At 35.4% G+C, this 72089-nt stretch overlaps 1 protein-coding gene and 4 long non-coding RNA genes across 7 annotated transcripts; 1 reads left to right on the top strand and 4 right to left on the bottom strand.

The window, feature by feature from the left end:
* Window positions 1-27577: 27577 nt before the first annotated feature.
* LOC140175976 (uncharacterized) lies at window positions 27578-29345 on the bottom strand. Its single transcript, XR_011867102.1, has 2 exons — window positions 29009-29345; window positions 27578-27781 (listed from the first exon to the last, which is right to left on the bottom strand). It is a non-coding gene; the product is annotated as an uncharacterized lncRNA (long non-coding RNA).
* Window positions 29346-30631: 1286 nt separating this feature from the next.
* On the bottom strand, window positions 30632-32396 carry LOC140175975 (uncharacterized). Its single transcript, XR_011867101.1, has 2 exons — window positions 32049-32396; window positions 30632-30835 (listed from the first exon to the last, which is right to left on the bottom strand). It is a non-coding gene; the product is annotated as an uncharacterized lncRNA (long non-coding RNA).
* A 2421-nt stretch (window positions 32397-34817) lies between these two features.
* LOC140176405 (uncharacterized) lies at window positions 34818-37445 on the bottom strand. 2 transcript variants are annotated; one of them, XR_011867767.1, is made up of 3 exons: window positions 37169-37445; window positions 36884-36956; window positions 34818-35561 (listed from the first exon to the last, which is right to left on the bottom strand). It is a non-coding gene; the product is annotated as an uncharacterized lncRNA (long non-coding RNA). The 2 variants fall into 2 exon arrangements; XR_011867766.1 differs by lacking the exon at window positions 36884-36956.
* A 19685-nt stretch (window positions 37446-57130) lies between these two features.
* LOC140176404 (uncharacterized) lies at window positions 57131-60027 on the bottom strand. Of its 2 annotated transcripts, XR_011867765.1 has the most exons (3): window positions 59482-59983; window positions 59197-59269; window positions 57131-57874 (listed from the first exon to the last, which is right to left on the bottom strand). It is a non-coding gene; the product is annotated as an uncharacterized lncRNA (long non-coding RNA). The 2 variants fall into 2 exon arrangements; XR_011867764.1 differs by lacking the exon at window positions 59197-59269 and having other exon boundaries at window positions 59482-60027.
* On the top strand, window positions 57445-63148 carry LOC112722652 (uncharacterized). The gene is made up of 9 exons (XM_029290265.2): window positions 57445-57884; window positions 59983-60536; window positions 60619-60806; window positions 61045-61125; window positions 61268-61354; window positions 61754-61886; window positions 62015-62086; window positions 62548-62703; window positions 62812-63148. Exons 1-9 carry the CDS (start codon window positions 57445-57447, stop codon window positions 62943-62945), a joined length of 1845 nt encoding a protein of 614 aa, XP_029146098.2. The 3' UTR covers window positions 62946-63148.
* The last annotated feature ends 8941 nt before the right edge of the window (window positions 63149-72089 follow it).

The raw sequence follows: 72089 nt of genomic DNA, 5'->3' as shown, positions 1-72089 counted from the left end.
ATCATGATCCATTACATCATGATTGGAAGTGAGGTGGAAGTACATGAGATGATTCCTCAAGAACTGTACAAGATAGCTGAGAAGCCATCCACCAAAGCAAGGTTGGCATTCCCTCACCTCATCTGCATCTATGCAATTCAGCTGGAATTATCATAGAGGGAGATATCTCTATTGGGGAAGACAAGCCCATCACTAAGAAGAGGATGGAGCAAACTAGAGAGCATGCACAAGAGCTTGTGCAGCTGCCTCAGCATGAGATCCCTGAGATGCCTCAAGGGATGTATTTTCCTCCTCAAAACTATTGGGATCAATGGCATACTTCCATGGGAGAATTGAGCTCTAACATGAATAATTTGAGGATGGAGCATCAAGAGCATTCCATCATCCTCAATGAAATTAGAGAAGATCAAAGGGCTACGAGGGAAGAACAGCAAAGACAAAGGAGTGACATTGAAAAGATCAAGCACTACATTGGATCCTCAAGGAGGAGCACTAGCCGCCACCATTAAAGGTGGATTTGTTCTCTTAATCTCCTTTTCCTATGTTATTTTTCTGTTTTCTGTTATGTTGTATTGTCTGTTCTCTTGTTATTATTGCATGATCATTTCCATTTATGTCTTAAAGTTATAAAATGTTTCATATATCTCTCACATTGCTTAAAAAGAAAATTTTATTTCAAAAGATTTGAGAGATACATGAATTTCAAGTTTTATAATAAGAATAGTTCAATTATCTTGATGTGGTAGCATTATTTTTATTTTCTGAATGTATGAATAAACAGTGTATATTTGAAGTTAAAATTTTAGAATATTGGCTCTTGAAAGAATAATAAAAAAGAAAAAGTATTATTGGTGATCTGAAAAATCCAAAAATTGATTTTTGAAGCAAGAAAAATAAAAAGAAAAAGCATGTTGCAAAAGAAAAAAATTTATATATGCATGCGAAAAAAAATAATAGCAAAAAAAATAATAATAAAAAAAGAGAAGAAAGAAACAAAAAAAGCCAATAGCTCTTTAAACCAAAAGACAAGAGCAAAAAGCCAGTAACCCTTTAAACCAAAAGGCAAGGGTAAAAGGATCCAAGGCTTTGAGCATCAATGGTTAGGAGGGCCTACAAGGAATAAAATCCTGGCCTAAGCAGCTCAACCAAGCTGTCACTAACCATATGCTTGTGGTGTGAAAGTGTCAAGTGAAAAGCTTGAGACTGAGCAGTTAAAGTCGTGGTCCAAAGTAAAAAGAGTGTACTTAAGAACTCTGGACACCTCTATCTGGGGATTCTAGCAAAGTTGAATCATAATCCGAAAGGGTTCACCCAGTTAAAGTAACTGCGACATTTATGTATCCGGTGGTAATACTGGAAAACAAAGTGCTTAGGGTCATGGCCAAGACTCTAAAAGCTGTGTTCAAGAATTAAAAAGAACTAAACTAGGAAATTCAATAATATCATTTGGATTCTAAGTTCTTAAAGAGACCAACATTTCTGAGTTTTAATGGATAGTGAGATGCCAAAACTATTCAGAAGCAAAAAGCTACTAAGTCCCGCTCATCTAATTAAAACTGAGCTTCATTGGAAACTCTGAGATTTATTGTATCTTACTCTTCTTTTTATCCTATTATGTTTTTAGTTGCTTGGGGACAAGCAACAGTTTAAGTTTGGTGTTGTGATGAACGGATATTTTATATGCTTTTTGGCATCATTTTCATATAGTTTTTAGTATGTTTTATTTAAGTTTTATTATATTCATAGGTTTTAGTGTTGAATTCAAATTTTTGGATTTTACTTTGATTTTGTGTGTTTTTATGCAATTTCAGGTATTTTCTGGTTGAAATTGAGGAGTTGGAGCAAAAGTCTGATTCAGAGACAGAGAAAGCATTGCAGATGCTGTCTGGATCTGACCTCCTTGCACTCGAAAGAGCTTTTCTGGAGTTACAGAAGTCCAAATGAAGCTTTCTCAATGGATATGGAAATTTGACTTCCAGAACTTTCCAGAAATATATAATAGTCCATATTTTGCTTCAGAATAGAAGGCCCAAAACTAGCGTTCAACTCCAGCTTCCTGCCCCATTCCAAGCGTCTAGCACCCAAAGGAGGATACCAGCGTCCAAACGCCCAAAGAGGACCCCCTAGCCAGCGTTCAATGCCCTAGAAGCCTTTTAGCACGTGGATCTCATCAAATTTTAGCCCAAACACTCACCAAGTAGGCCCCAGAAGTGGATTTTAGCACTAAAAGATTGTTTTACCCTTTCTTATGTAATCCTTAGTTATTAGTTTAGTATTTAAAGAACTTTTACACGTTTTACCAGGGTATTCTCCATTGGGAGGACACATACTTTACACATTTATCATTGTATTTTTTATCAGTATGAGTTTCTAAACCTCTTAGGTTGAGGGAAGAAGCCCTCCTGAGTTTTATGGATTAAAAAAAGTACTACTGCTTCTTTCTCAATTCGTGTTTGATTCTCTATTCTAAGATGTATCTTCGCTCTTCATCAATATGAATGCATTGAACTGACATAAGGTTATCACATTCTACATGGGTTCAGAGTGAGTCTTTCATCGGATAATGATGAACCCCCAGCTTGATTATACATCTCTTAGATAGCTAATCCACAACTTCGTTGGGGACTTCTCGAGGCACCAGTTCAGCCGAAGCACGGGGAGATTAGGGTCTCTGTGGTAGAGGTTAGAACCCAAAGGCACAGCATTCTCTGATCCGAAAGATCCGACCTTGTCTGTGGCGTTTTGAGTAGGATCACTAAGGAGAACAGACTACAGGAGCTTCACCCTCAATCAGAATGGATCCGCACTAACCCTGGGGTTCAGATCTGGAGGAGTATTGGTGGCTGCTTAAACCAGCGTCAATCACATACAGCCTGCCATAGAAGAAATCATTCACAATTGAAAAAAACAGTAATACCAGAGTTAATCTAGAAGGACAAAGCATCTCCAAGCCTTAACCATCTTCTTATCACTGATTATAATCAAACCTAGTAATTCCATTTTTTATTCCTTTTATGCCTTTAACCAAAACCAACAACTCTTCTATTCTCCTGACTAAGATCTGCAAGATAACCATAGCTTGCTTCAAACCACAATCCTCGTGGGATCGACCCTGACTCGCTCAGGTATTACTTGGATGACCCAGTGCACTTGCTGGTTTAGTTGTACGAAGTGTGGAAATTTGTATTATACAAAATTCTATGATAATTTGAAATAAATTTCTCTACAAAATTCTGGTTTCCCTCATCTTTAGATGATTTTATAAGTCTTTTGACTAGTTTTAATTTAAGACAACTTTTATTCGATTCTGAACTCCGAACGCCATGTTATGTCCTGTCGAGGTTAGTTAAAAATTGGTTTTTACCCAAATGTTCACTTTTGCCATTTTTCAACTCAATTCCATTTTATTCAAAAACTACTTACAAACCAAAGCTCCTCTACTCCCAATCATCAATTCCCAATCAATCCAAGCCTAATTAACCCAATTATCCAATCAACCATTCATTTCCAACAATTTCCATCAATATTCAATATTAACAATCTAACAATTCACTCAATTCCATAATAAATTATAACATTCATATATCAAAATTCACAACCAAATCTTTAATAATAATCCACACCACTTACCTCAACTTACCTACTAGAGGATTCCTCACCCTATCACGGCCTCCGGCCCAATATCCACATAAATCATCATCATAATCAAACATACCTTAATAATTTAACTCATAATCATAATCATACTCATACACATATCCACTCAACTAATCACAATAACAATCAAAATTCATCAATTCTATCCTAGGGACAATTAGCCTAGGTATTCACATAATTTTACATAATGCCCACTCGAAACTAAAACTCGTACCTCTTAGACATCAATTTCTCCAACACTTTAATTTCCTCTGGGGAACTCTAAATTCCACCAGTTCCATACCAAGGTGATTCTTAAATCCAATTCCACACCAAAAAACACCAGGCTAATTTCGCTTCATCCCAAAATCAATCCATACAAGCTCTATTCCATCTAATAAAAAAAATTTTACATAATTCAACCTAGGTTTTTGCATGTAATGGGAAAATTGGAGGATTGAGATTCTTTACCTTAACCCACTCAAATTTGGGGTAGAACCCACATGGAATCCATACTAGAGTGTCCCTAAAGAACCAAAATCACAATTTTCTCAACATCCATATAGCCAAAAATGCGAGATTAAAGGAAATAAAGAACTGGATGAGAAATTCGAGGTTTCTTACCACTTTGTTTGGATAGAAACAAAGAGGATTCTAAGACAAATACGTGACTACAAACGATTCGTCAATCAGAACTCCAAATTGCAAGTTATGATGATTTGAAATCAATGGTGAATAGTGCCAAGGGCACTCTCTTCCTCTCTTCCCATCTGCACTCTCTTAGTGTAAATGGGGAATGTGGCTGAATGAGAGGTGTCGAGGGTGTTATAAGTGTGGGCTTGGGCTGAACATGGGTCTGGTTTAGTTGTTTTAGTCTGTTGCCCAAAATTGGGCCAAAATCTTTAAGATTAGTGTTTTAATTTATATCCTAATTATTTTTACCTTTCCAAGTTATAAATTTTAGTTTTTTAACCTTCTTCATTCATAATTAATTGTCTCACTGGTAATACTGGACACCTTTAAACCGATACAGTTATTTTAACGCCGGTATGCATTTTTTCCAAAGTAGTTATATTTTTGCGCTCAATTTAATTTTCTTAATTCAAATTTTACCTTTAAATTTATAAATTGTAAATTCTAATATTTTTACATATCCCTAACCAAGGTACCATGTTGGTTAAGTAGTGACCCTCAATTAGAAACAAAGTACTAGTTGGGAAGAGAACCTCAGTCAGAGTAGCACATTGATTGGGAAGAGATTTGGTAAGGATGGGTGTCTGGCTCCAATAGAACCAGAAATGTTTAAAGTGGGGATGCCTACCAAAAAGTTATTTTTCAGTCAGGCGCATACCTGTGAGTTGTTTCTTGGGTAACTGATAAATCCACATTTCATGGTATTTATTTGCTTTAATTAGGTGGATTTTATTGACTTCTCTTACATTTATTCACTAAAATAGCATGGTTTGTGGATTCTTCTTAAATTGTGTTTAAGAATGAAAACATGCTTTTTAGGCCTTTAAATTGTTATATTTATATAACTTTAATTCTATTCGATGTCTTGATGTGTTTGATGAAGTGGTTTCAGGTTTACAAGACAAGTATGGATTGAAGGAGGAGGAAAAAGCATGCAAAAGTGAAGAATTCATGAAGAAATGGAGTTTGGAGTATTTTACCACCATGCGTACGCACAATCATTCATGCATACACACGTTTGACATTTTTACAACCATGCGTACGCACAAGCATTCATGCATACGCACGTTTGCAATTTGTACAACCATGAGTACACATGGTCAGGCATGCGTATGCACGATGCAATCATGTGAGTTCAATTAATGCAACACATGGGTCACGATTTCTGGCCTTCTAAAGCCCATCCAACTCATTTCTGAAGCTATTTGAAGCCAAATTCAAGAAGGATGAAATGGGAGAGCAATTAGGTTTAGTTTTAGAACATGCTTTAGGTTATATTCTAGAGAGAGAAGCTCTCTCTTCTCTCTAAAATTAGGGTAGAATTAGGTTAGTTTTCTCTTAGATTTAGATTTTGATCTTGTCTTGATTTAGTTTTTCTTACAATTTCTTGTTATTACATCCTTACTATCTTAGTTTCACTTGTTATTTCCTTTATTTTGTTGCTTTTGATCTTATGAACTCTTGTTGATTTTGATTTATATTAATGCAATTTGATGTTTCTTTGTTTTATTGTTGTCTAATTGAGTTGTTATTCTTGTTATCCTACATTAGGTAGCTTTAGATTTTACTATTATTGCACTTTTATGATGTTTTTATTTTATGCCCTCCTAGTATTTGATAAAGTGCTTGGTTTGATTTTAGAGTAGATTTTTAGCACTCTTGGCTTGAGATTAAGGACTTAAGTGCCTTGATGCCATTGATATCCAGTGTGATTGGTAATTTAGGGTTGTTAGTTAGTTTTAGTATCAATTATGTCAACTTGACTTCACCCTCTGATGTTAGAGGAAAACTAAGTGGAATTAACCATTTGTAATTACCATGTTGTGGTCAATGATATAGATAGGAAGCCTTGACTCTTAATCCTTGCCATGAGTGCCTTTTAGCATTTGATTTTTTTGTTTGATCTTTACTTTCTTGCACCTTTAATTTCTTGTTTCATACTATCAAAACCCCAAAAATATCTCATAACCAATAATATGCGCACTTCCCTGCAATTCCTTTGAGAGACGACCCGAGGTTTAAATACTCTCGATTTTTATTGGTTTGACTTAAGTGACAAACAAAATTAAACTTTGATTGAGGGTTAATTGTTGGTTTGGATCTATACTTCGACGAGATTTTTTTGTGAAAATTCCGAACTGACGACTTCCCTCCGTCAAGTTTTTGGCATTGTTGCCGGGGAATTGCAAATGTGCGCTTGTTATTGGTTATTGTTAATATGTTGATATTGAGAATAGCTTTATTTTTTTGGTTTGTTTGATAGTTTTTGCTAATTTTAGGAGTTTGTTTTCCTTGTTTTCTTAGTACCTTTTATTTTTATTCTCTCTTTTTATTATGAATTCTCACCCTTTTGGCTATGAGTTTGGTTCTAACTATGTTGTAGGAAATGGAAATTTCAATGAGGATTTGCATCAAAGATTTGGAAATCAAGGATGGGAGGAGCCTCAAGCATATGGACAATCTTTATGGCAACAACCTCCTATGGCATACTATGAGCACGGACCATCCCATGGTGCATACTGATGAGTGGATATTTTATACGCTTTTTGGGGTTAATTTCATATAGTTTTTAGTATGTTTTAGTTAGTTTTTAGTTTATTTTCATTAGTTTCAAGGCAAAATTCATATTTCTGGACTTTACTATGAGTTTGTGTGTTTTTCTGTAATTTCAGGTATTTTCTGGCTGAAATTGAGGGAGCTGAGCAAAAATCTGATTCGGCTGAAAAAGGACTGCTGATGCTGTTGGATTCTGACCTCTCTGCACTTGGAATGGGATTTCTGGAGCTACAGAAGTCCAAATGGCGTGCTTCCAATTGCGTGGGAAATTAGACATCCAGGGCTTTCCAGCAATATATAATAGTCCATACTTTGCTCAAGGATAGATGACGTAAACTGGCGTTCAACGCTAGTTCCATGTTGCAGTCTGGCGCCCAGCGCCAGAAACAAGTTACAAGTTGGAGTTCAATGCCAGAAACAGGTTACAACCTGGCGTTGAACGCCCAAAACAACCCATGCACGTGAGAAGCTTAAGTCTCAGCCCCAGCACACACCAAGTGGGCCCCAGAAGTGGATTTCTGCACCATCTATCATAGTTTACTCATTTTCTGTAAACCTAGGTTACTAGTTTAGTATTTAAACAACTTTTAGAGATTTATTTTGTATCTCATGACATTCTAGATCTAAACTTTGTACCTTTTGACGGCATGAGTCTCTAAACTCCATTGTTGGGGGTGAGGAGCTCTGTTGTGTCTCGATGAACTAATGCAAGTATTTCTGTTTTCCATTCAAACATGCGTGTTCCTATCTAAGATATCCATTCGCACTTCAATATGAATGTGATGAACGTGACAATCATCATCATTCCTCCACGAACGTGTGCCTGACAACTACTTACGTTCCACTATAGAATGAATGAATATCTCTTAGATCTCTTAATCGGACTCTTCGTGGTATAAGCTAGATTGATGGCAGCATTCAAGAGAATCCGGAAAGTCTAAACCTTGTCTGTGGTATTCCGAGTAGGATTCAGGGATTGAATGACTGTGACGAGCTTCAAACTCGCGAGTGCTGGGCGTAGTGACAGACGCAAAAGGATAATAAATCCTATTCCGGTACGATTGAGAACCTGCAGATGATTAGCTGTGCGGTGACAGCGCACCTGGACCCTTTTCACTGGAAGGATGGATGGTAGCCATTGACAACGGTGATCCACCAACACATAGCTTGCCATAGGAGGACATGCGTGCGTGAATCAGAAACAGAGGAAAGCAGAATTTCAGAAGACAAAGCATCTCCAAAACTCCAACATATTCTCCATCATTGCATACAAGTATAATTTGTGTTCTGTCCTTTTATTCCTTGCAATCAAATTTGATAAGTGAATTATTTTATTGTTTTCCTGACTAAGAGTTACAAGATAACCATAGATTGTTTCAAGCCAACAATCTCCATGGGATCGACCCTTACTCACGTAAGGTATTACTTGGACGACCCATTGCACTTGCTGGTTAGTTGTGCGAATTTATGAAGAACTGTGATTTCCAATTTCGTGCACCAAGTTTTTGGCACCGTTGCCGGGGATTGTTTGAGTTTGGACAACTGACGGTTTATTTTGTTGCTTAGATTAGGAAAAATTTTTCTTTTTGGTTTAGAGTCTTTTATTATTTATACCTTGTTAAAACACTTTAAATTTATAGCTCAATTAGCTAGAGCGTGGTGCTTATGTTCTTAGTAATTGCCTATCCTATTTTTAAAATCTTTTTCAAAAATAATTTTTCTTTGAATAAATCTTGTGCCAAACTTTAAGTTTGGTGTTTTCTTGTTGATTTTTCTTTGTTTTTCAAAAATTTTAGTTTGGTTTTCTAAAAAATTTTAAGTTTGATGTTCTTTCTTCATGTTCTTGTGCTCTTGTGAGTCTTCAAAGTGTTCTTGAGTTTTTCTTGTGTCTTGATCTTAAAATTTTTAAGTTTGGTGTTCGTTGGTGTTTTCCCTCCAAAATTTTCGAAAACAAGGAGCATTAGATCTAAAAAAATTTTAAATCTTGTGCTATCTTATTGTTTTTCTCTCTCCTCTTTAAATTCAAAAATATCTTCTCTCTATTTTAAAGCAAATTTTTGAAATTTACCTTTAAAATTCAGATTTTTATTTCAAAATTTAAAACCTTTTTCAAAAATCATCATATCCTTTTCAAAATTTCCTAACCACTCTCTCTCTCCTCATTTTTTTTCGAAAATCTTCACCCATTTTTATTTATTTTAATTTATTTTGTTTTCGAAACAAATAAATTATTAAATAAATAAAAATATTTTTCTTCTATTTTACATCATCTCACTTTCTCCATCATGGACCTAAGCGAAAATGAACAGTCCAGGAGGACTCTGGGGTCATATGCTAACCCCTCTACTGCTTCATATGGGAGCAGTATCTACATACCCTCCATTGGAGTCAGTAGCTTTGAGTTGAATCCTCAGCTCATTATCATGGTGCAGCAAAGTTGCCAGTATTCCGGTCTTCCACAGGAAGAACCTACAGAGTTTCTGGCACAGTTTTTACAGATTGCTGACACAGTACATGATAAGGAAGTAGATCAGGATGTCTACAGATTATTACTATTTCCATTTGCTGTAAAAGACCAAGCTAAGAGGTGGTTAAATAACCAACCTAAGGCCAGCATAAGGACATGGAAACAGCTGACAGAAAAATTCCTGAATCAATACTTTCCTCCAAAACGGATGACACAGCTAAGGCTGGACATCCAAGGCTTTAAACAAGGAGATAATGAATCTCTTTATGATGCCTGGGAGAGATACAGAGAGATGCTACGAAAATGCCCCTCTGAAATGTTTTCAGAGTGGGTTCAGTTAGACATCTTCTACTATGGGCTTGCAGAAAGAGCTCAGATGTCTCTAAATTACTCAGCTGGTGGATCTATCCACATGAGAAAGACAATTGAAGAAGATCAAGAGCTCATTGATACAGTTGCCAGAAATCAGCATCTGTACCTAAGCATTGACCCTTCTATGAAAGAAGAGGTTAAAACAGTAACTACTGAACTCAGTCCTGTAAAACAAGCTGCTGAATTCAATCAGCAATTGGACTTTCTAACAAAGCAGTTAGCCGAATTCAAGGATAGACTACAAGAGACAAAGATGGCTAATATAAATATGGAAGAACAATTGAAGCAAACAAAGCAGCAGCTGTCAAAACAAATAATAGAAGAATGCCAAGCAGTTCAATTAAGAAGTGGGAAGACATTAAATACCCCAGCTCAAGGCAGCAAGAAGCCAAGAAATGAGCAAACCACCCAAAATTCACCTAAGGACAGTAAGAGCCCAGGGAAAAATAATTCTGGCTCTAAAACGCCAGAAATTGGGTGGAAGGCTGGCGCTGAACGCCCAGACCATGCTCAGGACTGGTGTTAAACGCCAGAAACAAGCAAGGATCTGGCGTTGAACGCCCAAAAGAAGCACAGTTCTGGCGTTCAGACGCCAGGAACAGATGAGGAGCTGGCGTCTAACGTCACTCTAGCTTCTAACTCTGGCACTCAATTGCCAGTGAGGGATCAGACACACACAAGTGCTTATGACAACCCATCTAAAAAGGCTTCTTCAACCACTTCTGTAGGAAATAAACCTACAGCAACTAAGGTTGAGGAATATAAAGCCAAGATACCTTATCCTCAAAAACTCCGCCAAGAGGAGCAGGATAAGCAATTTGCTCGCTTTGCAGATTATCTCAGGGCTCTTGAAATAAAGATTCCATTTGCAGAGGCACTTGAGCAAATACCTTCTTATGCCAAGTTCATGAAAGAGATCTTGAGTCATAAGAAGGATTGGAGAGAAACTGAAAGAGTTCTCCTCACTGAAGAATGCAGTGCAGTCATTCTGAAAAGCTTTCCTGAAAAGCTTAAAGACCCTGGGAGTTTTCTGATACCATGCACATTAGAAGGTAATTGCACCAAGACAGCTTTATGTGATCTTGGGGCAAGCATCAACCTAATACCTGCATCCACTATCAGAAAGCTTGGTTTAACTGAAGAAGTTAAACCAACCCGGATATGTCTCCAACTTGATGATGGCTCCATTAAATACCCATCAGGCGTGATTGAAGACATGATTGTCAGAGTTGGGCCATTTGCCTTTCCCACTGACTTTGTAGTGCTGAAAATGGAGGAGCACAAGAGTGCTACTCTCATTCTAGGAAGACCCTTCCTAGCAACTGGACGAACTCTCATTGATGTCCAATAGGGGGAAATAACCCTGAGAGTCAATGAGGATGAGTTTAAGTTGAATGCTGTCAAAGCCATGCAGCATCCAGACACATCAAAAGACTGCATGAAAGTTGATCTTATTGACTCTTTGGTAGAAGAGATCAACATGGCTGAGAGTCTCGAATCAGAGTTGGAAGACATCTTTAAAGATGTTCAGCCTGATTTGGAGGATTCAGAGGAAATAAAAGAGCCTCTGAAATTTCCTCTGAAAGAGGAAAAACCTCCTAAACCCGAGCTCAAACCATTATCACCATCCCTGAAATATGCATTTCTGGGAGAAGGTGACACTTTTCCAGTGATCATAAGCTCTGCTTTAAATCCACAGGAAGAGGAAGCACTGATTCAAGTGCTAAGGACACACAAGACAGCTCTTGGGTGGTCCATAGGTGACCTTAAGGGCATAAGCCCAGCTAGATGCATGCACAAAATCTTATTGGAGGAAAATGATAAACCAGTGATTCAACCACAGAGGCGGCTAAATCCAACCATGAAGGAAGTGGTGCAGAAAGAGGTCACCAAATTACTGGAGGCTGGGATTATTTATCCTATTTCTGATAGCCCCTGGGTGAGCCCTGTTCAAGTTGTCCCCAAAAAGGGAGGCATGACAGTGGTTCATAATGAAAAGAATGAACTGGTTCCTACAAGAACAGTTACAGGGTAGCGCATGTGTATTGACTACAGAAGGCTCAATACAGCCACTAGAAAGGATCATTTTCCTTTACCATTCATAGACCAGATGCTAGAAAGACTGGCAGGTCATGATTATTACTGCTTTTTGGATGGCTACTCAGGCTATAACCAGATTGCAGTAGATCCCCAGGATCAAGAGAAAACAGCATTCACATGTCCATCTGGAGTGTTTGCTTATAGAAGGATGCCGTTTGGGCTGTGTAATGCGCCTGCAACCTTCCAGAGATGCATGCTCTCTATTTTCTCTGATATGGTGGAAAAATTTTTGGAAGTCTTCATGGATGACTTCTCAGTATATCGAGACTCATTCAGCTCCTGTCTTGATCACCTGAAACTAGTTCTGAAAAGATGCCAAGAGACCAACCTGGTTTTAAACTGGGAAAAATGTCACTTTATGGTGACTGAAGGGATTGTCCTTGGGCATAAAATTTCAAACAAGGGAATAGAGGTGGATCAAGCAAAAATAGAGGTAATTGAAAAATTACCACCACCTGCCAATGTTAAGGCAATCAGAAGCTTTCTGGGACATGCAGGATTCTATAGGAGGTTTATAAAGGATTTTTCAAAAATCGCAAAACCTCTGAGCAATCTGCTAGCTGCTGACACGCCATTTGTGTTTGACACAGAGTGTCTGCAGGCGTTTGAAATGCTGAAAGCCAAGCTGGTCACAGCACCAGTTATTTCTGCACCACACTGGACATTACCATTTGAGCTAATGTGTGATGCTAGTGATCACGCCATTAGTGCAGTATTGGGACAGAGGCATGACAAGCTTCTGCATGTCATTTATTATGCTAGCCGCGTTTTAAATGACGCCCAGAAAAATTACACACCCACAGAAAAAGAATTGCTTGAAGTGGTTTATGCCATTGACAAGTTCAGATCATACTTAGTAGGATCAAAAGTGATTGTGTATACTGACCATGCTGCTCTTAAATATCTACTCACAAAGCAGGATTCAAAACCCAGGCTCATCAGATGGGTGTTGCTTCTGCAAGAGTTTGATATAGAAATAAGAGACACGAAAGGGACAGAGAACCAAGTGGCTGATCATCTGTCCTGGATAGAGCCAGTAGAAGGGACATCCCAACCCTCTCTTGAGATCTCTGAGACTTTTCCGGATGAGCAATTATTTGCCATTCAGGAAACACCATGGTTTGCAGACATTGCAAACTATAAAGCTGTAAGGTTCATACCCAAAGAGTACAACAGGCAACAAAAGAAAAAATTAATCACTAATGCAAAGTACTACTTGTGGGATGAACGCTATCTCTTCAAGAGATTTGCAGACGGAATAATCCGTAGGTGTGTGCCTAGAGAAGAAGCACAGAGGATCCTATGGCATTTCCATGGATCACAATATGGAGGCCATTTCGGAGGTGAGCGAACAGCCACCAAGGTCCTCCAATGTGGCTTCTATTGGCCCACACTCTATAGAGATTCCCGAGAGTTTGTACGTAACTATGACAGTTGCCAAAGAACTGGTAATCTGTCTCATGGTTACGCCATGCCTCAACAAGGAATCTTGGAGATTGAGTTGTTTGACGTATGGGGAATTGACTTCATGGGACCTTTCCCACCATCATACTCAAACACTTATATTCTGGTGGCAGTTGACTACGTATCAAAATGGGTAGAGGCCATTGTCACACCCACTAATGATACTAAAACAGTGCTGAAGTTCCTCCAGAAATATATCTTCAGCAGGTTTGGGGTCCCTAGAGTACTAATCAGTGATGGGGGCACTCACTTCTGCAACAAACAGCTTTACTCTGCCATGGTCCGGTATGAGATTCGCCACAAAGTGGCAACTCCATATCATCCACAAACTAATGGGCAAGCTGAAGTCTCTAACAGAGAGCTAAAAAGAATCCTAGAACGGACTGTAAATACCTGTAGAAAGGATTGGGCAAGAAGCTTGGATGATGCTCTGTGGGCATACAGAACAGCATTCAAGACTCCTATAGGGACCTCTCCATACCAACTTGTATATGGTAAGGCATGTCACCTGCCCGTGGAACTGGAACATAAAGCCTACTGGGCAACCAGATTCCTGAACTTTGATGCCAAATTAGCTGGAGAAAAAAGATTGCTTCAGCTAAATGAGCTAGAGGAATTCAGATTCACTGCTTTCAAAAATGCCAAGCTTTATAAAGAGAAATCAAAAAAGTGGCATGACAGAAAGCTGTCATCTAGAATCTTTGAACCAGGACAGAAGGTTCTGTTGTTTAACTCTAGACTCAGGCTATTCCCCGGGAAACTGAAATCCCGGTGGAGGGGACCATATGTGATTACAAGTGTATCATCATATGGTTATGTGGAACTTCAAGATATTGATTCTGATAAGAAGTTCATTATTAATGGACAGAGAATCAAGCACTATCTTGAAGGCAATATTGAGCAAGAGTGCTCAAGACTGAAGCTAAATTAAAAGCTCAGCAAGGTATAGCTAAAGACAATAAAGAAGCGCTTGCTGGGAGGCAACCCAGCCATGGGGCATCACTTCCTCTAAGCATTTTGCCCTATTCTTGATTTTATTTGTTTATATAAAGTTCATTGATACTAAGGTAAAGAGTCAATTGTATAAGTTTACAGGGTTACAGAAGGATTCTGCACACAAAACAGAGAAAAAGAGCTCACTGGCAAGAAAACGCCAGTAAAAGTCCGTTTTGGGCGTTCAACGCCCAAAGAAGCATCCACTGGGCGTTGAACGCCAGTAAGGATAGCCATCTGGGGGTTAAACGCCAGAAAGAAGCTCCTTCTCGGCGTTTAACGCCAGATTTACAGCGTCCTGGGCGTTCAGAAAAACGCCCAGTGACAAAGGAGTTCCTGGCGTTCAACGCCAGAAAGAAGCAACAGCTGGGCGTTGAACGCCCAGGAGAAGCAGCAGTTGGGCGTTGAACGCCCAAAACATGCAGCGTTTGGGCGTTGAACGCCCAAAACATGCAGCGTTTGGGCGTTCAAACGCCAGGATGGTGGGGAGGAGGTAAATTCGTTTTTTCTTCATATTTTTCATTTTAATCTTAATTTTCATGTTTCAATTCATGATTTCTTGCATAAACATGTTACAAACCCTGATTTCTAAAATCCCTAATTTCTAAAAACCCTTCTTTAAAAATATTAAATATATCTTAATCCATAAGCACAAATCCTTTTTTAATCCAATTCAACTCTTTTTCAAAATTTTCAAAACAAATCTATCTCTTTTCATTCAAAAATCTTTTCAACTAATCAATATCTTTTTCAAATCTCCATATTATCTTTTTCAAAAATCCAATTTTATCTTTTTCAAATATCTTTCATATCTTTTCAATTTTAAATTATATCTTTTCTTATCATACTTAATTTTTTTTAAAATCATATCTTCTATCTTATCTTTCTCCCTATTTTCGAAAACCCCCCCTCCCTTTTAAAAACCCATTCGGCCTCCTTCCTCTCATCCACCATCCTACACTAGCTCTCCTTCTATCCCTCTCCTTTCTTTTCTTTTGCTTGAGGACAAGCAAACCTCTAAGTTTGGTGTGTTTATCCATGATCACTAAACCATACCCACTAAGATCATGGCTCCTAAAGGAAAACAACCCACTCCAAGATGCAAGAAGCTATGGAACAAATAAAGAAAGAACAGAAGGAACAAAGTAGCGTTCTTTGCTATTTGCTTAAAGATCAGGAGGAGCAAGGGCGTGATTTAAGGGAATTGAAGCGCCAGAAATTATCTCTTGAAGGACCAAGCACCCCGCAGATTAGAGGAACATCCACTTCCCAGAACACAAGTTGTTAAATTCCAATCTTAGCCTTAACTTTGTGATAACTGTTTTTATTTTAGTTTTACCTTAGGAGTCATATAGTAGTAATTAGTATCTATATTTTTTATTTTATCTCAAATTAAGCTATAATTTAATTTTATCATCATCATTAAACATGAATAAAATAGAAGAATTTCTTTAGAATAAGAGGCAATAAATTTCGAGTTTTTTTTACAAGAAAAATTCTAATTATTTACATGTGGTGGCAATGCTTTCTGTCTCCTGAATGAATGCTTGAGCAGTGCATATGTCTTTTGAATTTGATGTTTAAGACTGTTAAATATGTTGGCTCTTGAAAGAATGATGAACATGAGACATGTTATTGATAATCTGAAAAATCATAAAAATGATTCTTGAAGGAAGAAAAAGCAGTGAATACAAAAGCTTGCAGAAAAAAAATATAGAGAAAGAAAAAGAAAAAGCAAGCAGAAAAAGGCAAAGCTCTTAAAACCAAAAGGCAAGAGCAAAAATCCAATAGCCCTTAAAACCAAAAGGCAAGGGTAAAAAGGATCCAAGGCTTTGAGCATCAGTGGATAGGAGGGCCTAAAGGAATAAAATCCTGGCCTAAGCGGCTAAACCAAGCTGTCCCTAACCATGTGCTTGTGGCGTGAAGGTGTCAAGTGAAAACTTGAGACTGAGCGGTTAAAGTCAAGGTCCAAAGCAAAAAGAAGAGTGTGCTTAAGAACTCTGGACACCTCTAATTGGGGACTTTAGCAAAGCTGAGTCACAATCTGAAAAGGTTCACCCAATTATGTGTCTGTAGCATTTATGTATCCGGTGGTAATACTGGAAAACAAAGTGCTTAGGGCCACGGCCAAGACTCATAAAGTAGCTGTGTTCAAGAATCATCATACTGAAATAGGAGAATCAATAATACTATCTGTATTCTAAGTTCCTATAGATGCCAATCACTCTGAGCTTCAATGGATAAAGTGAGATGCCAAAACTATTCGGAAGCAAAAAGCTACTAGTCCTGCTCATCTAATTAGAATCTGAGCTTCACTCAAAAACTCTGAGATATTATTGCTTCTTGACTTATTAGTAGTCTATTTTATTTATCTAGTTGCTTGGGGACAAGCAACAGTTTAAGTTTGGTGTTGTGATAAGCGGATATTTTATACGCTTTTTGGGGTCAATTTCATATAGTTTTTAGTTTATTTTCATTAGTTTCTAGGCAAAATTCATATTTCTAGACTTTACTATAAGTTTGTGTGTTTTTCTGTAATTTCAGGTATTTTTTGGCTAAAATTGAGGGAGCTGAGCAAAAATCTGATTCGGCTGAAAAAGGACTGCTGATGCTATTGGATTCTGACCTCTCTGCACTCGGAATGGGATTTCTGGAGCTACAGGAGTCCAAATGGTGCGCTTCCAATTGCGTTGGAAAGTAGACATCCAGGGCTTTCCAGCAATATATAATAGTCCATACTTTGCTCAAGGATAGATGACGTAAACTGGCGTTCAACGCCAGTTCCATGTTGCAGTCTGGCGCCCAGCGCCAGAAACAAGTTACAAGTTGGAGTTCAACGCCAGAAACAGGTTACAACCTAGCGTTGAACGCCCAAAACAGTCCATGCATGTGAGAAGCTTAAGTCTCAGCCCCAGCACACACCAAGTGGGCTCCGGAAGTGGATTTCTGCACCATCTATCGTAGTTTACTCATTTTCTATAAACCTAGGTTACTAGTTTAGTATTTAAACAACTTTTAGAGATTTATTTTGTATCTCATGACATTCTAGATCTAAACTTTGTACATTTTGACGGCATGAGTCTCTAAACTCCATTGTTGGGGGTGAGGAGCTCTGCTGTGTCTCGATGAACTAATGCAAGTATTTCTGTTTTCCATTCAAACATGCGTGTTCCTACCTAAGATATCCATTCGCACTTTAATATGAATGTGATGAACGTGACAATCATCATCATTCCTCCACGAACGCGTGTCTGACAACCACTTACGTTCCACTGTAGAATGAATGAATATCTCTTAGACCTCTTAATCAGACTCTTCGTGGTATAAGCTAGATTGATGGCAGCATTCAAGAGAATCCGGAAAGTCTAAACCTTGTCTGTGGTATTCCGAGTAGGATTCAGGGATTGAATGACTGTGACGAGCTTCAAACTTGCGAGTGCTGGGCGTAGCGACAGACGCAAAAGGATAGTATGAGAACCTGCAGATGATTAGCCGTGCGGTGACAGCGCACCTGGACCCTTTTCACTGGAAGGATGGATGGTAGCCATTGACAACGGTGATCCACCAACACATAGCTTGCCATAGGAGGACATGCGTGCATGAATCAGAAACAGAAAAAAGCAGAATTTCAGAAGACAAAGCATCTCCAAAACTCCAACATATTCTCCATCATTGCATACAAGTATAATTTGTGTTCTGTCCTTTTATTCCTTGCAATCAAATTTGATAAGTGAATTATTTTATTGTTTTCCTGACTAAGAGTTACAAGATAACCATAGATTGCTTCAAGCCAACAATCTCCGTGGGATCGACCCTTACTCACGTAAGGTATTACTTGGACGACCCAGTGCACTTGCTGGTTAGTTGTGCGAATTTGTGAAGAACTATGATTTCCAATTTTGTGCACCACATACCAATCAAATGGATATGGTGGACCTCCTTGTGGCTATCAACTACAACCACCATATACCTATGAACCCCCTCCTCAACATTGTTCTCAACCATATTCACAAGCCCCATACCACCAAACACCTCCATATGATCCTAACCCATATCTACCATACCAACAACCATATGAGTCATATAAACTATACTTAGACCCACCATAATTCCAACATCAATACCTCCAAGAACCACCACCTCTATATACACCACATCCATACCCTCACCAAGATGAACCACCTCCCATATATGAGAAATTTCAACCACATGATGAATTCTCCTTTCCACCATAACCCTTTATGGAAGAATATCCATATCCATCGATCCAAGAGAAACATGATCCTAATTATGTTAACCACATGAAACAAGAGCCAAGGGATCGCCTCATGAAAGCAATGGATCGGCTTAAAGCAATCATGATTCTCAAGGAGTAAGAGAAAGCCCAAAAGAGGCATGAAGCTATCATGGGTAACTTTGCCAAAATTAAGCCAACTTAGACTCATGGGATTCATGCCACAAATAAAGCATTTCCACGAATGAATGTAGAGAATCAACTGAAGAGCGGAGCATGAAAAATATTTTAGAATCTCGACTTGATAACAAGGAGATGGAGTATGTCTTGCAACAAGTGGAGTAAGTCAAAATTATTGAAGAGGAAAAAGTGGTTGAAGATCTAGGAGAAGTTGAGTGTGAGGTGGATTCCAAGGTTGTAGAACCTTCTTCCATTGAGCTTGAAATTAAAGTTGAGGAGGATAATGTGCAACCTCCAAGGCATATTGTGAACGATCAAAGATTGGAAGAAGTTGAGCAAGTGGCAAGACCCACCATTGAAGATGATTCTGTACCAACCGATGTGCTATTTGAGATTGTTGAACCTTCCTCATTGTGTTGTGAGATTAATGATAAGGAGGATCGTACACACTCTCCAACACATGACTTGAGCAATGAGGAATGTGTAGAAGAAGTTGATGAACAAGGAATTGAAATTGAGGAAGCTTTTCAAGAGGTGGAGGTAATTCAAGAAGAGGAAAAGAGAGTTGCAATCACCTTGCCAAAGCCTGTTGGAGCCTCTTTTGCTAAGCAACCATCCATTATATCATTTAAGTGGTAAAATTCATATCCTTAAGCTTCATTGTCCCACTTGAATATGATTTGCTTAAAACGGATGGTCAACTTAGGACTCTTTGTGGATTGAAGAGTAAGGGAGAGTGTATAGTGGTTGGCGTTATAAATCTAGGTTCATTAGGATCACACTTTCAAGGTCTAAGTTTCATGGTTGGTGGAATGCTCAATTGAGTGGATTTTGAGCTTTTTAATCCCCTTTATTCTAATTGTAACCACATCAAAACCTTAAGCATAAAACTATGAATCACCTTGAATTGCATCTTTGATTAGCTTAGGTTGAGGTGTGTGTGTCATTTAAGTGTGGGAGAATTTTGGGAAGCATTGGTAGAGACATAAAAGTATTTTTTAGATATTCATTGAAAATTTGGAAAAATGGGTGCACATTCATGTATCAATTTGCTTTAACCATATGCATTTGTCATAGAAAAAGAAGAAAAAAATAAAATAAAAAAAATAAGATGGGACAAAAGTTATTCCAAAGAAAAAGAAAAAAATGAATAAGAAATGCATATATGGATTTGGATGAAAAAGATGCATGAATGTGTATAAAAAGGGAATGGGAAGTTAGGTTGCATAGTTTGTGATTTGGTTGATGTAGGTTGAGTTGGGTACTTAAACTAATCAAGGATTCAATTTAGTCCACTTAGCCATATCTATCCCACCCATTGTTGTCAAACTCTCGAGTTAACTCGTAAACTCGTACAAGTTTACGAGTTTAGATATGGAAACGAGTTGACTTGGACATAGACTCTATCCAGAGTAAACTCGGCTAGACTTGGTTAGACTCAGTCAAACTTGGACAAACTCGTGAATTTAGGACCGAGTTAGAGAGTTTGTGTTTTTCTTCATTTTTGCTAAAAAAAACGTCATTTTGAAACCAAAAAAATACTTTTTTATTAGGGTTACGATAACACCCCCAAAGAATGAAAGAAAACTCACTCACAACTCATCATCTGCGTCGTTTCTCTCAAGTCTCACTTTCTCCATGTTCTGCCGCAGTCATTGTTCCCCGTCGAGCTGCCGCTGTTCGCCTGCGTCTACTACCTCTGCTCTGACTTGTGCCATTGTCTTTGTGAATTTTACCTATGTTTCCATCTGCTTTGTATTTCTTCACATCTTCACTATCCGCAACTCCATCATGCTATCACCATTCACGAGTTCGACTACTTCTCCTACAGTCATATCTTGCTCTGGTTTGCGCCGTCGTGAAATCCATAACTCTTTGTCGCCGTCGTTTTGTGCTGCTGCTGCACCCTCATCACCGCTGCTTGTTGCACCCTTGTCTTCGATCTGCTGTTGCTGGGACTTTGCCCCTTCTTTTCTTCTGTATCCTCTATTTTTTGTATGCCTTTTGCCCTTTTTTGAGCATTTGCTTCTTGATTTAGTTTTTTTTTTCTTTTTAAATTTTATTGCTTCTAATTTTAGCCTATTGCTTATCATTTATGTTGGATGGCCAGATGGTTCATCCATTCATGGCTGATTAGTAATTAATTATTTTGATTAGAGTTAATTTGATTATTTGATATTGTTCAATGTTCAATTAAAGATTCAGTATTACAGATTTAGAATTTTTAATTTTATGTGTTCTATGTTGTATTTGTATAAGAATAATTATAGAGGATTTGAATGTGTATTTTAAAATATTTGTTATAATGTATGCTACTATTTTAATTTATTATGTGCTTTAAGATTGATATTATTAATTTTGAAGGGTTAGAATTGAGTAAATATACATTATGTGTATATATATATATATATATATATATATATATATATATATATATATATATATATATATATATATATAAACTTCATAACAGGTGAACTCGTACGAGTCTACAAGTTAACTCGCGAGTCGAGTCTAGGTCAGCTCCACGAGTTTACTTAGACTCGTGAGTTCGACAACCTTGATCCCACCTTAATCCTAACCCCATTACAACCCTAATAAGTCCTCATGATAATTGCATTCATGCATCACATGTTTGTTGATTGTTAGATGAAAAGCAAATCCTTGAAAGCATGATTAGGAGGAGACTTGAGTGATTAAACCCTAAAACACCAAGCGTTGAGAGTGTATACACACCTAGTGAGGGTTCGATCACTCAATTCTATGTTTCCATACTTCTTATCATGTATTCTTGCAAGTTGCTTCATTTTGATGAGTTAAATCAATTCTCTAGATTGTGATTGCATGGAGCTACTTCTTTGCTTAGCCCTATATGTCCATATGCTCGCTTGGAAATTTGTTAGTCTGTTTTCACCAAATTCATAGGACACTATAGATAGATAGATAAGTATAGATAGTATATAATATACTTGCATGAGGACATGCTATTATTTGGTTTAGCATGAGGACATGCTATTGTTTAAGTGTGGGGGAATTGATGAGTCCATATTTGACGATATATTTTGGCTTGATTTGAATGGATTTCATCACATAAACTCACATTTATTCACTTAAATGGCATACTTTTGTGTTTCATCCCTAAGTTGAACCTAAATGTGAAAACATGCATTTTTGTGCTTAAATTAGTGATTTTAATTCCACTTTTATGCCATTCGATGTCGTGATATGTTTTGTGAGTGATTTCAGGTCATTTAGGCAAGAATGGGTTGGTAGAAGTGGAAGGAAGCATGTACAAAGGGAGAACACATGAAGAAAACAAAGAAGAAGCACACAGCTAAGTGTGTGTACGCACAACCCTCTGTGCATGCGTACGCACAAGAGCAGAACCAGCAAGTGTGCGTATGCACAAGTAGAAAAATCAGCAAGTGTGCGTACGCACAGGTACCAGCGCGTGACTTCATTAAAATGTCACATGGCTCGCGAATTTGGGGCCTTTTGGCCCAGTTTTGGAAGACTTGATGCTGATTTGAAGTGCTATATGAAGGGGAAATGACCACATATCAAAGCATTAGATTAGGAGGCCTCATTTTACATTTTTAGAATAGATAATTAAGAGTAGGAGTAGTGTAGTGTATAATTGCTCTCTTAGGGTTTTACTTAATTTCATTGTAGCATTTTATAGTTTCAAGTTTGATCTTGGATTTTGCTCATCTTTATTGTAAGTACTCTTTAATCTTCTCTTTAATTTCACTAATTTTGTTACATTTTCTCATGGTTCAAGTTACTTTGTTAATATATGCAATTTTGGTTTCTTGAAGTTTTGGTTGATGAATTTAGTGTTTTATGGTTTATATTTGCTTGATTGCATGTTTATTGTAGATATTGTGAATAGTTTGATGATAGTTTTTATTTTCCTTTGCAATTTACATGTTTTGTTTTTATGCCTACAAGGTGTTTGTGAAAATGCCACTTGGTAATTTTGAGTAGATTTTCACACCTTGTCTTGGGATTTGAGTTCCTAGGATACTAGAGTCATAATGTCCAACATTTAGTGGTAATTCTTGGGTAGTTAGTTAACTCTTGTTTCTATTGACGCTAGCTTTTTACCAATTAATTTAGTAAGTTAGTTAGGACTTATGGATTAAGGTCAATTATGCTTGCTTGACTTACTCCTCGATGTTAGGCGTAGACGAAGTGAGATTGACTCATCATAGTTGCCATAGTTGTGGTTATGACGATGATAGGATTCCTTGGATCCTCATTCCCAAGTCAAGGCTCTTTATGCATTTATAGCATTTTCACTAAGTTTTGATCTTATATTCCTTTTACTTCCATCAATTCCCTTTTTGATCATATCTTAGTTCTTTTATTTCTTAGTTCCTTTAATCTTTCGTTCTTTAATTTTAAAACCCCTTTTCCTCACAACCGAAAGTGTGACATTTCAATTGCATTCCTAGGAAGAACGACTCGAGGTTGAAGTACTCTCGGTTAAATTTGTAATTTGAAAATTAAACTTTGATGGTGGGAGTTGTTTGTCGGTTTGGTCTATACTTGCAATGGAAGTGATCTTAAGTGGAAAAATCCAAATCGGTGCAATACTCCTCTATCATCCCTCTAATGGTATTAATGTGCAACAGAGAGACAGTGTCCAGGTTAGCTACCGGACATGTCGTATTTAGCTATATAACTGACAAATGAGCTCATTAGCCATAGGGCAGGCATACATCAAATGCATATGTGTGTTTTGTTTGATTGTGCATTAAATGGGCTTGCCTATGTGATTTTTATGCTTACCTACTATATTTGCTACTTGTTGTATCTGTATCCTACTTGGGTTTGCTTTGTCTATGCACTGGTGTTTTGGAGGGCTAGAGGAAGCAGAAAGTGAAGGTTTAAGTTAGAAATTGATTCAGGACTTGAGAACCTTAGATAGTTACCTACTTTCTGGTTTAGTTTATTTTCCTTAAGTTTAATTCTGAGTGTCGAAGTTCTACGAATGTCTCTGGCTTTCTAGGGACCTTATATATTATCTATGCGGGCACCTTTACCATGCTGACAACCCCGGTTCTCATTCCATACATATATTGTTATTTTTAGATGCAGGACGCGAGAAACCGCAATGAGCATTCTGTAGACTTTTGGAAGCGAAGAACTATCTTGGGACTTGGTGTTTGTATTTGGTTTATGTTTATATATGTGTATAGATTCTCTATCTTGTATATATTATGTTTTGTCCTTTTTAGAGGTTGACTTGGAGAAACAGAATTTATATTTATCTGTTGGTTTATTTTTGGGATTATATATATATATTCTAGCCGACCTTTGCTTTGCAGGTCGAGTTTAGAGCTTGCTTATGTATCTATCTTTTGAAACTGTTTATATACTTGTCTCTTTGGTTTTCTGTATAAGCCTTCTATCCAATCGCCTTTCGAGTGTGATGCGCTTTCAGTCTTGTTTTGTTCAACCTTTCTCCCAAGGCTCCTAGTTAAATTATTCTTCATAGGCGTAAAACTCTGTGTGGTAGGGTGTTACATGTTGTCTTTCCCTCTCACACTTTGTACTACATTCTCTGTTGCGCCGCCGTCCAGCACCGCCATTAGGGTGCAGTGCCATCCCAAAACCGCCATTATCGCATTATGTGGTTGCAAAACCGTACGTCACTACGTCCCTGTCCTTGCACCACCCGCGCGGTGGCTGGACGGCGGTGGTGCGGCAGTGACGGCAGTGCCTGGTTTTACACTTCTGCTGGACTGCTACTGGCTAGTTGGTACTTGGTAGTAAGTGGTTGAGTGAAAGAGCCAGAAGGGGATTATAGTCATGAAGCAGGTTTCTTGTTTTTTCTAAGGAGCGAAACCACGTTTTTTCCAAATGGCAAAAATTGCCGGGTTCTAGTTCGGTTCGACCGAGCAATTTTCGACCGGTTCGATGGTCTAACGGCGTTTTTTCAAACTTTCGGTTTTGGCATTTGTTCGATTTGTTTTTTTTATCCATTTACAGTTTGACCGGTTCGATCGGCAAATTCGAATCGATTTTCAAAACCTTGCTTCTAAGGTCTATCTTAGTGAGCTTTTCTAGTTTTAATGTGTCAAAAAGTGATTCTTATTATTTTTAGAAACCTTTTGATTTGAAGATAAAAAATGTTTTGACTAATTGAAAATACAAAAACGTTCTTCATTTTTTAATATGTGAAACGTCTTAATCCCTATAGAGGACTTATTTGTCTTCATATATTTTGGATGGAAGAACTTAGATGTCTTACATTTTAAAAAATGAGGAATAGTTTTATATTTTCAATAAGTCATTAATTTTATTTATCTTCAAATTAAAAAAATTAGAGACCTATTTATATATCTTTTTTTCTTGATTTTAACGTCAATTTACTCAACCAACTTTTACATTATATCGTTATAATATAATCATTCTTACGTTCAAATTTACCTATAATTAGTTTTTCTATAACTAGAAATTTTATATATTTTTAAAATACTTAAACAAATGCTAAACATATAAGAATAAAATATTTAAATTATATTTATCTTTGCTAATAGTGAAACTCAATTTGAAATAACAAATTTGACCATAATCAGTGATAAGTTATATAGATTACTGCAGGGGATGAAAATTAATTCTAACAATTAATAGTTTTGTTTGGCCAAATAACAATTCTAGATTCTAATAAATTCTGAGATAATTTTTAAGCACTTACAGAAAATTAGGAGAACATTAAGGAGAATAATATACTTTGTTATGGGACGAGTTAATAACATAAAACCAAATAAACTTAAGAAGTGATAATTGAATAGAAATTAACATAAAAATAAGAACAATTAGAATATTATTAACAAAACACATTAAAACATCAGTGTGACAAATATGAGAAAGCCAAAATTTGACTGAAACTAGGAACCAAGCGTACGGATTTTATAATTTCATCACACTAAGATGAATTAAAAAAGAAAGTAGTTGGCTCGAGTTTGTTTGAGAAACATTGGTAAAAACAATTGTCCAAAGAATAATATAGTACTTAGCAAAAGAGTTGAATCCAACATGTTTGATGCCTACGTGGCCTTCTTTCACTTTCTACTTCTTCCTTTGATAATAGTTTCAGAGCTTTGTACTAAAATTTTTTGTGCACCGCTTTATTATTCGTTCTTTCCCTTTTGAAGATCTTGTTCATTTTCCTCTCTTCAGTTGACCATTTTTCCATCAAAGCCTTCCAAGTAATTTCAAAGCTCTCACTGAATCTCCTTACAACTCTATGAATCTGATCCCTTTGAGAGTACATGAATCTATAAGAGAACAAAAGCCTCATATTGTTTGCAAACTCAGCAGGCCCTAAATACACAAATTTGTGCAGCTTTGACTCTATTTCCTCAAACCCTATTGGCTTCAACAACACACTCTCACAGTTGTTATCAAGAATCCCTAACTTCTTGGAATCCAGAGTCTTATTGAAAGCCCAGCCATCTCTTCCAACCATGAAGCGCTTCAAGATCACTCAACACTGCATCTTTTGATAACGATCCATTCTCTGCTTGTTCAGAACAACCTTCATCTGCTCTTCCTTCTTCGTGTTCTTAGAGTCAAGCACCTTAGATCCGGTTCTTGGGATTCTTGAACATTCATTGTGGTGTTCTTCCTCTTCCTTCTTCGTGTTCTTCGAGTCAAGTACCTCAGAACCGGTTCTTGGGATTCTTGAACATGCATTGTGGTGTTCTTCCTCTTCCTTCTTCGTATTCTTCGAGTCAAACACCTCAGAACCAGTTCTTGGGATTCTTGAACATGCATTGTGGTGTTCTTGCACAGAAGATTTTGTGGAAACAGAAACTTCAGAAGTTGCCAACTTTCTTCTCTTTCTGCCTCCGCGAGAATCAGCACCATCATCGTCCTTCTTCTGTTTGCACTGTGCATCAGTTGACAAGGTTCTAGAACCTTGTGCATCGCTCTTTCCCACTACATTACACGAGTATTCAGTAGTGCTGCAATGCTGATCTTTCTTCCTCTTCTCTCCGCATGAATTAGAAGCCATAAATTCTGGTCCATGCTTTTCAGTATCATCGTCATCCTTTAGTTTGCACTCTTCAGATGACACTGTTCTTGAACGCGGCAAACGAAGCTTAATTATGAGTCTCTTTCTTGGGGCAACCTCTGCCTCTGCCATTGAAAAGCTTGGTTGTTGATATTTCAAGTGAACAAGGGTTTCAAGACTCGATCTTTGGTAGGATTAATTACAGAAAGAAGAAACAAACAAGTTCGTGGGGGTACAATCACTACTACAATGTCGTATAATATAGGACTAAAAGGGTTTGCTTTACCGTTACTGGTTTACTTACAAAACAAGGCAAAATAACATAGGAGATATTATGTACATTCTTTTGGACTTTGGTACTTCTTTTTTAATATGGTTTGTTTGAGGAAACTTCTATTTTTTCAAGTTATCTTTTGATAAAAGAATTACTTTTTTTTAAAAGATTTTATAAAAAAGTAAAAATAATTTATGTTTGGATATGTTATGTAAAAAAAAAATTATTTATCAATTATATTTAAGTATAATAATATAAAAGTATTTTTTTTTTGTTTATTTATTACGTAAAAATTATCTTTCTTTTAAGGAAAAAGATCTTTTAAAAATTTATATAAATTATAGCTTTTTAAAAAAAATATTTTTTATTTTTTAGTGTTATTACTTTTATTATTAAAAATTTATCGAATGTAACACCCTAACTTTTAACACGTCATGATCGTACCAAAAGTAAGGCGTTACGGACCTAATTTCCTTTATTATAAATTTTCTATTGAGCCTTTACGTCGATGTCGTGTTTCAGTTTTTAAGAAAATTTCAGAAAAAGATTTTAGTAATTAAATTCACATAACAAAAGATCTTCAAATAATAATAATCACATAATTATTAATAATAATAGATGCTATACAATTAGATTCAATGTAAAACTCAAATACAATACATATCTCTCTGGATAAAATAAAAGCTAAAGTAACAAGAACGAGGGAACTCTATAAAAACAACAGGAATCACAAGTAAATCTACTAATCGTCTGCAGCTTCTTACTGAATCTTCAATCCTGTCACTGAAAGGGTGGAAGATTTTGGGGTGAGAACAAACCACACGTTCTCAGTAGGGAATGGGAATGCCGTAAAAGTAATGGAATAAAATGCAAATAATTAACTTTACTCAATAAAAATATATTTTTATCAAACCCTTTGAAAATACTCTTGGTTCTACTTTAGATAATTAATTACCTTCTTTTAAAATCTCTTAACTCAAAACAAAACTTAAATATAAAATTAGTCACACTTTCTGTCTCTCAGCCACATATTAATCCTCAGTCAAATGTCAACTCGTAATTACTTAAATACACTCACAAACAAGTAGTGCAAACAAGAGATTCAATTCAAAGTACAAGCAAGTCACAACAAGACAAACAATACAATCACAAAGTAATAAGACAAGCAAGCGCAATCAAATGCAAATGTGCAAACATGATGCATGTCTATCCCTAACGCAGGCCATGAGCTCATGTGTCGGTTGCCTACCCGCTCCCGACATTACCCGGGTACGAGTCCCAGATATGCCTTTCCAGATGCATCAGTGTGCTTATAAGTCGTACGGCTAGGCCGCATCAGTGTGACTTTCCAAATCAATAAGCGTACATCTGGAAAACAGTTCTCAGTGTGTGGGCGTCCCCACTTTACATTTGGCACTAAGGCCCAAACAATGTCACATCTGCTCTCCTGTGGCAGACACTTCATTAATTAATATATTCTTTAAATCCTTGTTCTCTGCTCTCCTGTGGCAGAGATTCCTTTTCTTAATAAACCGAGCTCAAATCTTTACTTAAAACAAAATCTCTCCTTAAAAAATTGGGTTTAAAACATTATATTTTTCTTAATAAATCAAACTTTAAAATAGAGTAAATCTTTTCTTAACTAAATATATTTTAAATAATTTAATTTTCTAAAACCAAATCTTTTAAAATAACTTTTCAAATAAAACCTCAGATTTTATAAAATTTCGACGGCATTTTCTCTAAAATTCGGTCTAAACCACCCTTACGGGTTCCCTATTCCTCAACAATTCACCAGCCTTTTTCTCAACAATTCTCAAATCAGCGAAATTCTTAATAATCAGAAAACAGTCACATTCACAGCAATAATCCATACTCAATAACATTACTATTATTAATATATATATATATATATATATATATATATATATAAATATATTTGCAATTATTCAATTAATTTTGTAGGCATTCTAAATTAAAAACATTTATCTTTAAAAATAAATCCCCTACCTTCATACGAAATCAAAATCAACGAAAACTTTGGAGAAACTTTCTGACCGAGCTGCTAAAAGGAAAAACGTCCGGAATCTTCCGTGTCTCGTAGAACTCCAGTTGGCCAAGTTCAAGGGGTAGAAAAGCTACGTCACCGTCGACTTCCACCGAACAAAAATAACACCAACACGTAAAGGAGAAAGATACCAACACTTTTACCGGATTAGATTTTTAATTGGAGTTACGAATATCAAAAAATCAAAACCATAAATTTCACGGTGCCATAGTTTCTCTCGTTCTCTCTCACGGTTTTCTTTCTCTCGGTGCTTTCTTTCTTTTTCTTTCACATAACAAGTATGAATGAATGAAAAAGATGAGTGTTATGATTAATGGGAATTTGTGGTATAAATTTTATTATGTGCTTTCTTTCTTTTTCTTTCCCATAACAAGTATGAATGAATGAAAAAGATGAGTGTTATAATTAATGGGAGTTTGTGGTATAAATTTTATTAGGTGGCATGCTCAATTAATGAAAGCAAGTATGTGTCATGTTTATACACATACATATATATGCACTAAGCCACGTTTCCTAATCTTATTTTCCTTTTGTATATGATACGCTGGTGATGATAAATGATTTATAAATGGCCAATTATTACAATGAATGGTTATATATATATATATATATATATATATATATATAGCTAAGGAACTTTACTTAATGTAACTAAACAAATTTATATAATTGTAATAACAATATTAGTGATAATAGCGTAGTAGTAATAATAATAATAATAACAATAATAATAATAATAATAATAATAATAATAATAACTAAATTAAATTTTTTTTTATTAAATTAATTTTCAAAAACTTGAGGTTTTACATCTTACCCCACTTATAAAAATTTTCTTTCTCGAAAATTGATATAAGATAGAAAAGGTTTGCATCAACTTCATTTTTAAAACGTCAAAAAAAGAAAGAAAAAGATTTGGCATGTCCAGTTCATGTGAAAGAAATCATATCTTATAAATGACAAGATATGGTCGGGAGTTATTCAAAACATATCTCAAGAAAGAAATTTGAAACAAAATTTCTCTGCAAGCATGCAAGGAAGAGATGACATCAAACTACTTTAGCACGAATAAGAAGTATACGTTTTCCTAAAACTTTACTTCTAACGTTCTCAAACCCCATGATTCACGTTACCTATTACTTCTATCTCGTCTATGATAATCCATTAGTGTTTCCATATACATGAATCATTAGTATTAAGTTGGCCAGACCTAATACCATGAGAGATGCAACAGTTGACTAACAGAATTAATCAATAGACAATCATGCATTTGAAATTCAAACTCTTGTCAGTGGGACAAGTCCTATTGCATGACAGACACTCAGAGTATGCAGTAAAGCATAGTCAGTCCATTCCCAAGGCTCTAACGGAAACGAACTGCTCTGATATCATAATGTAACACCCTAACTTTTAGCACGTCATGATCATACCAAAAGTAAGGCGTTACGGACCTGATTTCCTTTATTATAAATTTTCTATTGAGCCTTTACGTCGATGTCGTGTTTCAGTTTTTAAGAAAATTTCAGAAAAAGATTTTAGTAATTAAATTCACATAACAAAAGATCTTCAAATAATAATAATCACATAATTATTAAAAATAATAGATGCTATACAATTAGATTCAATGTAAAACTCAAATACAATACCTATCCCTCTGGATAAAATAAAAGCTAAAGCAACAAGAACGAGGGAACTCTATAAAAACAACAGGAATCACAAGTAAATCTACTAATCGTCTGCAGCTTCTTACTGAATCTTCAATCCTGTCACTGAAAGGGTGGAAGATTTTGGGGTGAGAACAAACCACACGTTCTCAGTAGGGAATGGGAATGCCGTAAAAGTAATGGAATAAAATGCAAATAATTAACTTTACTCAATAAAAATATATTTTTATCAAACCCTTTGAAAATACTCTTGGTTCTACTTTAGATAATTAATTACCTTCTTTTAAAATCTCTTAACTCAAAACAAAAATCAAATATAAAATTAGTCACACTTTCTGTCTCTCAGCCACATATTAATCCTCAGTCAAATGTCAACTCGTAATCACTTAAATACACTCACAAACAAGTAGTGCAAGTAAGAGATTCAATTCAAAGTACAAGCAAGTCACAACAAGACAAACAATACAATCACAAAGTAATAAGATAAGCAAGCGCAATCAAATGCAAATGTGCAAACAACATGATGCATGTCTATCCCTAACGCAGGCCATGAGCTCATGTGTCGGTTGCCTACCCGCTCCCGACATTACCCGGACACGAGTCCCAGATATGGCTTTCCAGATGCATCAGTGTGCTTATAAGTCGTACGGCTAGGCCGCATCAGTGTGACTTTCCAAATCAATAAGCGTACATCTGGAAAACAGTTCTCAGTATGTGGGCGTCCCCACTTTACATTTGGCACTAAGGCCCAAACAATGTCACATCTGCTCTCCTGAGGTAGACACTTCATTAATTAATATATTCTTTAAATCCTTGTTCTCTGCTCTCCTGTGGCAGAGATTCCTTTTCTTAATAAACCGAGCTCAAATCTTTTACTTAAAACAAAATCTCTCCTTAAAAGATTGGGTTTAAAACATTATATTTTTCTTAATAAATCAAACTTTAAAATAGAGTAAATCTTTTCTTAACTAAATATATTTTAAATAATTTAATTTTTTAAAACCAAATCTTTTAAAATAACTTTTCAAATAAAACCTCAGATTTTATAAAATTTCGGCGGCATTTTCTCTAAAATTCGATCTAAACCACCCTTACAGGTTCCCTATTCCTCAACAATTCACCAGCATTTTTCTCAACAATTCTCAAATCAGCGAAATTCTTAATAATCAGAAAACAGTCACATTCACAGCAATAATTCATACTCAATAACATTACTATTATTAATATATATATATATATAGATATATTTGTAATTATTCAATTAATTTTGTAGGCATTCTAAATTTAAAACGTTTATCTTTAAAAATAAATTCCCTACCTTCATACGAAATCAAAATCAACGAAAACTTTGGAGAAACTTTCTGACTGAGCTGCTGAAAGGAAAAACGTCCGGAATCCTCCGTGCCTCTTAGAACTCCAGTTGACCAAGCTCAAGGGGTAGGAAAGCTACGTCACCATCGACTTCCACCGGACAAAAATAATGCCAACACGTAAAAGAGGAAGATACAAACACTTTTACCGAATTAGATTTTTAATTAGAGTTACAAATCTCAAGAAATCAAAACTATGAATTTCACGGTGCCATAGTTTCTCTCATTCTCTCTCACGGTTTTCTTTCTCTCTCGGTGCTTTCTTTCTTTTTCTTTCCCGTAACAAGTATGAATGAATGAAAAAGATGAGTGTTATGATTAATGGGAATTTGTGGTATAAATTTTATTAGATGGCATGCTCAATTAATGAAAGCAAGTATGTGTCATGTTTATACACATACATATATATGCACTAAGCCACGTTTCCTAATCTTCTTTTCCTTTTGTGTATGATTCGCTGGTGATGATAAATGATTTATAAATGGCCAATTATTACAATGAATGGTTATGTATATATATATAGCTAAGGAACTTTACTTAATGTAACTAAACAAATTTATATAATTGTAATAACAATATTAGTGATAATAGCGAAGTAATAATAATAATAATAATAACAATAATAATAATAATAACTAAATTAAATTTTATTTTATTAAATTAATTTTCAAAAATTTGGAATTTTACATCGAACACATTAAAAAATTTATTAAGATAATGACACTAAAATAAGTACTTTATCTTTGTATTTTAAAATTTTAAAATGATAAATAAAATAAAAAAAAATTAAGTTATACGAAAAGATCTTAAATATCTATACAAATATGTAATTGATTTGATTTTTGAATCAATTATCTAATTAGAAATAAAACAAAACATGTGAAAAGGTTTGATTTTAAAAGTCCATAAAATTCTGAAATTGAGTTCATTTGTATTTAACTAATGAAAACAAAAAAGTGTTCTTTGGCGATGGTAGGCCAGTGGCTATAAAACCCATAGTTTTAAAAATTAAACCAAATAGATCGATTCAACTGGATTAATTAGAAACTGGTCATTTAGTTTATTCGGTTAAGGTATAAAATTGTTCTGAAAAAAATCGATTAGAAAATTGGTCAAATCGATATAAAAATGTCAAAGATAAATTCATTAAAGGGTTAAGTATAATTTTGGTCTCTAAGGTATAGGCTAAAAAATTTTTTTATCTCCAACCTTTTTTCATACAAAATCGTCCCAAAAGTTTAAAATCTAATTTTAAAATCGTCCTTTTTACTTAAATATTAAAATTTTAGACCAAATTATCCATAACAAAAGAATTATAAAATAAAAAAAGAAAAAATAAGATAAAGAAAGTGTTTATGCTCTTGCAAAGGGCAAGAAAAAAAAGAAAAAGGGGAAAGGGAAGAAGAAGAAGAAGTTATCCACGATCCACCTCTGCCTCCGTTTCTGCTGCCACCTCCGTACGATTTTGGTCCCTAAGGCTGCGTTTGTTTGCTTAGACATGGACACTGATACATAGACACAGTGGTACACGTCCACTGTTTGTTTGCTGAGACACAATGTTTGTTTGCTGAGACACAATTTTTGAATGGACATGATGGTACACAGATACACACAGTCACACAAAATACATGTTTTTAGTGTCTCTCCTTAAAGCTGAGACACTGAGACACAATTTATAAGACACAACTTTTTTTATTTTTATCCCTAGTTAATTTTAAAAATTCCAACCTTATCCCTACCTCAACCCTATCCTAACCTCTTTCTCTACTTCCTTTTCCTTCTCCTTCAGTCTTCTACCTCTCTCCAAATTCTTCTCCTCTTCTCCTCTGCCATAGATCTCGTCGCCGCCGCCATGCCTCCATCCTCCGACGGTCCTCTCTCTCCATCGCCGTACTCTTCTTTCTTGCTTTCTTAAATTTGTGTCTCTTCTGCGCTCTTCTGCGTTGCCTTTCTCGGATTTGTGCCGCCTCTACATCGCTGCCGCCATTTGTACAGATCTGTCGTTCTCGCCGTCCATTTTCGTGACACACAGTCACAGCACCGTCCAACCCACAACGAGTCGCAGCATCATCCAACCCTCTCGACACAGCAAGTCAGTGTCGCCATCCAACGCTCGTGACCCACGAAATTGCAGCACCTTCCTCTGCTCCTTCTCTCACCGTCTCCCTCATCTCTTTCATTCTCCTGTAATTTTTTTTAATTTTGGTTATGGTTACTGTGATTATTGCCTCTGTCTTCTCTGTTTTTTTTTCTTTTTATTTTTTTGAGACAAATGGTGATTATTAAAAAATTTATCAGTAATTTTTTGGTAATTAGATGATGATGAAGATGATAAATCTAATAATGGTAGTGATGGTGGTAGTAGATGGTGATAGTGGCTATGGATAGTGGTAGTTGTGGATACATTGGTGTTATTGGTGAGGATAAATTTGTCATTTTGATAAATTTGTGTATACCAGTGTACTGTTATGTATAATGTTGCCAAATAAGATAAAAATTTTGTGTATGTTCATGTCTATGTGCTGTTGTGTCTTTGTGTCTCTGTCCATTGCTAGTTAAGACAGCAAACAAACGGAGCCTAAAGTAAGGAGATTTTAAAATCATGTTAAAACTTTGGGGACGATTTTATATGCAATAGATTAGGAACAAAATAAATTTTCGACTTAGACATTAGACACCAAAATCGTACTTAACCCTAAATTTAATTTGGACAGAAATTGAGGATAAAAACATTATTTTTACCCAACTATATAACATCCGAATGCATTGTATGAAACACGGACAAACACTCCAAGAACAAGACAGGAACCATGGCCACAACGTACGCCGGCCAAAATTCTTATTACATGCATAGTCAAACTGATGTTTTCTATGCATCCAGCTATTTGTACCCATCATCACAATATCCTTAATATATCTATATATTCCTTTAACACCATCTCCCCAACTTCTCAATATTAATTGAGTTCGCTACATATATCTATATATAAGACTATAACTATCCTTGATTACATCAGAGAGATTGAGTGACATGGAACGAAGATTTAATAGAGAAAGCAAAGGTGGTGTGAGCCTACAAAAGAGGATGATAGAGACGCGGCGAAAGGCAGAACCAGCACCGGACCTCACGGATTTCATGAACGACATGTTTTTTGGGGCTGCTGACATTTACAAGAAGAACTATGACTTCACTGGTGGTAGCAGTGTTGTTTTGGACGATGAGGACGATGTTGGGTTTGATGATAGCACAAGAAGTAACAGTGCGAGGTTGACTCAAGAGTGGTTACAAGAGGCGCGAAGGATCGTGTCTTCTTCTCCCACAAGATCTGATTCGCCTGCACGTCGCTGCCTTTCTGGCTCTCCGAGGTTTGCATCGCCTTCCAACAATAATTCACAACCCGGCGCATCTCTTATTCCTTCCTTGGATCCCACCAGAGATAATAATCTCTCAAGAACTAGGTCTGCAAGAAGGTAATATAATGCTAATATTAACGTCAATGGTTATAATAGTTTTGGTATAAAGATACTAGCAAAAACATAGCTACACCAAAAATGTCAATAGATCAATACTTTTATTGATATTATTGATTATACTACACATTTGTGAAATTTTCTAGAATTTTCATGATTTTGTTTCATAAAAATAAATATTTATGATGGAAAAAACATCAAAGGAGATACAGATAAAGCTTTTAAAGACACATGGATCCTATGGAAACTTTTCTTAACGACCAAATCTTCTTGCCCATTTATATACATAATTCAGATGCTCTATTATTTTGAATATATAATGTGACAACACACCTTTGTATCTTATATAGTCACCTTGTAAATTGCCCACTACACAAATTTTACAAAACAGCGTTGCAAATTAGACACAAATCATCACAAGTTCTAGTCATTGTTCTCATTGGCTAATCTGAGACCAAGAACGAAAGCCTCATTCAAAAGCTAATCACCCACCACACAAATTTTACAAAACAGCATTGAAAATTAGACACAAATCTAATAATTAAGTCCACATCTACTACTAAAGAGGAAATTAAAGCAAAATATATTTTCATGACAGCACAACAAGGTAGGAATTGGACACACCGAATATCAATACACGTTTTAGACTCTTAGGAACAAAAGCAAGTGAAACAAATAAAGCTTCTCAATCTCAATTCTTTCACAAGCAACATTTCTCCTATGATATGCTGAACTTTATCGCCTTAATTTTAACCTATTACACATGGAATATTAATAATTCTTCATAACTGATACTGATTTGAAACTTATTTTAAGCTGCTCCTCTTCCTCCATTATCTACTTTGCGAGTTGGTTAGTTCTTAGTCCCTGCCTCTCTTCAAGTCAGGTATCTAAATTGTTTCCTTTCCAAATTTGCAACCCAACATTCCTCACTTATCAAATTGAGCAAGTCAAATTGAAATATAGCTATTTGACCCATTCACGAAGTGCCTATATAATTAACCAAGTACAGTTTTTCTCATATCTGTTTCTTTACTAATTCAATATACAAACAACAAACACAATCTATTTACACAGTAAAGGAAAAAGCTGTGATCCTATCATCACTATGTTCTCTTTATGATCCTATCAAATTCAAAGCATTAGGATAGAGAATTCAGAAACACAGAACTCAGAAACACAGCATAATGCAGCAGCCAGAACAGCAATTCTCCATTCAATGAGATAGATAATCAGAATAACAATTCTCCATTCAATTCATACAAATTAATTAAGTCCTAACCAATCAAAAAGTGAACCACAGTGAACTTACAGCAGGATGCATTGAAATGAAGAGTTTAATACTGAGAGATTTTAAAATCTGCACATTTTCATCTTTCCTGAAACTGGGTTATGCAATGGTTCAAAATCAGAGCACATCCAAAACTAAAGGTTCAGTTTTAAAAAAATAGAAGAAAACTCAGAAGTCAGAAGTTCTTTGACAGAACAAAACAGAACAAAACAACAAAATAGAAAAAACCCAGATAACAAAACTCAGGAGAAAACTCAGAACTCAGAATATACTAATGGCAGAACCAAGGGCAACGAGGAGGCTTACCTCAATCGATGAGCTCTGGCGAGCCACCGACGAAAGCAGAAGAGAACCGAAAAAGAGAGATACCCCGGCGGCAAGAATGGGAGGTCGAGGCAGAGAGACAGAGTGGCGAATCAAAGTGAAGACTCGAAGAGACAAAGGTCCGACGAACCACCGGCGAGTTCCGGCGAGAGGCAGAGGAGAAAAACTGTTGACGGTGGCGTACAGAGGAGAACTCCAGCGGCGAAGATTAGAGGTTTCGAAATTAGGTTTTAAAATTAATTTGATTTTAGTGTTGGTTAATAGATTAAAAATTAGTTTTTTTAATTTAGTTCTGATTAATTAATTTTAAAAAATATAAATATAATTTTTAAAATTATTTTATTAAATTAATTAAAAAAATATAGTTATAATTTTTTAATCTATTAATTATATTTTGATTTTTTTATGTAGACTTGAATGTTTGAAGTGTGGTGTAATTTTATTTTTTATTAAAATTTAAGTTTAAAATTTAATATAAAAATATTTTTATTGACCATTTAGTATTCATAATAATAACACTAAAATAACTACTTTATCTTTGTATTTTAAAATTTTAAAATAATAAAAAAAATTAAGTTATACGAAAAGATCTTGAATATCTATACAAATATGTAATTGATTTGATTTGTGAATCAATTATTTAACTAGAAATAAAACAAAACATGAGAAAATGTTTGATTTTGAAAGCCCATGAAATTCTTGAGTTTATTTGTATTTAACTAATAAAAAAAAGTGTTCTTTGGCAATAGTAGTTCAATGGTTATAAAATTTATAGTTCTAAAAATTAAATCAGATCGGTCGATTCAACTGAATTAATTAAGAGCTGGTCATTTAGCTGATTCGGTTAAAGTATAAAACTGTTCTGAAAAAAAAAATCAATTAAAAAATTGGTCAAATTGACAGTTAACTAGTGAACCATCAGAATCGATTGGATTTTTTCATGGTTCTCATTCGATGCATCATTAAAAACAATGCCATTTTGTTATCTTTAAAAAAAGTTAAAAGAAAGAAGAATGAAGAACTACCTCACCTCGGCACCCCCTTTCTCTTACTCTCTGAAACCTAACACTAAACCCAGCCAACCATCATCACCATCCCTCATCGTCGAACTCTTCTCCTTCGATAGAGGGTGCTGTCACCGTTAGTGGGGACAAAGTGTGAGTGCCATCACACTCTTCTCATCGCATCGCGGAACTCTTCTCAGTGGGGACAAAGCGTGGGTGTCGTCCGAGACCAACATCCCTCTTCGAGCTTACTTTCCCTCCTTCGTCGTCATCTCTTGGCTTCTTCCTTTGTCACTGGTCTTCAATTTAAGTTTGTAAGTCTCCATCTCTACACTGCTTCTTCAGTTACATCACTACAAGAAAAAGGCCTATGACCACGCTTTTTTCTTACCACACTTTAAAAACGTGGCCAAAAGTGGTCAATGGCTACATTTTTATAAGGGTGGTTACTGATTAGAGATTTGGCCACGTTTTTTCTTGTACGCTTAAAAAGCGTAGCGAAAGGAGTCTATGGCCATGCTTTAATGAGGGTGGCAGTTGATTCGAGATTTAGCCATATTTTTTTGTCACGCGTAAAAAGCGTAGCCATAAAGAGAAACAGGCACGCTTTTAAAGTGTGGCGATAGGATTTTGTTATAGTGACGTTTTAAAACCGTGGCCATTTTCTACAACTTTTTATACACGCTCCAAAAGCGTGGCCAAAAAGATTGAATAAAAAACCTATTCAAAAATGATATAATTAGTTAATTATATTGCACACCCTCTTCAAAACTCTATCTTTCTTCTTCGAATCCTAAGGCTTTGTTTGGATATAGGAAAGAAAATAAAAGGAAAGAAAATAAGAGAAAAAAAATTGACAGGAGAGAAAATAGAAAGAAAAATAGAGTTATTTGTGTGTTGTTTGAATGAAAAGACAATGAATAGAAAGAAAATAAAAAGAAAATTTTTTTTTGTTTAGACAGAAAGAAAAGTGAGAAGAAAAAAATCCTAATGATATAAAATTATATAATACTCTTATAATAAAATAAAATATAAATATTTTTATTTATTTATGTTTTATGTATTTTATAAATATTATAAAATATTAGAGTGAATACCCCCATCCGGCCCCTGACAATTATCTCGAAAGGACAACGATGCCTCCAAGAAAAAAAAACACCCAATCCGGCCCCTGATAATTTTTTTTTGGGACTGATTAGCCCCTGTGCCAAAAAAAATAACATTAATTTTTTTTTTGGCACAGGGGCCTCATTGTCCTTTCGGGGTAATTGTCAGGAGCCGGGTTGGATTTTTTTTTTTTGTCAGGGGCCGAATTGGGATTTTTTTTTTGTCAGGGGCCTCGTTGTCTTTCGAGGTAATTGTTAGGGGCTGATTTGGATTTTTCTCAAAATATTATAATTTCATATATTTGATTTAAATTATTTATCTAATATATATATATATAATGTTTAAATGTGAATCTCTATTATAATAATATATTAAAACTAAATTTATATTGATAATTATTAATAATAATAGAACTATGGATAATATTATAAATACACAAAAGATAACACTTTTTCTTTTGTTTTCTTGTTTGTAATAGAGAGAAAAAAATTTTAGTTGGACCTACACCAAATTTTTTTTTCTTTCTATTTTTTTTAGTATTCAAACAAAAACAAAATAAAATTTTTCACTCATTTTCTTTTCGTCTGTTTTCTTTACTCTTATTTTCCCTTAAACCAAACATAGTGTAAAACTCTTCCAACCCTTTGTATTCATCCAAAAAAAAGGCCCTTCAAAAGAACCCTACTACTCCGCGACCCCAGCAATCTGAAAAATATCGCCAGCGCTCGCAATGCCTCCTTCGGCGCTCCCTGTTCCGGCACACTAACCTTACCCCTTTTTAATTCACAAACCCTAACCGAACACCCACCACACTCCCCTTCGCCCCCTCTTTTCCCTCACAATAGCGCCGCAGACCCACTCTCCCTTTTCCCTTCTCCAGCTCACACAACACAATACACACACGCACCACCTCACCCATGCGAAAGAGGAGAGCTCGAGGAAGGAGATGCTGCCTTGCTGCCAGCTACGTCACGCCCAGCCCGCCGCCGCTGTCGAGTCAAACCTGTGAGAGAGAGACAGTGTGCGATAATGAGAGAGGATGAGCCGTCACCAAACGCGTCGCCGCCGTTGGAGGAGCTTCGCTCTTCGCCGTCGCCAAGGAAGGGAAAGAGGAGCTGCTCCCGTTGCACCAGTCACCGTCGTGCTTCCTGGTTGCCGATGAGGGAGCTGCGAGAACCATTTTCGTCGCGGAGGAGGGGGACGCGCGAGAGGGAGCCGTCACTGTGGTTGCCGTTGCCGCTATTGAATATTACATTTATTTTGAATATTACAATAAATCTGTGCTTTTAATTGTTATTACTCTATTCCAATTGATTTTAGGAAATCGAAGTTTTACCGATTCGACAAGGAAGGGAACCGGTGGAAGGAGAGAACTGCAAGTAGCATCAAGTTCCCGAAGAACAAGGTTACTAGCAAGGTTTGGCTTCTCATCTGAACAAAATTCATGTGTGCTTCTTTGTTTATTTTGTTTATTCTCTGGTTCATTTGTGCTTCCCTAGTTCTCTGATTCTTCAGTTCGTAAGTAGTTAGAGTTAAGCGGTTAATTAATTGCAATTTTTACAGAAGTCACTATTTTCCGCTTTCTTTTTTCTGCAGTAGCTATGTTACCAGGTCTTTCATCGAATGGTGCGATAGTTACTACTCCCGTTACAATCAATCTCTGGTTGATATTTCGAAAGGATTAATCAAAGCCTTTCCAAAAACTTTTGAAACATTCCTTCAAAAAGTTCCAAAGAGAAAGGCAGAGTCACAAAAATATCAAAACCGGAAAAAAGCAAAAAAACTCAAAAACAACTTCTGCAGCTAACAAGGTCATCTTTAATTAATTTAAATTATTCAATTTAAACTGTCATACTCTTAGCCTCTTATCTTAGACTTTCAATTTTTTTTATCATAGGTGGAATCTTCTACTAAAGGATCATATGATAAAATCAACAAAATTTCTCCAAAGAAGACTCCCACTCATTCAAGTGATTTCTTTTTCATCTCTAGTAGTTCAAAATCAAACAGCGCATCGAAAAGCTCCACTCACTTCTTAAACTATCAACCTTTAGAAGAAGAGGTATTCTATAAAATTGAATAAATCAAGCCTTAACATGGCTTTTCCAGAAGCTTCAATTAATCTCGACAACAAAAGCTCCTGGCAATAAGAAGGGGGACCGTTCTTCAAGTTCCTCATCAAGTGGTTGTATTTTTACACAATACTTACCAATGCAACAAGATGCCGAACCAACTGGCAAACATATTGAACAATTAACTAAGGTAATTGTTCATTCTATCGAAGGTACCATCCAGCCCATCGATGAAGTTGTCCAATCTATCTATGAGGAGGACATACCAAACGAGTCAAACCAAGCCAATCCTATACAAATTCAAGTTCTGGTGGCTAATCTTTCTCCTTCCTAAATTGATGTCGATCTTACTCTCATTTCTTCTCCTTTGAAAGGCAACAGCCCCATTATGGAATACAATCATATGGATAAAAATATCCATCAAACCATTCCAAAACTTGATGACACACCCAATCTTGACAATCAAGCTGAACTTACTTCAAGTCCAATTCGAAAAGATCACGAAATTCCATCCACCCCTGTTTGTAGCCCACCAGAAGTTGAATTAGATGAGCTTATTTCTGTTATGTCCAGTATCACTTACAAAACAGAAATCTGATCTGCGAATGCAGCAACTGAAGGATCACCAGATCATGGGCTTCAAAAGGAATTGACTCCTCAGGACATTGAAATGCTAAAATCTCGTCATGAACTTTTAAAGCACACCATTGATGAGTGGGTCAATCGAGATGATTTGAATTCCAAATTTTCTGATATCCTAAGTTCTTCTCTCGAATATAGAGTTCCTCTCATCTTCTCTAAAGTAGTAACACAATTCGAGAAGGTCGCCAATAATTTATTTATTTATCATAACAAGGTTGTGATATCACAAAGAATATGGCAGAAATCAAAACAGAACTTTCACAACTAAAATAGAAGTTTAATGTTGCTGATGCTGCCAGTACTCGAGTACAACTAGCTTGACGTAGGGAAGAACTCGAAAGAGAACTTGCCAAAATTCGAGAAGAAGAAGCAATGTTGGAAGGCCTTTAAAAGCTGAAAAGAGGAAAAAGAATTTGTTTCGAGATCTGTGAGATGGAAAATAGTCTGGCTAATATCCAGAGAAAATATGACAAATTGCAAGTTGAACAACAAGAAGAAATTAACACCTATAGTTCTTTTGATGAAAAAAGGTCTGTCTTCGATGTGAGTTGGAAGAATTACTAGAGTCCTACATTTGAACGCTTGGGATGTCAAGTACTTTTGTGATTAATTTGTTCTTGCTCATTTTGGTTTGTAATGTTTAAATTTTGACTCTAAACTCTTATCTTTGAGTTACGTCCTATTTTGAAAACATCGATACGGTTTCAAATATTTTTTCACTGATATATTTAACCTTCTCTTCAGTATTCGTTTGTTTAATTCGATATGTATTTCCTGAATATAATTTGATAACTTGAAAGGTTCCTTCCTAATTAGGGGACGATTTTTTATAACTGTCGATTTCTTATCTTTTAGTTAAATAACTTTTAAAACTGACTCACTAATGGTAGAAACTTTTTTTTTTCATTGATGGATTGTAAATACAAGCTGTATCCTATTTTTTCACTGGTGTTTTCTTTTTTTTTTTTTACGTTCTGTCCATTATTTTTTTATCTTATTTTAAGTATTTTCGGATTGGTTTCTTCGTTTTTTTTTACTTTTGTGGTTTTGTTAATTTCTTAATGGGAAAAATACGCAAATAAAATGATTGAGGAAAACGTTTACGCAAATACAACATTGGCAATTTCCAGACGCAAATGCAACAAACGCAACTATATATAATCCGCTACACCCTGCAGCGGAATTTAATTACACGTAATCCGCTACAGGGTCTCGCGGATTACGTGGAGAGCGAGGTAACTCATAAACCGCTACACCCTGTAGTGGTTTATGACCAAATTACGTTTATGCATAATCCGCTACACCCTGTAGCGGATTATGTGTATAGTGGTGTTTTTTATGTTAGGGTTTTAAACCCATGATGCATTTAGCACGAATTGATACAAAATACAATCGTCATTTGCAGTAACTCGTACAAAAATACTACAGGTATAATTATAGATAACTAATACAGATATAACTGTCACAAGTGGTTAACCCTAACAGAAAATAAATAAGTCATAATTCATACATGGATAACTGTGAGAAATTAAGAGAGTCGGACGCTACTGCTGGTCACCGTCAACATCATGGTCGCCTCTAAATGGACCAAGTAGGTGCGAGCCTGTGCCACATCGAGTCGGACGCTTAATCCTAGCCGCTCGTCGATCTCCCGGCGGAGCCTCCTGTGCCGCAACTCCAAATGCAGATGGTAGCGTCCCCTCCATCCCGAACCAAGTGTCGTACGGGCTGCCTGCGGGCTCATTCAAGTCGACCGGGAGCTGCGTCTCAGGAACCTGGGTCTCAGGCATATCCGCTGGCTGTGGCCTATACTCCGTATGGTCTGAAGGACCGCCTGGGATCGGGCTCTGGTACTGATGAACGTCGTCACCCCGTATGATCTCAGCAAAATCCGCATAAAACTGGGGTCCACCCAACTGATCGTCCAGATCCATGGTGAAAGAAGTGGTAGCAAGATCGGCTAACAGCTGTGTGCTACACCCATGTAGTACCTGAGAGCTAGAGACGTGAGTAAAAGGTGTACCACCCGTACTAGCCTCCGCGATGCCACCAGCATGAGTGTCTGTAGGGTGCTGACGGGACGATCCTGCCTCGTCATCGTGGTGGACGGGAGGTGCTCCTCCACCACAAGCAGCTCGTCGTCTAGCAGAAGATCAACGAAGGCGATGATCTGCCTGGCCTCTGTCATCACCACCAACGTGCTCCTCTTGCATCATGTCGTCTAGCCAGCGCCAGTCGCGATCAGTGGCACGTGTGCCGATGCGTCGTCTCCGCTCCAAACGTCTATTATCTGGCATATCGGATGCTGGAACTCTAGTTGGTGCTTGGGAAGATCCTCTGAGTATAGCATCGTCCGGAACCTGGGTCGGCCTGGGGTCGGCGAAAGCAACTCCTGGTGAAAGAATCCTATAGGGTGTAGCGGATTATGCATAAACGCAATTTGGTCATAAACCGCTACAGGGTGTAGCGGTTTATGAGTTACCTCGCTCTCCACGTAATCCGCGAGACCCTGTAGCAGATTACGTGCAATTAAATTCCGCTGCAGGGTGTAGCGGATTATATATAGTTGCGTTTGTTGCATTTGCATCTGGAAATTGCCAATGTTGTATTTGCGTAAACGTTTTCCTCAATCATTTTATTTGCGTAAATTGCCCTTTCTTAATTAACGTTATATTTGTTGAAGTTTATTTATTTTTTGAGATTAAGTTGTAATTAATGGATTTTTGAGTTTTCCTCTTTATTAATATTCGATCATAAATTTGTGGAGTAAATGCCTAAAATGGTCCCTGAATTTCAAATCGCTATTCAATTTAGTCCTCGACTTTTTAAAATGACCAATTAAATCCCTGAAATTCGAAAAAATGCATCTCCGTTAGTCCCTTGCAGAAGTGTCGTCTAAACGTTGATGATGTGGCATTCCAGCTGCATGCTGATGTGTACCAAACTTGACTTTGATTCAAATTGGTACCTGAAATCGCTTAATAATATCCAAATTAATCCATTTTCAATTATAAAACCATAATCCCTGAATTATTGTCTTCTCTTCTTCGATCTCTCTACTGTCTTCTTCTCTTTTTCGTCCTCTTCGCTATCTTCCAGTTCATATTCATTCTGAATTACAACATCAGTTCACTTACCTAAAAACTATTTTAATTACAAGTTAATGTGGTTGGATTAATTTTAAGTTCAACGCAGATTTAAATTATATGTATCCTTGCAGGTTCGTCCATTAAGCTAAAATATATTTTTCACTTTTAAGAAAGTAATCATTGTCATCATCTTCAAGGTCTTAACATCACTTTCTAAGTTTGTCATTTTTCAATTGAACTCATGCAAAATTTTTTGTGAAATGGGTGTTGCACAAACTGGTTCTTCACCTCCATCAATCCAACAGAAAAAATTACAACGGATTTCATATTGCAAAGTAAAAAACGCAGGTGAATCCAAACTTAAAGTAAAACTATCTTTTCATTTTCTTTAAAGCCATAACCTTACCTCATAGTTTGGACAACCATAAAATAGTCTATCAGGATTCTCTGTCGTCGTTGAGTACTTCATCACCATCTGAAGTCTGCAATTACAGAAAACGGCATTCTTACCTCCCCTGTTGCATATTCTTTTGCTGCCATAAGGTCTCTCTATAGAGTTAGTTGTTCCTACTTGAACTACTTTGACTTCTCTCTCCACCACCCATCATCACTCATGCAGACGAGAAAACAAGATAAACTGAAAGATAGTAGAGAGGTCGAGGAAGAGAAGAAGATAGCGGAGAGGTCGAAGAAGAGAAGAAGACAACAGAGAGATCGAAGAAGAGAAGACAATAATTTAGGGGATTAGGATTTTATAATTGAAAATGGACTAATTTGGATATTATTAAGCAATTTCAGGTACCAATTTGAATCAAATTCAAGTTTAATACACATCAGCATACAGTTGGAATGCCACATCATCAACGTTTAGACGGCACTTCTACAAGAGACTAACAGAGATGCATTTTTTCGAATTTCGGGGATTTAATTGGTCATTTTAAAAAGTCAATGACGAAATTGAATAGCGATTTGAAATTCAGGGACCATTTTAAGCATTTACTCTAAATTTATGATCCAACAATCCCGTACAACGCACGGTTCATTAAATTAGTTTATATTATCTTCGAGTTTTACTTTTTTTAATTTGTATGTCTAGCTATGTGCTTAAAAAACTCTATATTTTGTTAATTTGAATAAAAGAAATTTTCATAAAAAGAAGAGTTTTATCTTTGAAATTTAATTTAAAACTCACGTCAATACTAAAATTGAAATGCTAAGAAACTCACAAAAAGTATTTTTTTGCTCTTTGAATTAAAATAATAAAATAGGCTAAAAAATTATTAGTTTAATTGTTGTTAATAATCGAAAACAATTCTCGAGTAAAATAAGTTTTATCGTAAATTTGTAATCCTTGAGAGGATGAACAGAACATCTTAAAATACATCATAATCCTGACCAAGTGACCCTAAAAAAGAAAGCACGTGAATTTATCATAAACTTAGTACCCCAAATATATGATTCACTCAAGACTCAAGAGGCAGGTTGAACTAGGGTGACAACATGTACTTTATTTGTGGGTATCCAATCCGATTAAGTAGGGTTGCTAATATGATCTGTAGCGGGTAGAGTATGTAGGATGCAGGTAGGATTCTTGTACGGGTCAAATAGGGTGTGAGTTCAACCTAAATAATACCCGACCAACATTTGGAGTAAGTCTCAAAGTTGTCCCTAACATTTGAATCGTCCTATTTAAGTCCCTAATGTTTCAAAATTGACTCAATGTTGTCTTGCCGTTTGAGTAAGGATTGCATATATTGTTGCAATTAAAGACTTGTATGATGGGACTATAACTAATGTGAAGACTCAAGGTGGAGTGATAGAAGAATTTTCTATTGGTATAGGATTACACTAGGGATCACCCTTAAGTTCATACCTTTTCACATTAGTTTTGGAAGTACTCATAGAGCATATCTAAGAGCTTGTGCCATGGTGCATATTTTTTGCCGATAATATTGCCCTTATGGTAGAGTAAAGAGAAGACCTAAATAAGAAGTTGGATTTATGTAGAGAAGCTTTAGAAGTGTATGGTATGTGCATAAGTCGTAGCAAGATGGAATATATGGAATGTAAGTTCGGCCGCTGAAGGGTAAACCCTAATACAAAGGTGAAGATTGGAGAAAATATCCTACAAAAAGTTAAAAGTTTTAAGTATCTTGGGTGTATCATACAAGATAATCGAGAGATTGAACATGATGTAAAACATAGGATCCAAGCAGGTTGGTCAAAATGGCAAAGTGCATTTGGTTTTATATGTAACAAAAAACAAGTGCCTTTAAAACTTAAAGGTAAATTCTATCACACTGCTATCAGACCAGCTATGCTTTATGGTATGTTGGGCGGCCAAAGAGGAGCATGAACACAAGTTAAGTGTAGCAGAGATGAAGATGCTGAGATGGATGAGTAGTCATACGTGATTGGATAGAATAAGGACGAAGATATAAGAGAGAGAGTTGGAGTAGCACCTATTGTGGAAAAAATGGTAGAATCGCATCTTAGATAATTTAGACATGTGAGAAGAACACCGACAGAGCACCCATTCAGGAGGGTGGATGAGATGGGAGATGAATAAAGGATAAAAGGCAGAGAAAAACCTAGAAAGACCATCCATGAGATGGTGAAACGAGATCTATATATAAACGGTCTCTCTGTAGACATAATACATGATAGCATAGTTATCAGAACCGGATCGGACCGGCCGGTTCGACCGAAAAACTGGTGAACCGATGGTCTGGCCGGTTCGGTTTGAAGATTGGACCACGTCAGCTTTCGAACCGGTCAACGGGGGTCAAACCCGTTGAAAACCGGCCGGTTCGCGTCTCAAATTACACTAAACCCGTCGCGGGTCTATGGTGCACCCGCGGGTCGCAGAAGCATCGTAGGAGCTCCCTCCACTGCAGGTCCAAAAATGTAGAATGTGGGGTTCGAACCCGTGATCGCGTGAATGTGCAGCTTCTCCTTGCCACTGTGCCAAGCTTATTCTTCAATAATACTATGACAAACAATATATATAACAAAAGGTGAATGATTTTTTATTTTTCTTATTCTTTTAAACATGGATTCACATGAATACCAAACAAATTGTCACATGGTATATAAATATATTGATATATTGATATTGATTGTGTTATCTTTTTTATTTTGTTCATTTAAATTGACAAAATATTTTATACTAGTGATTAATTTATTATTTTTTTATAGTATAAATTATATCTAAGAATTAATATTTAATTGTTATTAATACACAACTGGTAAATATGTACTTTATTTTTTTTTCAAGCGCTAATTAATTTGAAGTTGAAAATTTTAAGGTCCTAATTGTCACTTTATTCAATTTTTTACTATTTTATATTTTTTATTTGCGTACGACCGGTTCTATCGATTCAACCAGTGACCCACCGGTTGAACCAATGACCCAGTAACCCAGTAACTTGACCGGTTCGATCACCGGTTCGGTTCTGACAACTATGCATGATAGAACTCAATGGCGTCATTTGATTCATGTAGTCAATCTCACCTAGTGAGACAATGCTGTGTTGTTATTGTTGTATTATTTAAAGTTAATTTTTTCAATAATTAATACATGCAGATTCTTTAATTATTGATGTTTAAATTAGTATATTCTTTTCTTTTCTTTGGTGAAAACTTGTTTAATATTAAATTACTTTTGACTTGCCCAATAACTAATACACATAAAGAAAGTTACCCTAACTCAAATCAGATACTACTTTATGCGCTGTCACCAATCTTCAAGATGGAAAGTCTTGTGCAGACTTACGTGCATCCCCTTATGATTCATACATCTTCTCTCTTTTTTATTTTTTATTTTTTATTTTTTGGACGAAGACTTCTCTATCTCTTTGATTTACTCTCTGATCTACATTTCTACTAAAGTACTGGCCACCGATCTCTATGTGTTATGTAAATTTTGGGTAATTAGTAAATAATTAATTAATAAATTATTTTTTTAACGATATTAAGAAATTAAATTTGATAAATTAAAAGAGTAGAAATAATTAAAATATAAATTTTAACATTAATTTTAAAAATTTTAATCTAAAATTAGGTCAACAAATTAAACTTGTTAAACCGGATCCAAACCAAATCTAAGCCCATTATATAAAAGTCTAAAATTTAGCTTCTTTCCTTAGATTGAATGGAATTATGTTGAAGAGGAGGGAATTGACGTTAAAAACCTAACCTTCACCTCCAAAACTTCAATTGTTTATAACTTTCAATCCGGAACTCCGATTGACGAGCGTTTGTGACCACGTGTTCGTCTCAGAATTATCTTTAATTCTATTTGAACAAAATAGTAATAAATTTGTATTTTTTGCCCAGTTCTTTCTCTCCTCAATTTCGTGGGTTTTGAGTTTGGGTATTGAGGAATTGAATAATTTTGATGGTTTAGATGAACTCTAGCAGCGAATAATTACTGAGTTTTATCCAATTGATCCATGGTAAGGTAAGAAACTATTAAACCCTTGTGAATCGTTGAATTAGTGAACCCTATGATGATTATAATGATATTGTGTGCATTAGATTGTGTTCTTGTTGATTTGGAGTTCAATTGGGCGATTTAGAACGAAATTCGGGTGATTATAATGATATTAAGCCCCCCTCTAATCTTTCATCTAGCTTCGCCCCTGGGTTTTGGTTTCTCATAGTTAATGTTTAATGTCACGTGAAAACTTAGGCTAGAAGACCATAAGATAGAAATGAACTGAATGAATTATTGATGGATTGTATATATGGTATGTGATGGGTGAACGGTTTGCTATTGGAGTTGGTTGGTTTTTGAAAAAGTTTTAATATTGGTATTGGTTTAATTTTGAAATAATTTGATACTAGAAATGATTTGAATGACTGAGAGGTATTTGGTTTGGTGGATGGGACCCTTGAGGGGTGGCAAAAGTCCAAGTTTTAGAGGAGATGCTGTCGAAACTTTTATGAAAATAGGAGGCTTCGTTTGAAGTGGATATTTAAAAAGATTTGGATTTTTCAGAATTTTATAATTTGATTTTGAGTTATTAAGAAAAAGATTATGTTTTGAGTTTGAATTAATTAGAAAAGAATGAATTATGTTTTAGTTAGGATTTTTTATGGACGGAATAAGAGGTATGATGATTATGATTGAATTTGACTGAATGTGAATGAATAATAATGAATTTGAGAATGAATATAAAAATGAAATTGAATTTGATTAAGAGTTGAGACCCTGGGTAAGAGGCAGTGGCGTTGTCAACTTACTCCGGAAAAGAGATGAGGAAGAAGAATAATGAAAACTGAGTTTGATTATGAAATTGAATGAATATGATAAATGAGACATGGTTGAGGATGATTGATGATAAGTATGTTTGTGTTTTTTTTCTGGTTGTAAGGGTGACAGGGCACATATTTTCTCTAATGCTGACAGGGCACATAATCCCTCTAATGGTGACAGGGTACATATTCCCTCTAATGGTATTAATGCGCAACAGAGAGATAGTGTCCGGGTTAGCTACCGGACATGTTGGGTTTGGCTATATAACCGACAAATGAGCTCATTAGCCATAGGACAGGTATACATCATATGCATATGTGTATTTTGTTTGATTGTGTATTAATTGGGCTTGCCTATGTGATTATTATGCTTACCTGCTATACTTGCTACCTGTTGTATCTGTATCCTACTTGTGTTTGCTTTGTCTATGCTCCGGTGTTTTGGAGGGCTAGAGGAAGCAGAAAGTGAAGGTTTAAGTTAGAAATTGATTCAGGATTTGAGAACCTTAGACAGTTACCTACTTTCTGGTTTAGTTTATTTTCCTTAAGTTTAATTCTGAGTGTTGGAGTTCTACGAATGTCTCTGGCTTTTCAAGGACCTTATATATTATCTATGCGGGCACCTTTACCATGCTGACAACTCCGGTACTCATTCCATACATATATTGTTGTTTTTAGATGCAGGACGCGAGAAACCACACTGAGCATTCTAGAGACTCTTGGAAGCGAAGAACTATCTTGGGACTTGGTGTTTGTATTTGGTTTATGTTTATATATGTGTATAGATTCTCTATCTTGTATATATTATGTTTTGTCCCTTTTAGAGGTTGACTTGGAGAAATAGAATTTATATTTATCTGTTGGTTTATATATATATATATATATATATATATAGCCGACCTTTGCTTTGCAGGTCAAGTTTAGAGCTTGCTTATATATCTATTTTTTGAAACTCTGTTTATATACTTGTCTCTTTGGTTTTCTGTATAAGCCTTCTATCCAATCGCCTTTGGAGTGTGACGCACTTTCGGTCTTATTTTGTTCAACCTTTCTCCCAAGGCTCCTAGTTATACTATTCTTCATATATATCTATTTACGTACTTTATTTTTAGAGGTCGTAGCGCCTCACCACCTTTGATTTACGTCCTAAATGTAAAGCTCTGTGTGGTAGGGTGTTACATGTTGTCTTTCCCTCTCACACTTTGTACAACATTCTCTGTCGCGCCGCCGTCCAGCACCGCCATTAGGGTGCAGTGTCTTCCCGAAACCGCCATTGTCACACTATGCGATTGCAAAACCGTACGTCACTACGTCCCTGTCCTTGTACCACCCGTGCGGTGGCTGGACGGCGGTGGTGCAGCAGTGACGGCGGTGCCTGGTTTTACACTTCTGCTGGACTGCTGCTGGCTAGTTGGTACTTGGTAGTGAGTGGTTGAGTGAAAGAGCCAGAAGGAGATTAGAGTTACGAAGCAGGTTTCTTTTTTTTTTTTTAAGGAGCGAAACAACGTTTTTTCCTAATGGCAAAAATCACCGGGTTCCAGTTCGGTTCGACCGATAAATTCTCGGTCGGTTCAATGGTCTAACGGTAGTTTTTCAAACTTTCGGTTGTGGCATTTGTTCGATTTGTTTTTTTTTTTTTTTGGTTTACAATTTGACCGGTTCAACCGGCCGATTTGAATCAGTTTTTAGAACTTTGCTTCTAAGGTCTATCTTAGTGAGCTTTTCTAGTTTTGATGTGTCGGAAAGTGATTCTTATTATTTTTAGAAACCTTTTGATTCGAAGATAAAAAATGTTATGACTAATTGAAAATACAAAAACGTCTTTTACTTTTTAATATGTGAAACATCTTAGTCCCTATAGAAGACTTATTTGTCTTCATATATTTTGGACTGAAAACTAAATGTCTTACATTTTAAAAAATGAGAAATAGTTTTATATTTTCAGTAAGTCATTAATTTTATTTATCTTCGAATTAAAAAAATTAGAGACCTATTTATATATCTTTTTCTCTTAATTTTAACGTCAATTTACTCGTAACCAACTTTTGACATTATATCATTATAATATAATCATTCTTAGGTTCAAATTTACCTATCATTTGTTTTTCTATAATTTAAAAAAAAATTTATATATTTTTAAAATATTTAAGCAAACGCTAAACATATAAGAATAAAATATTTAAATTTTGACCATAATCGGTGATAAGTTATATAAATTACTGCATGGAATGAAAATTAATTCTAACAATTAATAGTTTTGTTTGGCCAAATAACAATTCTGGATTCTAATAAATTCTGAGACAATTTTTAAGCACTTGCAAAAAATTAGGAGAACACTAAGGAGAACAATATGCTTTGTCATGGGATGAGTTGATGACATAAAGCCAAATAAACCTAAAAAATGATAATTGAATAGAAATTAACATAAAAATAAGAACAATTAGAATATTATTAATAGAACAAATTAAAACATCAGTCAGACAAATTTGAGTGAGCCAAAATTTGATTGAAGCTAGAAACCAAGCGTATGGATTTATAGAAGTTTTATCATGAATTAAAAAAGAAAGTAGTTGGCTCGAGTCTGTTTGAGAAACATTGATAAAGAAAATTGTCGAAAGAATAATATAATACTTAGCAAAAGAGTTGAATCCAACACGTTGATGTCTATGTGGCCTTCTTCCACTTTCTGCTTCTTCTTTTAATAACAGTTTCAGAGTTTTGTACTAAAATCTAATAAAGCAGGGTGGAAATTCATCTTTAGTCGACTTCACATGAAGTTGCTTCTAGATGTTTGACACCTATTATCATATAGTTTAAAAAAAACTAATTTATTTTATACAAATAATTTTTTAAAAAAAATTGGTTTTAGTAGATCAAATAACTACCTTTAATCTGCGTGTTATTCTTAAATTCTTAACTGATGAATTTGGTACGTTCTTCTTTTTTGTTCTTATTGACCAATTTTTCTTTAAATTTATCTTAAACTTTTATTTATTTAATTTTTATAGGAATGGCATAAATGATACCATCTGATTTTTTTGTTCTGTTTCTATCTTCTTTATGAGCTTTGTCTTGTTTTTCATGATTTACATATTCAGTTGATAAATTTCTTCTCTAATACAGATTTTAAATTAAGTTGTAAAAATATGTTCAATTACAAATTTACCGTTGAATTAAATTTTATGGTAATCAATCAATTAACTTTTATTTTACTACTAAACTATTTTCATACAAATTATCGTTGATTTTTCAAGATTATTCTATAAATAAAATATTTTTTTAAGATAATAAGATGATAATTTACTTGTCTAGAAATTATTATTTCACTGTCATACATGCTTTTGTGTTTTTACTAACAAACTAAAATTTATTTTCAATGAAACTAAAATTTATTTTCAATAAAACAAAAGTATCTAATCAAAATATTAATTTGGTCTCTTTAAATAATTGAACATAATATTATTAATTTTTCCTAAAATAATATTTTTAAAAATTTTTCAAAATAAAATCAACCAAAAATAGAAAAAAAAAAAGGAACAACTAATGAAAATATTTATTTTAGCATTGCCATCAAGAATAGGATAGCCATAGAAAAAATCCAACCAAATAAAAAGGACCAAACTCATACACATCATATCATCACAATAAACTATAACACCACTAACTAAAGAGACATGCAATAAATATAGAAGAAATTATGCCAAAATTTTAACTATATGCTCATGCTATTAACCAGTCTATATTATACCATAATTACATTTTTATCTTCTATCACGTGAAATTACGACGAATTATCTTGACATTTATGATATCTTTCGAATCTCTATTTTCGTTTTTTCTATCTTCATACTAACTAATTATGTTAATCACGATCCCCACAGAACCATTGACACCAAATTTTAAAATTAATTAATATTTTTTACGTATTTCATTTGCCAATACAATTATTTCTTTAAAAAAATTAGGAGAACACTAAGGAGAATAATATACTTTATAATGGGACGAGTTGATAACATAAAGCCAAATAAACCTAAGAAGTGATAATTGAATAGAAAATAACATAAAAATAAAAACAATTAAAATATTATTAATAGAACAAATTAAAACATACATCAGTGTGAAAAAAATGAGTAAGTCAAAATTTGACTGAACTTAAAAACCAAGCTTACAAAAGTTTCATCACACTAAGATGAATTAAAAAAGAAAGTAGTTGGTTCGAGTTTGTTTGAGAAACATTGGTAAAGAAAATTGTCGAAATAATAATATAGTACTTAACAAAAGAGTTGAATCCAACACGTTGATGCCTACGTGACCTTCTTTCACTTTCTGCTTCTTCCTTTGATAACAGTTTTAGAATTTTGTACTAAAATTTTTGGTGCACCGCTTTATTATTCGTTCTTTCCTTTTTGAAGATCTTGTTCTGTTTCCTCTCTTCAGTTGACCATTTTTTCGTCAAAGCCTTCCATATAATTTTAAAGCTCTCACTGAATCTCCTTGCAACTCTATGAATCTGATCCCTTTGAGGGTACATGAATCCATAAGAGAACAAAAGCCTCATATCGTTTGCAACTCATCAGGCCCTAAATACACGAATTTGTGCAGCTTTGACTCTATTTCCTCAAACCCTATTGGCTTCAACAACACACTCTCACGGTTGTTACCAAGAATCCCTAAATTCTTGGGATCCAGAGTCTTATCGAAAGCCCAGCCATCTCTTCCAACCATGAAGCGCTTCAAGATCACCAAACGCTGCATCTTTTGATAACGATCAATTCTCTGCTCGTTTAGAGCAACCTTTATCTCCTCTTCCTTCTTCGTGTTCTTGGAGTCAAGCACCTTAGAACCGGTTCTTGGGATTCTTGAACATGCATTGTGGTGTTCTTCCTCTTCCTTCTTCGTGTTCTTGGAGTCAAGCACCTTAGAACCGGTTCTTGGGATTCTTGAACATGCATTGTGGTGTTCTTGCACAGAAGATTTTGTGGAAACAGAAACTTCAGAAGTTGCCAACTTTCTTCTCTTTCTGCCTCCACGAGAATCAGCACCATCATCGTCCTTCTTCTGTTTGCACTGTGCATCAGTTGACAAGGTTCTAGAACCTTCTGCATCGCTCTTTTCCACTACATTACACGAGTATTCAGTAGTGCTGTAATGCTGATCTTTCTTCCTCTTCTCGCCGCATGAATCAGAAGCCATAAATTCTGGTCCACGCTTTTCAGTATCAACATCATCCTTTAGTTTGCACTCTTCAGATGACACTGTTCTTGAACGCGGCAAGCAAAGCTTAATTATGAGTCTCTTTCTTGGGGCAACCTCTGCCTCTGCCATTGAAAAGTTTGGTTGTTGATGTTTCGAGTGAACAAGGGTTTCAAGACTTGATCTTTGGTAGGATTAATTACGGAAAGAAGAAACAAACAAGTTTGTGGGGGGTACAATCACTACTACAATGTGGTATAATATCGGACTAAAAGAGTTTGCTTTACTGTTATTGGTTTACTTACAAAACAAGGCAAAATAACATAGGAGACATTATGTACATTCTTTTGGACTTTGGTAGTTCTATGGTTTGTTTGAGTGAATTTCTATTTTTTTGAATTATCTTTTGTTAAAAGAGTTATTTTTTTTAAAGATTTTATAAAAAAATTAAAATAATTTTATGTTTGGATATGTTATGTAAATTTTTTTTATTTATCAATTATATTTAAATATACTAATATAAAAGTATTTTTTTTGTTTATTTATTAATTAAAAATTATCTTTCTTTTAAGAAAAAAAATCTTTTAAAAAAAGATATAAATTATAACTTTTTAAAAAAGATATTTTTTTGTATTATTAGAAATTTATCGAATATATTAAAAAATAAAAAAAAATTATTAAGACAATGATACCAAAACAAGTACTTTATTTCTGTATTTTAAAATTTTAAAATGATAAATAAAATAAAAAAAATTAAGTTATACGAAAAGATATTGAATATCTATACAAATATGTAATTGATTTGATTTGTGAATCAATTATCTAATTAGAAATAAAACAAAACATGTGAAAAGGTTTGATTTTGAAAGCCCATGAAATTCTGAAATTGAGTTCATTTGTATTTAACTAATGAAAACAAAAAAGTGTTCTTTGGTGATGGTAGGCCAGTGGCTATAAAACCCATAGTTTTAAAAATTAAACCAAATAGATCGATTCAACTGGATTAATTAGGAACTGGTCATTTAGTTTATTCGGTTAAGGTATAAAACTGTTCTGAAAAAAATCGATTAGAAAATTGGTCAAATCGATATAAAAATGTCAAAGATAAATTCATTAAAGGGTTAAGTACAATTTTGGTCTCTAAGGTATAGGCTAAAAATTTTTTTTATCCCCAACCTTTTTTCATACAAAATCGTCCCAAAAGTTTAAAATCTAAATTTAAAATCGTCCTTTTTACTTAAATATTAAAATTTTAGACCAAATTACCCATAACAAAAGAATTATAAAATAAAAAAAGAAAAAATAAGATAAAGAAAGTGTTTATGCTCTTGCAAAGGGCAAGAAAAAAAAGAAAAAGGGGGAAGGGAAGAAGAAGAAGAAGTTATCCACGATCCACCTCTGCCTCCGTTTCTGCTGCCACCTTCGTACGATTTTGGTCCCTAAAGTAAGGAGATTTTAAAATCATGTTAAAACTTTGGGGACGATTTTATATGCAATAGATTAGGAACGAAAAAAATTTTCGACTTAGACATTAGACACTAAAATCGTACTTAACCCTAAATTTAATTTGGACAGAAATTGAGGATAAAAACATTATTTTTACCCAACTATATAACATCCGAATGCATTGTATGAAACACGGACAAACACTCCAAGAACAAGACAGGAACCATGGCCACAACGTACGCCGGCCAAAATTCTTATTACATGCATAGTCAAACTGATGTTTTCTATGCATCCAGCTATTTGTACCCATCATCACAATATCCTTAATATATCTATATATTCCTTTAACACCATCTCCCCAACTTCTCAATATTAATTGAGTTCGCTACATATATCTATATATAAGACTATAACTATCCTTGATTACATCAGAGAGATTGAGTGACATGGAACGAAGATTTAATAGAGAAAGCAAAGGTGGTGTGAGCCTACAAAAGAGGATGATAGAGACGCGGCGAAAGGCAGAACCAGCACCGGACCTCACGGATTTCATGAACGACATGTTTTTTGGGGCTGCTGACATTTACAAGAAGAACTATGACTTCACTGGTGGTAGCAGTGTTGTTTTGGACGATGAGGACGATGTTGGGTTTGATGATAGCACAAGAAGTAACAGTGCGAGGTTGACTCAAGAGTGGTTACAAGAGGCGCGAAGGATCGTGTCTTCTTCTCCCACAAGATCTGATTCGCCTGCACGTCGCTGCCTTTCTGGCTCTCCGAGGTTTGCATCGCCTTCCAACAATAATTCACAACCCGGCGCATCTCTTATTCCTTCCTTGGATCCCACCAGAGATAATAATCTCTCAAGAACTAGGTCTGCAAGAAGGTAATATAATGCTAATATTAACGTCAATGGTTATAATAGTTTTGGTATAAAGATACTAGCAAAAACATAGCTACACCAAAAATGTCAATAGATCAATACTTTTATTGATATTATTGATTATACTACACATTTGTGAAATTTTCTAGAATTTTCATGATTTTGTTTCATAAAAATAAATATTTATGATGGAAAAAACATCAAAGGAGATACAGATAAAGCTTTTAAAGACACATGGATCCTATGGAAACTTTTCTTAACGACCAAATCTTCTTGCCCATTTATATACATAATTCAGATGCTCTATTATTTTGAATATATAATGTGACAACACACCTTTGTATCTTATATAGTCACCTTGTAAATTGCCCACTACACAAATTTTACAAAACAGCGTTGCAAATTAGACACAAATCATCACAAGTTCTAGTCATTGTTCTCATTGGCTAATCTGAGACCAAGAACGAAAGCCTCATTCAAAAGCTAATCACCCACCACACAAATTTTACAAAACAGCATTGAAAATTAGACACAAATCTAATAATTAAGTCCACATCTACTACTAAAGAGGAAATTAAAGCAAAATATATTTTCATGACAGCACAACAAGGTAGGAATTGGACACACCGAATATCAATACACGTTTTAGACTCTTAGGAACAAAAGCAAGTGAAACAAATAAAGCTTCTCAATCTCAATTCTTTCACAAGCAACATTTCTCCTATGATATGCTGAACTTTATCGCCTTAATTTTAACCTATTACACATGGAATATTAATAATTCTTCATAACTGATACTGATTTGAAACTTATTTTAAGCTGCTCCTCTTCCTCCATTATCTACTTTGCGAGTTGGTTAGTTCTTAGTCCCTGCCTCTCTTCAAGTCAGGTATCTAAATTGTTTCCTTTCCAAATTTGCAACCCAACATTCCTCACTTATCAAATTGAGCAAGTCAAATTGAAATATAGCTATTTGACCCATTCACGAAGTGCCTATATAATTAACCAAGTACAGTTTTTCTCATATCTGTTTCTTTACTAATTCAATATACAAACAACAAACACAATCTATTTACACAGTAAAGGAAAAAGCTGTGATCCTATCATCACTATGTTCTCTTTATGATCCTATCAAATTCAAAGCATTAGGATAGAGAATTCAGAAACACAGAACTCAGAAACACAGCATAATGCAGCAGCCAGAACAGCAATTCTCCATTCAATGAGATAGATAATCAGAATAACAATTCTCCATTCAATTCATACAAATTAATTAAGTCCTAACCAATCAAAAAGTGAACCACAGTGAACTTACAGCAGGATGCATTGAAATGAAGAGTTTAATACTGAGAGATTTTAAAATCTGCACATTTTCATCTTTCCTGAAACTGGGTTATGCAATGGTTCAAAATCAGAGCACATCCAAAACTAAAGGTTCAGTTTTAAAAAAATAGAAGAAAACTCAGAAGTCAGAAGTTCTTTGACAGAACAAAACAGAACAAAACAACAAAATAGAAAAAACCCAGATAACAAAACTCAGGAGAAAACTCAGAACTCAGAATATACTAATGGCAGAACCAAGGGCAACGAGGAGGCTTACCTCAATCGATGAGCTCTGGCGAGCCACCGACGAAAGCAGAAGAGAACCGAAAAAGAGAGATACTCGAGGCAGAGAGACAGAGTCGCGAATCAAAGTGAAGACTCGAAGAGGCAGAGGTCCGACGAACCACCGGCGAGAGGCAGAGGAGAAGAAGTGAAGAACTGTTGTGGTGGCGTACAGAGGAGAACTCCAGCCGGTTAATCGATTAAAAATTAGTTTTTTTTTTTAATTTGGTTTTGATTAACTAATTTTAAAAAATATGAATATAAATTTTAAAATTATTTTATTAAATTAATTAACTAAGATGTGATTATAATTTTTTAATCCATTAATCATATTTTGGTTTTTTATATACATCTGAGTGTTTAAAATGCGATTTTGTTCGATTTTTTATTAAAATTGAAGTTTTTAAAATTTAATATAAAAATATTTGTATTGACCATTTAGCATCATGATAAAAAGCATGGTTGATTATTGGATAATTTCGAGAATGTGAAACAGGTTTAGAGGAGGGGAAGGGGTGAGTAACGAGATACTAACAAAATCAGCTAAACACAGTCGCAACAAATCAGACACCTTTACTAATCATTCTTGGGAGGAGGACGGATCCCCTGCTGCGGAAGTCCGCAGATGGTTCTCCAACATCCTCAAGCCCACACCCAACAGCACCACACAAAATTCAGCTTGCCCTCCACGCCAGCATCTTCAGCGGAGGTCCCGCTTCCAAACGGAACCAACCTCCCCTGCACCTCAGCCGCAGGGGATCCAATCCCCTTCCCGCCCAAGCTTCAAGTCTACTCCTGCGGAGTCTCTGCCTCTGTCTCCGCCAAGGAATCTCGTCGAGTCTGCTCACCGGAGAACCATATCGTCTTCAACTTGCTCGCTGGAGAAGATCGCGTCCAGGTATGTCGCAAAAGGAGATGAAGTGAGCCAGCAAGAAGATGATAATTATAGCCTCAACGGTTTCCTCAAAGAGCAGAGGGAAATGTTCAAGAAAATCTCCAGCGGAGAGATCCATGCAAATGCCAAAGTCATTCTTTCTGGGCCTTCGAACAGTTAAGACTGTTACATGTTTTTGTTTTGATTTCTTCCTTTTTGTTTGTTGGTTATTGGTGATGATGTGTGGTTGTGGTGCAGGTACTGCATCGATGGTGGCTGCGATTTGCCATGCTTGGCTGTTGGGGTACAGGGAGAGGGAGAAGGGGAGTGGTGTGGTGGTGCCAGTGATGAACGTGAAGCGAAGGTCCATGTTGAAGCTGAGGCAAGCTGCATGGCTGTTTCACCACTCTGGTCTTGATGCTTCTGCATTGCTTTTCGCTGATGAGGTTACCTTTTGACTTTATCTTTTGAACAAGAAAATAAACATGCATTGACAGACTACTTTCACTATAAGTGAAGCAGAATATGACAAGTAGGAATTGTAGTTTTGCAAAAGTTTCAATGATCCATAGCTTTAATTTTGAATATCATCATATGCATAACAGTAAGTCGGATGGGTTTTGACTATTGAATTTTGATTACTTTGCTGATATAGTAAGGAAGGTAGCTGAACCTTGTTTGCAGGTGGACATGGAAAACCTTTTGGTGACTGGCCAAGTGACTGTCCTCGTGGTTGGAAAAGATATCCTAACCACTACCGGCGAGGTAGCATTAAATACTTCATCAATTAGAAAAAACTAGATGCATCAATAATAAACAATTGTTATTCCAGTATAATGCAAGGATGCTTTCAATTTTACTTTTAATTGATTCGTTCATTTTCTGCCTTGTATTGTTATTGATCTAGGTTGGATCTCAGTGCACCATTCTCACGGATAATTATTGTGAAGATGCCTATGATCTGCTTCAAAACTCTGTACTAAAGAAACTATTGGTATAAAATTTAATGTTTCTCAAATATTATAAAAGATAACATAGATTTTTTGTTCTATAATGTTTGTGATTTTCCTCAAAAATATTTTTTAATATTTAATTTTATTCAATTTTGTGCATAATATTTTTTATTTGTGTCAGAATTATGGCTAAACATTTTTATTTTGTTCCTAATATTTTAGATGGACTTCTGGAGATAATTTTGATATAAATTAAAAGTATTAGGGACACAATTGAATGTTCGAAATATTATGAGTAAAATTAAATGAAATTAAATGTTAGGAGTATTTCTTAAAAAAATTGCAAATATTAAGGACAAAAAATATAATTTATCTTGTTAGGAAGGACTTGTTTAGTTGTATTACATTATTATTCTCTCTGCTTATATATTATTTTGCAGCTAGCTGGAATTCTACTAGACACACAGAATCTAAAGGCTTCTGCATCCGTATCAATGACAAGAGATGCAGAAGCAGTTCAATTGCTATTGGTTCGCTCAGCCCCAAACTACAGATATGCTCTATTTGATCAATGTGAGGTTCATTTTATTTGTTTCTCCACAATAATATTGAAGCTGACTTACATAGTTATATATAATTTATTGATAATCAAATTTTGATGTATTTGATTTTGTTTTCCATGTATCTTTGGTTCCTTCAAGTGCTACAAGACCAAAAATCTACTTCTTTTGTGGAAGCTTTGAACTTTAACTATGGGAAACCTTATGATCAAAGTAAGTTTCTCTCAATGACTTCTCCATACATATATATGGTTTGCAGCATTTTAAATTTTCTTATTGGCAATTGTGTAATATTTAATTTCTCCTTCTCCTTCCTTACAACTGGATAAAGATTAATATGATGAAGACATCATCATAATATAGAACCTTAATTTTGTTAAAGCAACTCGAAGATTAATCAACAAATTTCAATATGGAATAAGCAAAGACTACAAAGTAGTTGCCCGTTAATATAATAATGGTGATAGCCGCAAGCTTCTGTATTTTCAAAAGTATATGATGATATATATGTATGTGACTATGTGAGTTAACGGAATATCCAAGTAATATCCGTATATGTACATATATGTTCACAGGATACTTTTCCTATAAATATAGTTGTAACTTATATAAGATTATTTTGTGGTGGTCTTTAAGAATTAGAGCATTATTATCCTTACTATTGGTAATTATAGGTGACAAGAACAGCGAAGGAAACACGGAGCATAAATTTCGAGAAAGAAAATCAAGCTCTAAGTCTATATCTGACAGAGAAACCATGTTGTCAAGTACAAAAACGAATTCCAGCGACACAAAAAGCGTCAAAAGTAACATGGTTTCACCAAGAACAGGTTCAATTTTCACTCGATCTTCATTTCCCTTAATAGTGTTATTAGTGTATATATACAGTTCCAAACATAAATAAATATGACATCACTTTTAAATTTTTATGGTTACAGCCAAACTTATTACGCCACCTTCACGATCTCCTGCTCCAGTATCAGCACCAGCGCCAGCACGTGTTGAAAAGGAATCCAATTTTCGCGGGAAAAACACCTCCTTCTTGGCAAGGTGGTTTGGTTTTGGAAAATAATATAATTAAATCCTATTCTATTTCTAAAGGCAGCTCAATTTTGCAATATTAGAACAAGAGAAAAAAAAGTCCCCCCCCCCCCCCCTCCTCTCTCAATGTTCGTCACATTACCGAAAAAGGAGAAGTATAATCTTTGTATTTTTTAGCTATGATAAACATGCATGAAAATGAAAAATAAATAAATTCATTGCTGTTGTATTCTATCTATTATCTATCATATATATAATATATAATTAATGGAGATAAGACTAGTACATCAGTCACTTAGAGATCAAGAAAGTCCATGATTCAAGAATCGCTAAGTAAATTCTTAATCTGAATCAGTTAGGATTAGTTACTGTCTAGCTGTAATGTGTGTTTATGTATTCTTAAGTGCTTGTATAAGTCTTAAAAGGCTCGCCATATTGTAACATTGAAGTATCAATTCAATCCAATATTTTATTTTCTTTGTTTTTTTGTTTCTATTCTTACACAAACACACTACTCCACTAGCCGTTCATGCATGGTATCATAGAGCTAAGTTCATGATCCATGACTCATTCCTTTTCAGTCACAATCAAAGACCTTCACTACTCGTATTCTGGACAAGCTCGATGAAGCATCATACAAGACATAGCATCAATTGGCCTTACATGCAATTTATGCAAATGATGTTGGCGATCATGTACACAAAGATAACTAAAGTTCCATCCACCTCAATTTGATAGTGGTAAAGCAAAACTTGCAGGCACAAAATCTGCAAACAAGGAGTAGAAGCTCAAGAATCATTCTCTTATGACTTGGCTTCTCACTTCCTTGGATTCTTCATTCAAGAATCGTATGCTTGAATGAAATTTTGCTTATGAAGTTTGGGAGACAATCAAAGATTATTTTTCCAAAATTTCCAACATTAAGATCTAGCAGCTAAAGACTCAACTGAAATCAATGAAGAAGCAAGGATTAAGTACTTTAGATTATCTTTGGAAAATCCGAACCATAGTTGATGTTGTTCCTGGAATTGGTTATAATTTTTTTCTTGAAGACCACATTTCTGCTACTTCAATTTCCTTATTTGAAGTTGACGCTTTACTTTTGGGCTATAACGTATGTTCAATTTCATACAATATTCTAAGGCTGGTAGAGAAAATTTTAGAGGCAATTTTACTTCAAGAGGAAGAGGAACAAGATTCTTTCGAGGAGGATGCAATTTTTTACTGTTGGAAAATGGACTTCCGAAATAATATTTTAACTACTTTAGATACAAATAAAACATATAGACAAATAAATTAAAAGAATATAGAACAAATTTACCATTAATGGTACTAGGCATTGTCATTAAGAATTTATTATCGCCATACCCTTAGGCAAAATGGCTTTGACGGAAATTCTTCAGAATTAGACATGGATTATTAAAAACACAGTTCACACTAATATTTTTAAAACATTTGAAACAGCACAACCTCGTTCTTCTTTTTAAAAATTTATTGCAAGCAAAAGCTTGCTAATAATTTAAAAATGCTTGCTTTCTTTTTGAGAGAGAGCACGAGAGTTAGAGAAGAGAGAGAAAATTGTATGTGTAACAATTTAGATTTATAGTAAACTAATTTTTTACCTAGAGTTACATTAAACTGAGTTTCACAGTGAACTAACTTTTTATCTAGCATCGTAGTAAACTGACTTTTCGGATTTTATACGCTGGAAATTTAAAAAATCTGAGTGACACAATTAGACCCTAATAAATTCATAATTTATTATAGTTTTTGAGTTGAAAAGAGTGAAATTTATCAATTTAATTTGTACTTATTAATTCTAATTGCATGCAAGGCATTTCCTTTCTACACGCCCATTCTTCTTCTCCCTGGGGTATAAAATGCCATATAAACTGCCCAAGTGTGTGTATACTTCATGGCCATGCTTTCAAAAGTGTGGCATAAAATTTCAAAGTGTGCCCAAAACTTCACTTTGTTTTTTTTTGAGTTTGTTTTGATTTTTTTTGTTTTTTTTTTTTTCTATTATATATTACAAAATTTATCAAATCAAATGGATTAAAGTAATATACAACTTAAGTACTAAAACACTCCATAATTAAGTATTATGAATAATTTTTTTTTATATAAAAACATAGAAAAACACAACATGATGCGCTCACATCAACTATATAATCATATACTCTTTGATGGAAGGCCTGATACTCAACTACTAAAATTCATCTCAACACGTTTTGTCAAAAGGAAACTACATCTAAATTATTTGCATTTAAAAAATATTTCTTTTTTCAATTTGAACAAAAAGTGCAAACAATTTTGTTCTTCTTGACCTATGATGCATGGACACTGACACAAACATTGGACATGATACAACACACGACACGCAGACACGCGAATTTAAAATTCTTATAAGACACGGGGACATAGTATATATATAAAATATAAAATATTTTTTAGATAAATTATAATGATATTTTAGTATTTTATTGATATTAAAATATAAATTAATTTTTTAATTATTTTTAATATTTTTTAATTATATAAAGTATTTAAATGTATTTTGTTTTAATAACTAATAATATATACTATTTCTAAATTTATTTTAATAATATATGTTAAGAATAAGACTGGATACGCTGACATGTAATGATATTTAAATGTATCCATTCCAAGCGTATTCGAAAAAAAAAATTTATTTTTTATTAAAACACAGTTGGATACAGAAAACATGTATGTCGGACAAGTGTCAACGTGTGTCGTGTCTAGAATGTATCCGATACGAAGATACGACAAATCAAGGAAGTGTCCTTACTTCATAGTTCTTGACAAATTTAAAATGAACCTTAAAGATAGTTAATCTTTTTTAGAAATACTTGCAGTTGTTTTTGAGATGGAAAAAGAGCTTTCCAAATAACTTTTGTCTTGCTGTTATAAATCTTAATTTTTTTTTTTATACACCATAAAACCAAAAAATTCTGTAGAGATACCAAAAACACATTTTATAGAATTCATTTTCAAGTTGTGCTTTCACATTCTATCAAATACTCTTTTAAAAATTTTCAAATGTTCTTTCTAGCATTTAACATAATAACTAAATCATCAATAATATAAATTTCATTTGAAATATTAGATGAAAAAATAGTATTAAAAAGTTATTTCTAAAGCAAATAAATATAGGTTAACAATCTTATTTGAAATATCATTATTAACTTGGTCCATATTATTTTAATTTCAATGGTTAATTTAAGTTATATTGACGTAATCATAAGATAATTCAAAATTATTTAAGTTATATCAACAATGTGTCAAAGGCAAGAGATATGAGCAATCATTGACCTAAGTTTGAACCGACGCTATTGTCCTATGAATAACTATCGATTGCAATAAATCAATCTATAGATAGAGTTTAGACAAATATTGGAAGACAGTTCCATTCTTTTTGAAAAACACTTACAAACTTAACATATTTTCAATCTTTTATAGTATTATAAATTTAAATTGAAAATCTGGAGTAATTTCTACTAACTCAAACACTTATATTCTATTCTTCTCGTTTTTAATTAAAGTCCTTTAATATTTATTGGGTCTTCTTTATTTTTTTTTTCTCTTTTAATTTATATATTTTATTTTTCTTTTGATACGATGTATATGTTTATCTAGTCTAGAGTTATATTTTAAAATTCAGTCTTTAACTACCGATGTGCTGCCTCTCCTTCATTTTACTAAGTCTGATTGCTAAATGGTGGGGTAGGTTTGGTGAGCAGGTGTTCTATTGAAGGTTGGCTACGAGAGTAGCCAGATTGTTTCTGGCCATTGAATACAGAGGTGGTTTGAGTGGGTCAAACATGCAAGTGTACTTGGGGTTTATATATGTTTATAGTATAGTGGGGAAAGAACAAAGTGATCTTTAAAGGACACTTTAAAATGATTCCAAATGTGGTTGTAGTCCCATCCGAGTAAATTAGTTTGTACATTTATATTCTCACCCAAAATTTATAATAATTACAAAAAAATTTGAATCATTAATAAAAGATTTTTTATTTGGATGCAAGTAAAGAGGGATTAAATTTTTGGATGTAGTTGATCAATGTATCAGTTTTGAAATCACTATGGGCAATACATCTAGTTACTGCAGTGCGGTGTATGCTAATCCGCATATACATCGGCGTAAAGAACTGTGGGGTGACTTGACAAGGATTGCTAATATGATCCACGGACCTTGGATTGTGTTAGGGGACTTTAATGATGTTCTATTGCAGAGTGAAGTTAGAGGGGGGCAATTTAGACTTGCCAGAGCAGAACAATTTGCAGAAACATTGGAGGATTGTGGGCTGTTTGATATGGGAGCTATTGGAAGAAGATTCACTTGGTATAGGAAGGTGAAAGGTGGGGTGCAGGTGGCCAAGAAGCTTGATAGAGCAGTCATCAACCAGGACTGGCGACTAATGTTTCCGGAGGCTTATACTGAGGTGCTGGCGCGCCTTCACTCTGATCATTGCCCATTATTCACTAGGTGTAAGATGGAAAAGAGGGCTACCAAGGGCCATCGTCCGTTCAGATTCCAGGCTGCGTGGATGACTCATCCTCTTTTTAGGAATGTTGTTGATACAGCTTGGAATAGAGGAGCTCCGGATGTAGTCAAATGTTTGTTGGAGGTTCAAAAAGATGCAACTAGCTTCAATAAAAAGGTTTTTGGCAATATTTTTGTTAAGAAAAGGGAGTTGGAGAGGCTTTTGAATGACGTTCAGATTACTCTGGAAAGTCGGGAGGATCAACAGCTTAGGATCAAAGAGCAAGTTTTGCATCAGGAACTGAATGATGTCCTTCTTCAAGAAGAGTTGTTGTGGTATCAAAAATCTAGAGAACAATGGGTGAGATGTGGAGACAGAAATACAAAATTTTTTCATCTGCAGACAGTTATCAGGAGAAAGAGGAACAAAATTCATGGGTTATTTTTGGAGGATGGGTCTTGGGCCACGGAGACTACGACTCTAGAAATGGCGGCAAATTCTTTCTTTCAAAAGCTCTTTTCTACAAGGGAGGATATTGACCTGGACGCCATGGGGCCTTTTCCTTGCCCGTCTCTTAGTACTGAGGCTTATCAAAAGTTAGTGGAACCGGTGACGTCTGAAGAGGTTAAAAGAGCTGTGATGACCATGAGTTCATTTAAAGCCCCAGGGCCAGATGGATTTCAAGCAATTTTCTACAAAGAGTTCTGGGACTCTCTTAGCAACGATGTGTGTGGACTGGTCAAGCGAGCGTTTGAGGGTGAGCCACTGAATGCGGCTATTTTCGATACTCTCATTGTTCTAATTCCTAAAGTGGAAGTTCCCTCTTCCTTACGGGAGTTTCAGCCTATTAGCTTATGTAATGTAATTTATAAAATTGTCACAAAGGTTCTAGTTAACAGGTTCAGACCTTTCTTGTCGGAGATCATTGGTCCTTTGCAAGGAGGGTTCATTCCAGGAAGAGGAACCACAGAGAATATTATCATTGCTCAAGAGATTATGCACTTCATGAGGAACACCAAGTCTCGAAAAGGGACCATGGCATTCAAGATTGATTTGGAAAAAGCTTATGACAGGGTAGACTGGCGTTTTCTGGAAGCTACTTTGGTCCGGTTTGGGTTTCCAAAGGCTACCATTAATCTTATATTGAATTGTGTGACTTCCTCTTCGTTGGCAGTTTTGTGGAATGGGAACAGGCTCCAAAATTTCAATCCGAAGAGAGGGTTGAGGCAAGGAGATCCTATGTCTCCTTATCTTTTTGTACTCTGTATGGAAATGCTTGCCTGCTTTATCTCTCATAGAGTTTCCCAAGGTTTGTGGAACTCAGTTGCGGTTTCTAGGAATGGACCACGACTCTCTCATTTGATGTTTGCAGATGATCTTTTGCTTTTCTGTAAGGCATCAAAAGCTCAAGTAATAGAGGTCATGCATTGTTTGGACTTGTTTTCTAGAGCGTCAGGTTTAAAGGTAAATCTTCATAAGTCAAAGGCTCAGTGTTCCAAGAGGGTGTCAGAGAGGAGAAAAGAGGTTCTCTCAGGGGTCTCTAACATCCGGTTCTGCAATGATTTGGGTAAATACCTGGGAATTAACATCGGTCATGCCAGAGCTTCCAGGAAGACGGCTCAGGAGATTATTGAAAAAATTTCGAGGAAGCTCTCCAGTTGGAAAGGACGCCTACTGAATAAGGCAGGGAGGCTTTGTCTTGTTAAATCGGTTATGGCCTCTATCCCAGTTTATGAAATGCAAATTTCTCTTCTCCCGAAGTATGCATGTAATAAAATTGATTCCTTGATGAGACAATTCTTGTGGAAAGGCCAAGAGACTGGAAAAGGGCTGCCTCTGGTCAGGTGGGAGGTCGCCATAACTCCTAAAAAGGCAGGAGGATTGGGTATTAGGGATACTTCCTGTGCTAACATGGCGCTTATGGGAAAGTTGGTATGGGATTGTCTAAATAATAGTGAGAAGTTATGGGTGCAGGTTCTGAAGCATAAATATCTCAGAAATCAATCTGGTATGAACAGAAACAGTAGAAATTCTTCATCGGCTACCTGGAAGAACATTGTTAGTGCCTATGAGCATCTCAAGGAAGGGCTTCATTGGAATATTGGGGATGTCCACAAATCAGTTTGGTATGATGAGTGGACTCCTTTTGGTAAGCTTTGCAACCTTGTCCCTTATGTACATATTTCTGAATCAGATTTCATGGTGGCTGACTTGTGGAAAGGGGTGTCTTGGGAGGTTGATAGTCTTACCACGCCTATTCCGCATGAGATTAAGCAGTTTATTTGTGGTCTGAGATATTCTAGTTTGACTGAGTTGGAGCCACAGTGGGAGTGGTGGCCTGCAGCAACAAAAAAGTATAGTGCAAGGGAGGGTTACAAATGGTTATTAAAGAAAACATTAAATTGGAATGCCAACAGTAATTGGAACTGGTTGTGGAACACAAACATTCCAGAGAAGTTCAAATTTACTATGTGGCTTAGCTTACATGATGCTCTACCAACTGAGACCTTTCGATTCAAGCGGCATTTAGCTTCTTCAAATATGTGTAAGCGATGTAACAAGGCACAGGAGACTATGGAGCATTGCCTTAGAGACTGTGAACGATCAAAGGCAATCTGGTATATGTTGGATCCTAGTATCCTGGACTCGACGGCTGGTACTGCTCTTGAAGAGTGGTTTCGGAAGGCCTTGGCTAACAATGAAGCGTCCTTTGGTGCAGGGCTTTGGTGGGTATGGAGACATAGGTGCAATGACATATTCAACACTGACAACCCTTGGACAGACCATAAGGTTGTTGCCTTGGCCAGAATTACCGCCAAGAACTTACAGCTTTACAGGAATCGAAGCAATGCCTTTAGGTCTCTCCGAAATTGCCTGTGTTGGGAACCACCGGTAGGCAATGGTTTTAAAGTTAATTGTGATGCAAGCTTGTATATGGATTCAAATTTAGCGGGATTTGGGTGTATTATTAGAGATTCTAAGGGAGATTGGATCTCGGGATGCTCTGGAAGCATTCCCCCTTGGTCTATAATCAGATGTGAATTATTTGCTGCTTGGAGGGGGCTGGTTTTAGCTTGGGATTGCGGTTTGAGGGATATTATATGTGAAACGGATTGCCTTGACATTCTGCCCATCATGCATGAGCTTACAAGTGGGTATTCATCTGAAGTAACAGATTTGGTTCTCAAGATTCAGGAGCTTTTATCTCGTCCTTGGCTTGTTCACGTTGAATGGGTGTCCCGAGAAGCAAATAGAGCTGCGGATTGGATGGCTAAATATGGTGCCAAGAGTAACTCTAATCATGTTATTTGGTCTGAGCCTGGTGTTGATCTCCAACGAATCATCCGCTCGGATTTAAGATAGTTTTTGCTTTGTTTCTTTCCTTGTTTAGACACCAAAAAAAAAAAATTTTTGGATTTTTTTGCAACTTGGGCCTTTAATGGACATTCATTTAAAAAATAACACTTTTAGCTCCATACATAAAACTAATATTAGACACTAATAAAAAAAAATTGTTACGTTAATAGTTTATGAACTAAAACTCACAAAGCAAAAAAAAAAAAAAAAAAACTCAAACAAAGTTTCTACTATAATAATAATAATAATAACAATAATAATAATAACATATAATTTTTTATTATATACATTATTTCAACGAAGCATTAATTTTAGCTACAACATATAACAATATTTTTTAAGGGGCATGTTTTAGAATTTATTATGTTTATTTGTGTTAGGGGTGTACATGGGTCGGGCTACACCGGGTTTGACTTAATTCAGACCCGATCCAAAATATAGACCGGGCTTAATTTTTAGATCCTAATCCGATCCTAAACCCGATGAAACCTACACACCTTCGGGCCGGGTGAAAACTGGGTAAAAATCGGGTGAAAACCGGATCTTTAGCATGTAAAAATCACCTCATTTTCGACCATTATTTCACAATTCACATAGTAAAATTCACTTAAAAAAATATAAGAAGAATCAACCCTTCTCTAAAATTAAAGCATAACCATAATCAATACTAATATTGTCTAATAACACCAAATATTTAAATCAATACAAATAACACAATATTATGCATTAGTCTAAAGTCTTATGCATTTTAAACATAAAATATTAACTTATAATCTTATAATGACTAATAACACAAAATATTAAGGTTTACAATATTTAAATTCTACATAAGAATAGCCATCATCCATCACTAATAACACAAAATATTAATTGTGTATGATGACCAGGCCACCGGGCCGAGTTCGGGTGACCCGAGCTATGGCCCGGACCCAACCCGAAATAATGTTCAGATCTATTTTTGAGACTCTTACTCGACCCTAGACCCGATGAAATCACACTAAATTAGTCCCTAAAGTGTTCGGGGTCGGGCCGGACCGGGCCATGTACACCCCTAATTTGTGTTCATATCCTAACTCAACACAAAAGCCAAATCCAATAAGGATAAAAGGTCTGACCCAAAGGGGAAGTCTCTACTATATGTCCGACTTCTTTAAAGAAGTCAGACACTGCAAAGGAATCCAGCTTTATTTGTTCAAGCAAATAACTGCCTCTGTGAATCTCTACAACTATTTCTATCTTCCCTTTAAGATAGACCCTAACAAACTCCCAAGATGAAGCGAATGGTTATCCATCCATAAAGATAAAACTAC

The sequence above is a fragment of the Arachis hypogaea genome, chromosome 11 (genome assembly GCF_003086295.3).
Source record: "Arachis hypogaea cultivar Tifrunner chromosome 11, arahy.Tifrunner.gnm2.J5K5, whole genome shotgun sequence".
Taxonomy (NCBI): Eukaryota; Viridiplantae; Streptophyta; class Magnoliopsida; order Fabales; family Fabaceae; genus Arachis; species Arachis hypogaea.
Note: the sequence above shows the minus strand (reverse complement) of the source record. Positions and strands in the feature narration are given on the sequence as shown.

What these genes read in the sequence shown, in the direction of transcription:
- LOC112722652 (XM_029290265.2), top strand. Translation starts at nt 57,445, where the DNA reads ATGGAACGAAGATTTAATAGAGAAAGCAAAGGTGGTGTGAGCCTACAA. An exon ending in CTGTACTAAAGAAACTATTG is followed by an intron (nt 61,355 to 61,753) that starts GTATAAAATTTA and finishes ATTATTTTGCAG; the next exon opens with CTAGCTGGAATTCTACTAGA. An exon ending in TGGGAAACCTTATGATCAAA is followed by an intron (nt 62,087 to 62,547) that starts GTAAGTTTCTCT and finishes TGGTAATTATAG; the next exon opens with GTGACAAGAACAGCGAAGGA.